At 35.1% G+C, this 63,381-nt stretch overlaps 3 protein-coding genes and 1 non-coding gene across 7 annotated transcripts; 2 read left to right on the forward strand and 2 right to left on the reverse strand.

Moving 5' to 3' along the window:
* Positions 1-1,589: 1,589 nt before the first annotated feature.
* Positions 1,590-2,936, forward strand: LOC133315892 (uncharacterized). Its single transcript, XM_061517577.1, has 2 exons — positions 1,590-2,430; positions 2,578-2,936. The coding sequence occupies exons 1-2, from the start codon at positions 1,590-1,592 to the stop codon at positions 2,934-2,936; spliced, it is 1,200 nt and encodes a 399-aa protein (XP_061373561.1).
* On the reverse strand, positions 2,121-2,227 carry LOC133315921 (small nucleolar RNA R71). The gene has a single exon (XR_009752156.1). It is a non-coding gene; the product is annotated as a small nucleolar RNA R71 (small nucleolar RNA).
* A 21,799-nt stretch (positions 2,937-24,735) lies between the features above and the next one.
* On the reverse strand, positions 24,736-38,841 carry LOC133315878 (transcription factor GTE8-like). Of its 4 annotated transcripts, none has more exons than XM_061517556.1 (11): positions 38,638-38,841; positions 36,880-38,242; positions 36,690-36,738; positions 36,479-36,610; positions 27,900-27,970; positions 27,677-27,749; positions 26,137-26,217; positions 25,939-26,054; positions 25,760-25,826; positions 25,503-25,633; positions 24,736-25,426 (listed from the first exon to the last, which is right to left on the reverse strand). In XM_061517556.1, exons 2-11 carry the CDS (start codon positions 38,113-38,115, stop codon positions 25,157-25,159), a joined length of 2,226 nt encoding a protein of 741 aa, XP_061373540.1. In that variant the 5' UTR covers positions 38,116-38,242; positions 38,638-38,841; the 3' UTR covers positions 24,736-25,156. The 4 variants fall into 4 exon arrangements, with proteins under 4 accessions (XP_061373540.1, XP_061373537.1, XP_061373538.1 ...); XM_061517553.1 differs by having other exon boundaries at positions 38,577-38,841; XM_061517554.1 differs by having other exon boundaries at positions 36,880-38,382; positions 38,577-38,841.
* An 8,621-nt stretch (positions 38,842-47,462) lies between these two features.
* Positions 47,463-56,075, forward strand: LOC133315920 (putative recombination initiation defects 3). Its single transcript, XM_061517603.1, has 12 exons — positions 47,463-47,536; positions 48,008-48,161; positions 49,011-49,155; positions 49,344-49,478; positions 49,966-50,018; positions 50,107-50,298; positions 52,212-52,277; positions 52,447-52,496; positions 53,382-53,562; positions 54,231-54,321; positions 55,449-55,557; positions 55,952-56,075. The coding sequence occupies exons 1-11, from the start codon at positions 47,463-47,465 to the stop codon at positions 55,553-55,555; spliced, it is 1,248 nt and encodes a 415-aa protein (XP_061373587.1). The 3' UTR covers positions 55,556-55,557; positions 55,952-56,075.
* The last annotated feature ends 7,306 nt before the right edge of the window (positions 56,076-63,381 follow it).

Below are 63,381 nucleotides of genomic sequence, written 5' to 3' on the forward strand. Positions count from 1 at the left end.
CACATCAAAACGCTCAAGCGCACACATGCACGCTCAAGCGCCCAAGAATACACAAATTCAGACTCGAGGAGCACGCTCGAGCGCCCAGTAGCACGCTCGAGCGCTCCAAGGCAGACAGCAACAGCAATTTCAGCAATTTGGCACGCTCAAGCGCACAACATCACGCTTGAGCGCCCAAACACGTCCCAGACAGCAAAGATTCACCAAGATTTGTTGAGATTTAAGAAGATTTGTCCAATTATGATATGGAACTAAAACAGGAACATATCAAAGCTGATTCCTGATAAGATTGCAGGAAGATTATAACAAGATTCAAAGCTCAAATCTCTCAACCAATCCACAAGATATTAATTGCAAAAAGGAAACAATTGGAGAATCAATTACAAATCTAATATGGATACGACAAGAGATGCAATGAAGGATACAACCTCCAATGGCTATAAATAAAGAGCTTGGGGTCAGAACCAAGACACCAATTCAGAAATTCATTCATCCTCATTCATACTCCAAGGAGGAATCCTGTTGCGGAGTGCTGGAACACTGAGGAACCAAGTCAACATCACACCAATGGAGGCTTGGGGTTCTCTTTTCTTTATTATTTTTTTTCAATTCAGTATGCTAGAGTAGTCTTTTTTTATGTAGTTAAGGGTAGATGGAACCCAATTGAATCTTTATGTTTATGAATTAAATTGTCTCTGAATCCTGTTCTTTTTATAATTGAATAAATTATCTGTCTTTAATGCTTTCTATGAGTTTGTTCCTTATAGAATGATTTTGGGGAATTGTATGACAATAGGGATGTTGGTGCATGAACCCTGACTTGATAATTTATCGTAATCCTTTTGATCTAGGGATAGACATAGGGTAATTATTCAAACTTGAAATTCTTGATCTTAATGCATGTTTTCTTGGGGAATAATCGGGGAACTAGAGTTCTTTCAAGATTACATAGATTTATGGTAACAAGGAATTGAGTCGTAACTAACTTAGATAGAATTGATTGGCAATATATTAAGAAACGGATTATTGACTGTTTAATTCATAACATATTGAGGATATTGGGGGAAGTCGAAACCTTAACTACGCTTGTTTTAAATTCTTAATTAAACATCATCTTCATGGATTCTCTAAATTCTGAATTTTCTTCATTTCATGCTACTACTTGTTTTTAATTTTAAATTCTTTAAATCACCATTCTCTCAAACCCAACTTTTGATTGTCCGACTAAAACGCAATTAGCGAACTAGTGCTTGAAAATTCTGATCCTCGTGGGAACGATCTCGTACTCCAGTACACTTTATTACTTTACGACCGGTGCACTTGCCGAGTCGCAACAAGTTTTTGGCGCAGTTACTGGGGATCAAATTCTTCAACATTAGAAGTAACTAATTAACTTTTAGATTGGACGTTTTAATTTTATGCACTTTATACATTCTTCAAAAATATTTTTTTGCATTAAAAATCTGCATCAATTTTCTGCATATTTATTTTTCTGCATTCTTTGTTTTTTTATTTTTTATTTTTTATTTTTTCTGTTTTTCTGTTTTGTCTTTTTTTTATTTTTCTACACATCTTTTCAATCTTAGTTTATGCGAGGTACCCTAAACCCGCGAATCTTGCAGTTTGATCCTGAGATAGAAAAGACAGAAAGGAAACTTAGGAAAAACGCAAAAGCAAAGAAAGCGAAGGAAACAAAGGCATCAACTTTGACGGAACCAAAGGAGGAACCTATGGCAGAAAATAATCAACTCGCTCCAAGGACGTTGGGGGATTACATGACCCCAGCTCGAGTCCCACAGACAACAAGCATTGTTAGACCAAACATAGAGGCTAACAACTTTGAACTGAAGCCGGCACTGCTACAACTGATTCAAAAAGAACAATTCGCTGAAGGAAGCACAGAGAACCCCTATAGTCATCTCGATAACTTCTTACTTTACTGTGATACATTAAAAGTAAATGGAGTTCCTCGTGATGCTATCTTACTCAGGCTATTTCCATGCTCACTGAAGGATAAAGCAAGAGATTGGCTGCAGTCTCTACCTGAAGGAAGCGTAACCAATTGGGATGACTTAGCAAGAAAATTCTTGGCTAGATTTTTCTCAGCTTCAAAAATGGCAAGACTCAAGGAGGAGATCACAGCTTTTGAACAAAAAGAAAGCGAATCTTTGTACGAGGCCTGGGAACGATTCAAAGGATCACTTAGGAAGTGTCCTCAACATGGAATTGAAGCATGGGAGAAGGCAAGAATCTTTTTCCAAGGGATGACATCCAGCACAAGAACACTGGTGAATGCTGCTGCAGGAGGATCACTGAAAATAAAAACTCCAGAGGAAGCGCTAGAGTTGTTGGAATCTTTAGCGTCTCAAGAAATTGACAATGCTCCTGCCCCAGTTGCACCAAGAAGAGCAGGAATTATGAAGCTCAAAGGCTATGATGCGCTCTTAGCCCAAAATGAACAAATGCTGCAAAAGCACAAGAAACAACAAGAACAATTAGATGCTCTTACAAAAAAAATTCATTCTTCTCAAGTTTCTTCTGATAATAATTCTAATATTAAATGTGGTATTTGTGTAGAGGCTCATGCAACTGAAGATTGTGACTACATGAGAACAACTGAAAAGCCACCAGCAGAAGTCAATGGACTCTGGTATGATCAGAAGAATCAGAATCAACATCCAGGGTTGAGTCACAAATCCAATCATCAGTTCAATCCTCCCCTTCCAGTGCAACCAGATACCCTACAACAAAGTAACACTTCTGAGTGGGAGAAAGCTTTTGCACAGTTACGCAAGACCACTTCTGATTATGTTCAAGGTGCAAATGCTTTCAGAGAGGACACATCTGCTTTCATGCAAGAGACTAGAGCAGCACACCGGAATCAAGAAGCTTCCATAAGAAATCTGGAAATTCAGATTGGCCAGTTGTCGAAGTAATTTTCTGAGAGAGCTCCGGGTACTTTTCTAAGCAACACAGTTGTCAATCCAAGGGAGTATTGCAATGCTATCACCACTAGGAGTGGGACAATGATTCAGCATTTAGAAGAACATCCCGAAGAAAAGAAGAAGGATGGAGAAGCATCAGTTGAAGAAGAAAAGGAAAATGATACAATTGAAGTTGACGAAAGCAATCCTGAAAATGCTGAAAAGAAACTATTCGAGTGGGAGAAGAAGAAAGCTCTTGAAAGACAGAACAATCCATTGGATCTCTCCCCATATGCTCGAATCCCATATCCTCAGAGATTAAAGAAAGATACTCAGAAGCAGCAGTATTCAAAGTTTCTAGACATATTCCAGAGGTTGTAGATCAATATTCCTTTTGCTGAAGCTTTAGAGAACATGCCCAACTGTGCAAGGTTCATGAAGGATCTATTATCAAGGAAGCGTAAGTTGCAGGAATGTGAGATGGTGAATCTGACGGAGGAATGTAATGCTATCATCCAAAAGAAGTTACCTACTAAAGTCAAGGATCCAGGGAGCTTCAGCATTCCATGCACTATAGGCAAAGTGGAAGTGGACAATGTTTTATGTGATCTTGGAGCTAGCATCAATGTCATTCCACTCTCCATGATGAAGAAGCTGGGGATTACTGAAGTGAAGCCCACAAAGACGATAGTGCAATTGGTTGACCGCTCTTCAAAGCAAGCTTATGGCATCATTGAATATATATTGGTTCAGATTGACAAGTTCATCATTCATGTTGATTTTGTCATCCTAGACATTGAGGAAGATGCCACAATTCCAATGATCTTCGGAAGACCCTTCTTGGCAACTTCAGGAGCACTAATTGATGTACTTAAGGGCGAGCTGATATTACGGGTAGACGGAGAGTAGGAAACTTTCAAGTTCTTTGACAAAGAAGTCCCCTCATCCGTTGCTCAACCGAAAGATCAAGTCTACTTTATTAGTGAAAAGAAAGGTGAAGAAGAACACAATGAGGAGTCTTCTCAAGAAAGTAAGCCAAAAGTTAAGATGGAAAAGCCGAGGAGCAAGGGAAAGCATATGAATACCAAATTCAAAAGTCCCGAGACTACTTTACCTCATCCATATGCAGAAGAGCACTATGGTAGGATACAATTTCTGAATGATGGAGCTTGGTCATCACCAAGATCTACTTTGAGCCACTATGAAGTAGATCAGGTACGTCAGGCTCGTGACGTAAAACAAGCGCTAGGGGGAGGCAACCCACCATTTTACTATTTTTAAGTTTTAATTAATTTTTTTTCAATTAAGAAAAATACAAAAAGATAGGAGAAGGTGTTGAGACTAATGGCTATCATTGAGTGAATTTTACAGGTGAAGAAAATGGAACAAACAACAAGAGAGCGACTGGTTGTTTTATTTCTTGACGCGTTTTCTTTTGTAGATTTAAATCTATTGCTGAGGACAGCAACATTTAAATCTGGGAATGGGGAACGCGCAATTCATCTAAGCACAATTGAGTAAGATGGAGGAATTTCATGAGCACACACAGAATATCCGACTAAAACAGGGAACTATCTCAAATCCTTTCTCCTTTTCTTTAGCTTAATTCCTTTTGAATTTAATTTTTAATTTTTAATTTTTAGTTTGTTTTGAAAACCCCAAGCCACTGTTTTGCGAAAATTTTGAAATTTTTAAAGTTTTCTCAGTGTTTTTAATGGAAAAATGGCGGAAATTTTTTATCAATAATTGATTCAGAGCATGATGATGCACTTGAATATTTTCATAATGAGCATCAATGTAATGATTTTCATAATTCATTGAATATTCTCTCTATAGTGATGAATTTTTTTAAGATAAAGAATAGGGGAATTATTGTGCATTCATAGCCGTGAGGTTTTGAGCCTATATAGAAAACTTTTATTGAGTGTGCATCCCACTGTATGAAAGACTCTAGAACTTTCTTTGTTTCTTGTTTGAATTAGTATGTGATATATTTTATAGATATGATTGGGGCATGTTCTTCCTTTAAACTAGATGGCCAAATAGCCAACCCTTGCTGATATTCCTTAGTTTAACCCCTTTGAGCCTAGGCCTGTTTATTCTTTGAAAACCCATAAAGATGATTAAGCCACTTTCCACATACTCTCCTCACCTTAATTGAGATTGAAATTTTAGATTAAATTGAGAAAAAGGTGTTAGTTGTTAATGATATAAATTGTGGAAGAACAGGGAAAAAGGCAAAAGCCAAGGAAGTAAGGTTGAGTGGAATGAGAAAGAAAGAAATAAAGAAAAGGAAAAATCCTCAGGAAGCAAAGTGAAAAGAAAGAAAGAAAGATTGTTCTGAGGAAGAGAATGACAAACAAGAGAAAGTTGTAAAGAAAAAGAAAAAGAATGGACCGAAAAGAAGAAAGAAAGTGTTTACAAAAAGTAAACAAGTGCATAAGTTCCTCTTCGAAATCTGAATTTTAATCTTGCAGCTCCTTCTCAAAATTTTCCTTCCTTCAGCCAGCCCAAGTTATAACCCTAAGAAAGACCTCTTGATCTATGAGATATGTCACAATACTATGGAGAGCGAGAATATAATCAAGCATATGGTAGTGTTGATTCAGTGGGAAACGAGTGAAACACCAACCCTCTAAACAGTTGAGTGTGAATGAAATGAATTCCTAGTGAGGGAGTGTTTCAGTAAATTCTCTTTATTCTTGATCTTAAGAAATTTTGTTGCAGCTTTTAATTGATGAATTATGAATCTTGTTGATTGATGCATTAATTTTTAGAGTCTGAATGCTCTGTAATCATGTCTCTGATAAATCCTTCTTGTCAAATTCCATGCTTCTGAGATTCCTACTCCCTAATCCCTTAGTTTTATTCTGATTGATTGTTAAGGACATCAATATTCAAATCTGGGAATGTTTCATAAACCTTTGGTTTACCATGTTTTTAGGCTAAATTATACAATAGTTATGTAGTAGAATGCATGGAATTCAAGGTTTTACGACATATAAAGCATAAGATAGGAAATTGAGCTGACGTTTTGATATTTGCATTTTGAAGGTAAAACCACAAGAAATGGTGCTAAAAGTGCTAAAGAAATCATGACGAAGAAGTAGCAGCTCAATATGGACCAAAGAAAACCAAAATATTACAATTCAAGGTCCAAGAAAGCACGCTCAAACGCACAAAAGGACGCTTGAGCGTTTGGAAACAGGAAAAACAGCCAAACTGGGCACATCAGGACGCTCAAGCGCACACATGCACGCTCAAGCGCCCAAGAATACACAAATTCAGACTCGAGGAGCACGCTCGAGCGCCCATTAGCACGCTCGATGTAACAGCCCATTACGTACCGGTATTGTTAACATTGATTATGATATTAAGTGCAGTTCAATCACAGCAGTTTATTTAAAAATACGAGTATACTTTTTTTTTCCTTTTCATTACGTAAGCATTTGAAAATAATATAAAACGTAATGATATAAAATGTGATCATAACTGAAATCTATACGCGGAATTAACATTACACATGCTTAACTATCATACAATATTCCTTTTAAGTTGCTAAGAGGTTCCCATAAACCAACTTAGCAAAATCTTGCTTTTCCATTTTTCCTGACACTGAACATGCTTTTGTCCTTTCACTATTGGTGTGATACACACATTATTAGTTTCCCATCTTTTAGTTTGTTAAAATAGATTCAATTACCTTTCCAAAAAGGTATCACACGCCTCATTTGGAGTTCTATACCTCCGGATACGCTCACTATAAGTTGATCCCTCAAAAATGTAAACAGACTCTAAATAAAATAGGGCAGAAACTTATTAATTAAACAGGGAATAATCCATATACTCAATGGTCCTAAACCTTTACCAAGTTATAGCCCTATGTGTTAGCTTCATATAAGTCCAAACCTCACTCGATTTGGAGCCCTATAGCTCCAATTATGTCCATTTTACTAAATCATGTATGAGCTGGGAACGTGTGACGTTTCCCCATGCACAGGACGTTCCCTACACATATAAGTCGTTCCCTAGGGTCATTCTCACGAGTCATTCCCGTCCCTGCTATCGGAACATCACTTCCATTTTAACATTTCAAGGTTTAGCAGCATTAGTTCGAATCCAAACTGGGAGTGATCCAATGCCCAGAAAATTCTAAATTTTGGATACAAGAAACTAGATTCCCGGGGCTTTAATTTGACATATCATAATCCTGATTTGAGTAAGAAACAAGGGAGATATGAAATTTTGAAAACCATTTACAAAGGCTGCGTTCTACAGCGCGGAATAGAGTAGTCTATATTCATTTGAAAACTGGGCAAGTTCTAATACTCATAATGATACCAAATTTTGATAAAACATAGCTAACATCTCAAGCTTCAAAATGATATATAACACATCTCTATTGGAGCTCTGTGGAGGAAGATATGCTCTCCCAAAGTTAGCCTAAAAACTTTCGTTTTAGTATAAATTTCGGCGGAACCTCCTTTGTTTATTCAACCTATCACACTTTATCAAAAGTGTGTTATTATGCCTTAAGGGTACCTAATAGACAAGGGTGGCACTTAAGGACCAATAATGCCTTGGTTCTCTTACAACCCACAACAATTTAACATATTCTCATCCATTTATGATTCATTACATACTTTATCAAAACTTGGAATTATTACAATAATATTGTCCCATTTGCTTGCATTCTTACAATAGATACATAATCATAACTTAAAATAGGCATATTTCCCTTTCATCACATACATGCTTTACATATTACACAAAGTCCATGAGTTCACAATTACAACTTTCCAAATGATAAATAATACAATTAAATCCTCCAAAGTACAACATGATAAATCAACAACTAGACTTAGGCAAAATATGGCATAAACAAATATGACAATATGCATAATCCTAAATCCATATACAGTGTTCATGCCCTAAGTCTAGCCTATGCCAAAGTGGCCCCAAAAATGCGACAGTGCTCAAATCTTCAAGTGCTCATCCTATGGGCCTCTTGCCCACAGCTCCAGCCCCACTGCTACTACCTGAAATAATGCCCCAAACACAGGGTGAGATATACGAATATATTTCAGTAACTCAAAGGTTCTGGAGATCACTCCACCCAATGGCTCACTCAGATGTAATATCAATAATGCATCATAACAACCAAAAAGGGATAAAGCAAGGGATTTAGTTAAGTAGGAAAGCATAGGGAGTAAACATACGATGAAGCTGGAATGGTCATAGCCAAACCACGCAACATCCGGCCTATTGACCTCGGCATATAGCCTACAGGTTCTCATCCAATGAAGTGTTCCCAGAACATCATCCAAGGCACCCTCCATCCAATACATCCGAGACATTCCTAGAGTGCTCCTCAAAGGATCACAGCTCTATGGCCCTAGGCCAACTGGAACTCCCTCATGGAGATCTATTCAGTGGAAGTCTGTAACGCCCGAAGGCAACTATCTACTGGCCAGAGATACGGTACACTCTATGTACCCAATATATATATATATATATATATATATATATATATATATATATATATATATACATATGCATATGCATGAGCATGTTATAATCACATCATTGAATATACAACTTTCTAACAACTACCCCAATGGGCATGGTGGAGCACACACGGGGGATTAACCCCAGTACCAAGGGATTACCTGTTAGAACTCCCAAACTAGGTAGCTTCAAGAGTTAGTCCTCTACAATCATGTCCGAGGGAGGCCACCTACAATGATCGCACACACATGATCGTCAATTAACTTGTCCAACAAGCACAACAAATAACATATTGCAATCCCTCCATCACACTATAGGTTCGGCCACAAGGCCAGAAATGTTACCCAATGTGTTTCAATCACACCCAATCAACTCCATGGTTACATAATCTTTTGCAACACCAATACAATTCTCATTTACCTTAGATTATCACTTAGCATCATGTTCCCCTAATCGTTCCCTCTAGGCCGAAAATACATATCAAGGGGAACAAGGTTTTCCACTCAATTCATATGCATTACACACTCATTTTACCTTATTATTAATGATTCAAGGCATTCATAACTCATTTACATTGTTCCTCAACACCTTGTTTTACAAGAACTCCTAGTTCATCCATCAAAATTTGTCTAAGTTACCAAACTTTATCACAATAATTTTTATTGGTTCATTCATCATCATTCATCACTGTGAGCATTAAATTTCAAAAGGACACTACCATTACATGCCTCCAACTACCTCAATCCACTCACATCTATTCAAAATCTATACCCATTTTCAATCTATCATCAAATCAAGTCAAGGGTTGGAACACTTACCACAATTGATCTCCAAGAACTCCTAGGATGTGTTTTCAAGTACCAAAGCAAGCCAAGCCACCTCCAATGGCCCACCAAAGCTTCAAAACCGTTACTTTATTTGGGGAGGATCTCTTCACACAGTTCTCCCTACTTGAAAATAAGGGTAGAAATGTGTTCCTCTCAAAATTTTACACAAGTTTGGCTTTGGAATCGTTCGATTTCGTTGAATGTAGCTTGATTTATGAATTTCTCAAGTTTTAACTCTTTTCTTCAATGGAGGAAGGGGGCTGCGAGTTTTGAAGAAGAAAGTGAGGAAGATGATGCACTCTCACTATTTATCATGTGCCCTAATATTCCACTTAAGTGAGGTAGGCCCCACAAGTGCCACCTCATTTAAAATCACTCAAACACACCACTAATCTTCAATTAACTCTCAAATCATCCAATTAATTTTTTTGTTCTAATCATCGAAGCATCATTTTAACATTCACCAAAGTGATTTAATAATTCCCTTCAACGTTATTTTTGGATTTCCGATAACTTTTTCTAAACTACATTTTCTCCCCAAAATAACTATATGACGTTCCAACCTAGGAACGTCGTTCCCACTATGAGAACTATGTTCCCCCTTTTGGAATAACCTACTGAATATTGTTCCTACCTTGGGAACGTCGTTCTCCCTTTGGGAACAACTTATTGAATACTGTTCCCACCATGGGAACGTCCTGCTGAATGTCGTTCCCACTCCGGGAACGACCATTATTCAACAATTTTTTTTAAAAGTGTCTATCCACTCCAAATTTCGTTCTGAATCCATTTCCATCATTAGTTTCATCAAATAAAATGTAATTTTATCATCTCTCAGGCTAAGGTTAGGTATTTTCCAAATTATCATTTTACCCTTCGTGTGTATTTTTACCTGGATTTCAAGATTTTTACTAAATACACCTTCTAACCAACATTTTAACTATAATTAAGTGTTTTAAAACTACGAGGTGTTGTACTCGAGCGCTCCAAGGAAGACAGCAATAGCAATTTCAGCAATTTGGCACGCTCAAGCGCACAACATCACGCTTGAGCGCCCAAACACGTCCCAGACAGCAAAGATTCACCAAGATTTGCTGAGATTTAAGAAGATTTGTCCAATTATGATATGGAACTAAAACGGGAACATATCAAAGTTGATTCCTGAGAAGATTGAAGGAAGATTATAACAAGATTCAAAGCTTAAATCTCTCAACCAATCCACAAGATATTAATTGCAAAAAGGAGACAATTGGATAATCAATTACAAATCTAATATGGATACGACAAGAGATGCAATGAAGGATACAACCTCCAATGGCTATAAATAAAGAGCTTGGGGTCAGAACCAAGTCACCAATTCAGAAATTCATTCATCCCCATTCATACTCCAAAGAGGAATCCTGTTGCGGAGCGCTGGAACACTGAGGAACCAAGTCAACATCACACCAATGGAGGCTTGGGGTTCTCTTTTCTTTCTTATTTCTTTTCAATTCAGTATGCTAGAGTAGTCTTTTATGTAGTTAAGGGTAGATGGAACCCAATTGAATCTTTATGTTTATGAATTAAATTGTCTCTGAATCCTGTTCTTTTTATAATTGAATAAATTATCTGTCTTTAATGCTTTCTATGAGTTTGTTCCTTATAGAATGATTTTGGGGAATTGTATGACAATAGGGATGTTGGTGCATGAACCCTGACTTGATAATTTATCATAATCCTTGTGATCTAGGGACATAGGGTAATTATGCAATCTTGAAATTCTTGATCTTAATGCATGTTTTCTTGGCGAATAATCGGGGAACTAGAGTTCTTTCAAGATTACATAGATTTATGGTAACAAGGAATTGAGCTGTAACTAACTTAGATAGAATTGATTGGCAATATATTAAGAAACAGATTCTTAACTGTTTAATTCATAACATATTGAGGATATTGGGGAAAGTCGAAACCTTAACTACGCTTATTTTAAATTCTTAATCAAACATCATCTTCATTCATTCTTTAAATTCTGAATTTTCTTCATTGCATGCTACTACTTGTTTTTAATTTTAAGTTCTTTCAATCACCATTCTCTCAAACCCAACTTTTGATTGTCCAACTAAAACGCAATTAGCAAACTAGTGCTTGAAAATTCTGATCCTCGTGGGAACGATCTCGTACTCCGGTACACTTTATTACTTTACGATCGGTGCACTTGCCAAGTCGCAATAGTTACTCACTTCTGTCTTTTTATTTCTAACAAAATATTGCTTGATTTCTGTGAGGAACTTCTTGGCATCAGTGCTCTCAGCAATAGAGCCTCGAAACGCTTCTGGAATAGTGCATTTCATGATCATTGGACATATGCAGTTAGAGCATTCCCACATCTTAATTTTCTTCGTATTCAAATTTTCCTCAATGTAAATGGGTTTTTCCATCCTTAAGGTCCAGATCCATACAGCGGAGAACGATTTCTACATTATTTTTCCACACCTTGAAGTTTTCCCCGTGCAGCATAGAGATCACATTCACTTAAGTAGTAAAAATTAGCAGCAGTAGAAGCAACTTGAATAGAGAACAATATGCTCAACATTAATGTTATATCATATATATAATCAAACAACACAATATACATACGTGATATTGACCAAAAGTATGAAGAAAAATGGGTTCATCAACAAGATACCTAGCATAACATTAACATCTAGTCCTTAAACAAGAAATATCAACTTGCAAATTGTACTCTTCGTGTAGTAATCAAACATTGACAATTAATCCTGTCAAGCCATAGCCTTCCTTTGGGCTGACTATTGTTCACATTGAAATGCCTTTATGATTGTCACACATTTATTACCACAAGTGCATCCATTGTTTGGCCAAATAATACCCTTCCTTTGGGCTGACTATTATTTGCATAAACAATAGATACACATATAACCACACTATATTTATTATTTTCGGCCAAATAATAACCTTCCTTTGGATTGATCATTTTTTGCATAAACAATAAATATAAAAGTGACAAATCATTTGGAATTAAATCAACTTTGTAGAATTTGAACATCTTTGTAGCTGATAAATCCACCATACTTAATTCCAAAAGCAAGTAATAAGAAATAACAAACTAATTTTAGAGTTATACAATCAACCTTTCCCTTGAATGATATAAGATTGATTGTATTGATCCTTTAAATTTTTTATCCTGGCCGCCTGGGTGCCCTATAGATGAGTGCGCAGGGACCAGGTACCTAATAGAAAATTACATTTCCCTTAGTTCTAAATATGAAAACATCATCATAATTAATTCCTAAAAATTTCATATTTGGCTTTTAACAAAGAATATCAAATCTAAGAACACCCCAAAACCAAATACCAAAAAAAATTTATTTCTTTCAAACCACAAGTCCAAAATTTCCTAAAAGAATTCATTGTTCATTCAAATTTCCAATTCCAACAATGAACCTTCATCAATTATAAAGCCAAATTCTTCCAAAGATTCCACCTCTATGCAGATTCAAAAGTTTAAATAACAAACTCTTATTAATCTATCCAAAAGATTCATTCTTTATGTAAATTTCAAAAGTTTAAACAATAAACCCTAATGATTCAATATGATTAAGGCTCTAATACCAATAATTGAGATTCTCCTAATATCCTATGGTGAAAACCATCACTGCAAACCCCCAGATACATCATATTGGATCATCAAGGAATCAAAAAGGAATTAAAGCATACTTGATTCCATCGCAACGATGGTAGTTTCTTAATGCCTTTGAATTTTGGGATTGATGGTCTTCCTCGATCAAATCATCAGAGTGTCGTATGCAAAAATTCTTTCTTTATGGGGAGGAGAAAATCATCTAACTGATTTGACATATTGGGAACCATAACCTTTTTCCTGATTCATTATCATTGGGCTCACAAGGCTCCCATTATACCTTGTTGGGCGAATATGGCTATCCACTCATTTAATCCATACTTATTTTGAAATCTAGTTGGGTTCCTTAATAGATCACTTAATCAACCCAATAATTAAATAGCATGGTATAATTGATAATTAAATATGTAGCACACAAAAATGTAAAAAACAAAATTTTCTAACATGATCCGAGGATCCGCCTACATATCCTAAGATAAATGAATGGAGTCGTGTAATAGCCCGTTGTAAACCGACATTGTTAATATTGATTATGATATTAAGCGTAGTTACAATCACAGCAATTCATTTATAAAAATGCGAGTAAATTTTTCCTTTTTATTACGCGAGCATTTAAAACAATAATAAAACATAATAAATAAAAGTTGTGACCATAACTGTAAACTCTTTGAGGAATAATTATTTAAACTACTTAAATATCATATAATACCTCTCTCAAGTCACTAAGGGGTTCCTATAAATCCACTTAGCTAAAATCTCACTTTTACGTTTTCTACCTACCCAAACATGGTTCGGTCCTTAATTTAATGTGGACGAACCGCATGCCGCAAACCTCTCTTCTTTCAGTATGTTATTCTAAACTTAATTAACTTTGTAACAAGCTATCACACGAGTCATAAAGTTCTCGTTTACTCTGGATATCATCGTTTGAAGTTGGACAAGCAAATCTGACAGCCAACCTCAAACAGGTTCCAAACATCCCTCACAACATCAACGATTCTGGAAAATTCACTCAACCAATTTCTCTTAAATTTTTATACTGTAAACTAGACACCCCAAGCTTCAATTTGACATATCATACACCTAATTTGACTGAGAAACGAAGCGGGAATAAAATTCCCAAAAACTGCCAGAAACAGCCCCTGCACAGGCGCGTTCTAGACATTCCGTGTTCACAGGCTTCTACAGGGCAGTGTGGTTCACCTTTGATTCTCAAATTTAGACACAAGGTATTTGACATCTCAAGCTTTAAAATTTCGTATGGCACATCCCTATTTGACATTTGTGGAGGGAGATATGCTCTGCCAAAGTTCATTCAAATTCTGCCAATTTCTAGAAATTTCGCCAGAGTTTCCTTTGTTTTTCCAATAAATCTCACCTTTGAAGGTGTGTTATCTAACCTCAATTTTGTACCTAATAATCATGGGTGGCACTCAAGGACCAGCAATGCCTTGGTGCTCATACAACCCTTCACAATTTATATCATTTGGTTCACTTTATAACTTAACAATTTAAATATCAATTCTTAAATCATTTCAATCACATTTGTTCCTTTGCATGCATTTCTTTGGCATAAAACATAAATCCAATCCTAGAATAGGCCTATTGCCCTTTCATCATATAGCATGCTTCAATATTACATCAAGTTTATATAATGCAAATTACATCATCTCCAATGGACATATTACAATTTTCAACTTGAATTACAACCTCATAAATCTCAAATGAAACATAATAAATAACAACTAGACTTAACCAAAAGGAGACATGAACAAAATGACAATATGAATGGTCCTAGCTCAACATAATGTTCATGTCCTAAGTCTAGCCTAGGCCAAAAGGCCACCAAAATGCAAAAGGGTACAAGCTCTCATGCTCAACCTACAAGCTTCTTGCCCGCTGCTCCAACACCACTGCTACCACCTGAAATAAAGTCCCCAAAGCGGGGTGAGATATTCGGATATATCTCAGTAACCCAGAGGTTCTGGAGAATACTCCGCCAATGGCTCACTTCGATGCATATCAATAATATAATATAACATTTAAAACGGGATAAAGCAATGGATTTAGTGAAGTAGGGAAGCATAGGGAAACAAAATACGACGAAGCTGGAATGGTCAATGCCAATACCACACAACGTCCGGCCTATTGGCCTCGGCACATAGCCTACGGGTTTCAAACCAAGGATTGTTCCCAGAACATCAACCAAGGCACCCTCCATCCATATACACCTGAGACTTCCTAGTGTGCTCCTCTATGGACCACACACCACGACCCCAGGTCAACTAGAACTCCCTCATGGAGACCTATCTAGTGGAAGTCCGTAACGCCCGAAGGCAACTGTCTACTGGCCAGAGACTCGGTACATCCTATGTACCACAAACATACACTAATGCATGAACATGTTATACTACATTATCCACATACACCTCCTACCACTACCCTCAACGGGCATGGTGGAGCACACACGGGGATCAAACCTCAGTACTAAGGGATTACCTGAATAATCTCCTTCTTCCAGCCCCAATTCAATATGTTCCCGAGCTTGGTACAAACAGAAAAGCCTACACAGAGGACATTTTCCAATTCAATTTCCATTCAACCAAATACATGCAAGTTTATCAACTATACATGTATGGTTCCAGAGCACTTACCAAAATCCCTTTAGTCCGGGACCAAAGGCAACCCACCAAGCTCACGGTTCTGAGTTCAATTCCGCGGGAGGCAACCTACAATGATCACACAAAGATCATCAATACAAGGTGAATCCACCAAGATCACAAAACGTCAAATTTTCTTCCCAACACATGGTAGGTTCGGCCAAACTAGTGTTAATTTACAAAATATTTTTCTGATTTTTATTTTTATTTTTCTTTAGCATTCTAAGGCTACCACAACACCATTTTAGGTGCCACTTTCCATCCTACATCATCACAACACCATTTTTCCATTTATTCCACGCTAGGTCCAATTGCAAACTCCACATAAACCAAGTATTTTTCCTTTGATTTTCCATGCATCCATTCATCACACAACACCTCTAAATACCATTTAACAACACAATACATCCATGGCATGATTTTACAACCTCACCCTTCAATTTCTCCAAGATGGTTGAATTCCATCAAGCTCACCAACCAAGGTTATCCAATCCAATTCAACAATTCAATACACCATACAATCCTACTATTAACTCATACTATTATTCAACAACTCAATTACACAATCACATAACATCTCAATTCCACAAAGTCATGGCATTTCAACTCAAATTTTCCTAAGTTATAACTCAATTTTCACCAATAATTTTTATGACATCAATCACTCTAAGGCATCATTCTAAGCTACTTTTATCTAATACACAATTTTCATTTGAGCTCTCTTACTACATCAATCACACAAACATGCTCTAGGTTTCATAAAATTTGGTCTATCAATTCAACCAATATAAGGTGTGAAAACTTACCTACAATCAAGTCCCAAGACTCCTCCAAGTGATCCACAAGCATTGGCTTGAACAAACAACTCCCAAAAATCCCAAAATTTCACCAATTTTCGTGGCTGACTTTTCCCTTTTTCTCACAAATGAGAGGGTTTCAAGAGAAACTAATCAGTGGGATGTGTTCGGATGCTGATTTCCAACAACTTTACTCACAAACTTTACTTGATTCGGAGTAGTATTGAAGGAGTTATGAGGAAGAGAAGATTTGAAAGCAAATTTCCATAGAGGAGGGGGTAGGGCTCGGCCTTGAGAGAGAGAGAGGGGGGAAGATGATGATGAATAGTGGACTTGGTCCATGTGAACTAAGTCACTTAAGTGAGGTGGGCCCCACCGCCACCTCACGCGATTTCAATCTAATTCAAATCTCCCGCCTATTCCACTAAACGTCCATCATTTCATAAATTATTTAGAAACTCTAATTTAAAACATTAACCATTGTCCTTTAATTACCCTTGATCAGATGAATCCGGAGTTTTCCAGTCGTTCGGAGAAATTGCAGTTTTAAGCTGTTACGCGCGTCGTGGGCACGCTTCCCCAAACACACTAATTTCCATCAATTTTTGCCAGAAATCATATTTCCTAATCCTATGTACAATTTATAACTTATATCCAATCCTAGAGCTCAAAATTCAATCGGCACGCTTTACGGTGCAACTGTACCGCGGTATTTTTACCCGGTAAAAACACTATTCACCGAATTTTTAGAAACTTGTCTAACCACTCAATTTTTTGTTTTGAATCCATTTCCAGGGTTATTTTTATCATTTGAGATCTCCTATTCAATTTTACCTTCCTAGGGTTATGTGTTTGGCTAATTACCGTTTTACCCTTCCTTTGTATTTTGACCTAATTTTCAGGATTTTCACTAATCCTTCCCTTTAATCCATATTTAATTTATTAATATATGTTTTAGAAATGTGAGGTGTTATAAGTCGCACTAAACTCACTACGACGGGAGTACTAAAGTTTTTTCACATAATGAGACTGCAAATTTAAATTATTTAGAATTTCATATTAGAATTGGGTGTCACACTTGTGTCCACGAGACAATCGAAAAATTTATGAAAGAGTATTATGAACGAATTGTTGTCTCTCTTAACATGATTAAGGGACTAGAGAAGAGAGAGAAAGTATAAAAATGAAGAATGAGAAAACAATAACAGCAATGAAATACTACCAACTTGGTATAATAATCCTCACAGTCAAATAATTGACAGTAAATTAATCAAGTGTTTAAGTGAGATTTAAACACGTATTCAAGTAATCAGTAAACGGTAAATCATGTAATTGACATGATAATCAATTTAAGAATACAGTTCATGTCAGACAAGTCTAATAAGACCCTAAGATAAGTATAAGGTACATGTGGGAACATAGATGTCGTTATGTGAAAAGTCAGTATTAATTTGGTAATTGACCAAGGTGAAGTCAAAGGTTGATTTTGATGGTGTAATTAAATTCTATGATTAATTTTATAGCCTCAAAGTGATCTTATCTTGATCGAACCATGTCTAGATTAATTTCTAAAAATTGATCAAAGTAAGGAAATTATTAACCAATGAAAGTTGGTTTAGGTCAAAGTTGAATGCAAAGTTGCTAAGTTAGTAACATAACTTAACTTTGTGAATTCTTTGCATGATTTTTGATGTATGATTGATTCTTTGAGACCTTGTATGTTTTATATTCTTAAAGGTAAAAGTTAAGTGTTGACTAACCAATAAGAATTAAGGTTGAATAGTCTTGAACAAATGGACCAATGGTTGTTAAGTGTGAAAGTCTTAAAGTGGTCAAAATTTCAAGTAAGCTATCCTAGTCACCTTAGCTTTGGTTGGACGGTTTCTACATGTGTGAAGGATCTAGAATGTTGTAAAAAAAGATGACAAGGCTAGTGTTAAGTTAAAGGACCGATAGAAAGTAAGCAAGTCTGTAAAGTTATAAAGTGAAAGTTTAAGTAACTTTGGTGAATTTTTACACAACATAACAGGTCACCATATTGCTTGTAAGTGTCAAACAAAAGTCTCTTCTTCATCTTGCTATACTATGGTTGAACCTAGCTTCTAGAGAAAGAGCTTGTGTTCTTGGGATTTCAAGTACTTTTTGGAGAAAACTCATTACACAAAAGTTATAGTGCTTGATCTTGTGAGCTTGAATCTATGTTTCTTTCTTCTTGAAGGGCTTTGTAGAGAGAGAAACTCCCATCCGAAGAGTGTTGGCACTATTCATCTAGAGAGAAAGTTAAGGTTTTTGGAAATTGATTGGTGAAAAAGAAAGCTTTGTGTTCAAGGATTCCATTCAAGGTATTAATTTCTAATTTTGATGATTGGAAGATGATTTTTCATGAGGTTAAAGTTTGATTAGGGTTTATGATGATCATGATTTTTTGATGTTATTTGATGTGGTTTGAAGTTGTTTTGAGGTTATATGTTAATTTTATGTAAAACTATACTTGAAATTGTTTAAAACAAGTTAAAGAACCTTGTAATTTTACAAGATACCATTCGACCATTAAGAGTTTAATTATGTAAATCATGTGTTTGATGAAATGTAATAATGGAATTAAGAGTAGAAAATAATTTGACGATGTGTGGTTAAGGAAAAATCAATTGGAAAATGTGAAATTAAATTATGAAAAATTAATTAAGGCCATTCGGCCATATTGGATTAAATTAGTTAGGATTGTTAATTAATTGTGTAAAATTAACTAAAATGTACCTAGTGTATGTTTAAATAAGATTTGAAGTGGTTTTCATTGATAAGAAATCAAATTGATTACATAGAAATTAAATAAGTGTCATTGGAAAACATAAGGTGTTTATGTCAAGTAATGATTATTTAAGTGAACTAGAGTGTTTAATGAATTGTGTAGTGTAAATGAATGTGGATTATAAGGTGTTTAAGTTGGCTAATCCTAGAGAATCATGACATGTTTACATTCGGCCAACATAGGTTAAATTACCTAAATTTATGTAACTTGACAATTAAATATTTTGTGATATTCAATTGGTAAAAAGAATGAAGATTGAACATAGTTTAATTGGATTTGATGTGAAGAAAGTAAATGAATTTACATAGGTGTCAATATGACTATGTAAAGAAAAATAAAAGTGAATGGACATTGAATTTCAAATCATGTAAAGTTGCAAACATGATAATTTGTAAAGAAAGTTACACTAATAAAGTGTACATAAATTGTGTGTGAAAGAGTATAAGTTAAAGTATTGTGTAAAGTTTATGTGTGACATGAAATTAACCTAATATCAAGTGGTTATAAATTAAATTGAATGGTATGTCAATTTGATTAAGGAATTGAAAGAAAAGAATGCATAAAGATGCATAATTTTGATGATATGCAATTCGGCCATGATGATTTAAATATCATGGCATGTTGATTAAAATTAATTAAAGGTTGTGTGATGTTTGTGTTGTGAAATCAAGTAAGTTTTAAGTGGTGTTAAGGTATGTTAAGCCTTAATTAAGTGATAAGTACTTACTTGAGTTAGTGATTAACTAACTAAAAATGTGGGTCCAAAGTCATGGTAAGAAATTTGGTTAAGACTTGTGTGGTATGGCATGAACTGTTAATTAAAAGTTAATTGGAAGTCAAGGAAAAAGAAAATTCGAAAGGATTACCAAGTGGGTAATTAAGTTGATGTGTATATGGTATTTGGTTGTGTGTATGGTGTTATGTATTTTTGATTGATGATTAATTATACTGATTCTATATGAATTGATTTAATTTACTATAAATAACTATGTTATGTTTGATGGATGAAACGATGTGATATTGTATGATTTGCTATGATTAACATGCTAAATGATTGATGCATTGATAACATGTGCATTATGTATGATTGTTGTGAATAACAGGTCAATAGATGTAATATGCATGTTTTTCCGCTTTCACTAATGAATGATGTTGAACCTGAATTTGTAAATTACATGTTGTAGTGGTTTGTGAAAATTGATTGATGTGTTATTTGAAATGATTTGTGTGATTTAATATATTTTGCTGATATGTTCTTTGATTATAGTTGTGTTTGAAATTCTGTGTTAGAGGTGCTTTAAGTACTGTGATGATTCTGTTACCAGCAGGTAAACTGTTGTATTGTGAGGAATCTGATAACAAATTAGAATGATGTATAGCTATAATACACTTATATGAAGGATTGTGATTTGAAATAAGAGTATTGTGATAAATATATACAATATGTATATGAGAATTCCAGTACGAGGCCATTTAATAATTTGGTCGTACAAGTGGAGAATTTCCATAAAAAGGATAGATCTTGTGGAATTTCTGAGAATAAATATGATTATGAAAGTATATGATTTTCAATTGATTCTGATTTTTCTACAAAACATAAATATTTGATATTCTGATGTGTTCTGATATGTTCTAATAAGCTCTTATGTGTTTTGATGATTGTGAAATGATGTATTCTAAATAATTTTGATATGGATAATTCTGATGTAAGTTCTGATTTCTGATGTGAAGTCTGATTATGTGAAAAAGGTAAATTCTAGTTGAATATAATTGCTAGAATGAAATTATGAAATATGTTTTGTGAAAGTTTTGTTTGTTAAGAAAAACAATAGAATTATATTTTGTAAATTAATATGTATTAATTTAATGAAAGGTAAGAAAGATTAAAAGACTTAAATGTATTATCTGAGAATATATGATGTATGTCTGCATTTGGAAATTAACATGTAATGCAGGAAGTGAACTCGTGGGTGGAGACTTCTCCATAAACCCCGAGCTTATTGAGTTTATCTCTCCCCACGTTATAGGGATATATTTCAGGTATTTCCAAAGTGAAAGATAAGATAAGGGTAAAAGACCAGTTGTTGAAGACTAAAGTTATGTTTGGACTGCTAGTTGCTTGGATGTATGTTTTGTGAGATCTCTGTATATATGTTTTGATGTGATAACTAGTAGAAACAGCATTTTTGAGAGGCCTATGTTGCCTATGTAAATTTTTTGTAAAGATTAACGGACACAAGTAAATATGGTTTGGTAGTTTAAAGTAAATGGGACGAAGCCATCTTTTGATGAGATTAAAATGGAATAAGTATTGTGTCAATCAGGTGTTCAGAACTAAGAGGAATTGAGAAATTTCTAGATGTTGTCAAAATTTATAATAAAACGTAAGTGTTGTGTGTATGACTTTGATAATTCATATCTCATTCAATTCTTTGTTAAATGAGATGTGTGAGATTTCATTTTGAAGCTTAGGATGTAAGCTTTAATATCCTAAAATATGGGACAGCAATGAGTGTAAAAACATGGTGCAGTTTTGCTATTTTGCTGGCTGCCTAGTTGCAGTGAATTTGACGGCAAGAGTTGTTAACTTAGAAAATTCATAACTCCTTTGTTTCTTATCGAAACAATGCTTATAATATATCAAATTGAAGGTCTAGATGTCAACTATAACATATTCAAAATTGAGAGAAAAAAGTTAAGTGGTTTTACTGCAGTATGCAACGCTTTAAAGCAGTGCAGTTCTCGCTGTTGACGTATGTTGACTGTTTTGAGCAGTAAACTTACGATAAAGATATCTGGAGTTGTAGAAATCCAAATTAAGCTTATGATACCTCGTTGGAAAACTTGTAATGTCTAGTTTAACATACTAGAATATGGAAAATTAATAACATGTTAAGTGCAGTTTTAACAAAACCGAACCTATATAAGGTTGGTACGTCGTGTAATAACGTATCATTGCTTCGTTGATTTATGGGAACCACTTAGCATTCTTTGTATGTTCTTTGTGTGATATTTAAGCAGTAGAATATATATTCCGTATTTGGATTTTGATTATGATCATTTTAAGGGAATTATTTTGAATACAGTTGTTTTAAAACGAAAACGTGATTTATAAAAGAAAAAGTGTACCGTATTTTAATTTAATTACCATGATTATAACTGAGCTTAATATCATAAGTATGGTTAATACGCCGGTCCGGAAAAGGCGTTACACCTGGACACGTTTAAGATATGAGATTCAAGAACCAAATTACGAAATTAATTGCTAGGTTACTAGTTCAACCGATTAAATTGAATTTATATAAAAATATATAATAATACAATAATATAATAATATTTGTCTTTTAACATCAAAATCCTTGTAACATAGTGGTAAGTGTTGCTTACAAGTCTCAATATTCCATCACTCTACAATGCACGTGAGTTGCAGGATAATTTATTGCCAAATTTTCACCACAATCAAATCATCACATCTTTAAATCCTAAAATGTAATTACAAGTTTAATCCGCATCCAAACTGAAAACAGAGTTTAAAAAAAAATGATAGGTTACCCACCAATTCTCAACTAAAAAAAAAAGAATAGAGATTGATGGTGGAGTTCATTCTTGTTATTGCACGTTGTTGCTCTAATTTCTGTTTCTTTTATGCAAGAACTTATTTTCTTTATTTTTAAGAATTCATCATTCTTTTTATAGAAGTAGCACGAACCTTCTTGATCCGGATAACGTATAGGCCCAATAATTAGAGGCCCATGAGGCCAAGGCGATGGGCGCAATGTCCACATCGTGCAGACTACTCTTATTGCGCAGGATAGACACATTGCGCAAACTATCATACTAAGCCGCCATGCAAAACTTAAGGACTAAGAAAGGACATAGAGATCCCATAAAGTCCACCGCGCATGAGAACTAGTGTAGATGAGACAGCTCCAGCTTGCCACCACTCTACGAAAATTGGCTAACATCTAGACTTGTTCATCAAGGAATAGCCTACAACATAACAACTGTGATAAAGGCAGCCACTCTAAATTACCAATAAGAAAATATGCCACCTACAAAGGACGGCACAAAGCATACTATAAATACAGAGGGATCAATCCCAGGTACATATCTCCTAGTTAAAACTATATACATCTCGCATTGATGTTGACTTGAGCGCCGGAGTATCTTTACAGGTACCCCCACTCACTTCCATTGCGCCAGAATCACAACACAACCAATCCAAGGAGAAGTCCATTCCATCATAGTTCCAGACTAACTCACTATAGTTCTAAGGCCCATAATCTTCAACCTTCAATCATGTGTAATTTGGCTCATCCTGTCTTAGACTGGTGAGATCAATTCTCTTTACCTATGTTTAATTTATTTGATGTGAGATAACCATTAGCTTTTCATGAGACTTGGAACGAAGAATAATCTTATTACGTGATAGTTTAAAAAAGCGATTCTTTTTACCCGGAAAAAAAAAAACGATTCTCAAACCTTAGATTTAGATTAGGAACTACTTTCCTAATTAGCTAACTTACTATTTCATTTATTATCTTCTTTTGAATATATAATATACAATTCATTTATATTTTGAGCTTATTTTTTCTGTTTATATATTTTCTTGACTATAATTTACTAATACAATTGACCTTTTTTTATTTATTAGGAGTATTTTCATGGAGATTGGTAATAATAAAGTTAATCTAGCTACACCATCAATTGGCTTAAATGATCCAATGAGCACACTGGAGGAGCCTCCTATATGTGATTTTGAATTGAAACCAACAATTGGCAACGTATTTAATACCCTAGACGAAAGAGAGAAAATTTTTATAGGTATGCACATGCTGCTGGTTTTAGTATACACAAAATCATCTAAAACAAAATATAAAAATGGTGCAAAGTGGACTTTATTCAAAAGAAGGTTTCACAGCAAAAAAAAAAAATATAGCACAAGCTGAATTGCTCCTTGATGAAAAAAGTTTAATAAGCGAAGTATGTAATGCGTGGATCTTTTTGAAGAGTACAGCAGAATGAAAATATGAAGTCGAACGATTTTGTGAATGTCATACACATGGATTAGCCGCAACTAGAAAGTTAATTCATAAAGTCAGCAACCATAAGCAATGTTCATAAGAATGTATTGTATTCCTATAATCCTATGAAGAGAAAATGTGAGCCCTTCAAAAGTTTATCAATTATTGAAAGTGCAGTTGGAAGTTTGTGACAACAAAGGATGTACACAAATGATCTCCAAAATCATTCAAGGGATTTGAAAGCCTTGATCAAATTGTCAACATATGAGCATCAAGTCTAACTTTTTTTTATAGGCGAAAGCATGCGATGAACCATTCATTATGCTATAACTATGAGGATGATGCGAAGTGAAATGTGTTTTGGTCAGATGGCCTTTGTAGGAAAAATCACTTCAAGGTGAGGTTTCAACGCATATGATGATAGTTCCTTAAACTATGTATTTGTGGTGTCCAAATAAGATAACATGTCAAGAAAATTTCATTACATTTTAGAGATGTTAGCAATACAGTTGTGAGACGGAAGTGAAGATTACTTTAAAATTTCATTTCATTACGGTTATAGCGTTCTGAAGATGGAACAGACTTTAAAATTTAAACAAAATTCTAATAGTAAGAGAAAATAGCCAAACGCAAATACAAGCACGAGTATTTAGAAAATGGACCTACTTCAACGTTCACAGATTCAAAGACTACTTCACCTATCTTCTGTACAACTTAATCTAGACGAAGGGACGCGATGCTATAACCACTAGCGTATTGGAAAAACAAGGTTGATGTACCTTGGTTTCTGTTCAAACCGATCCTATGTTGCCAACTTGTCATGCAGCCACAAGAAAATATGCTCCGTCCTATTCAGTATTCATGATGTATCAACGCATTATGGGAACTAAAATGCTTGGGAAATTTTCTCGTGATCAAGATAATTAATTGTATTTTGCTCCTCTGATTGATCATCCAAAATGTGCATTGCTTAATCAATCTCTCCCTCTTCTACATCATTTACAGGATTTGGAACACAGGGTGGCTCTCCTTCGTCCTCTTCATCGTCAACTTTCATGTATAATCCCAGTTGTTCCAAGGGATTGCTACTCCCAAATTTGAAACTACCCAGGCCATCCTGAGAATGATCAGGACTAGTCTCATCTACAGAGCTTGGCAATTGCTCAGCAGGTACAGCTCTAAGCATTTCCAAATCTTCGAGAAATCGAGAATTCTCATTGATTTCAACAGTCTTTTCCATCTGCACAGATGCCAGTATATGCTCCAATAAAATCCAGAGCAAACATATTTCAGCAAACTAGAGACTGCTTATTTACCTGTAGCAATGCTTGTCGTGCAGCTTCTCTCTCAAGCTCCCTCTTTCGTCTGGCCTCTGCAGCAGCTTCTGCTTCTGCCCGCTTTCGAGCATCTTCAGCAGCCTTTGCTTCTGCTTGTAGCCTTGCCTTTTCTGCTCGACAAAAGAATTGAATCAACAGATAGGTTGGTTAGCACTTCAGTTGAACAATCAGTAATGGGTACATAACACTTATAATAGAAGATAAATAATAGAAGATAAATATGATGCCCGAATCACCTTTCCTTTGCTCCATCTCCAGTTTCTCCCTTTCCCGGCGCAATTTCTCAGGATCTCCCTTCTCAACCTGATATCAGCCAAATTAAATTGAACCAAATCATGTACAGATTCAACAATGATCAGAAGGATAATACAAGCAGAGTAAGTTCCATGCATCTTAAATATATGATTTGACTTACTTGTGTGAGTGTCTTTTCTCGAGCTTTCAAGATAGTATCAGCAAATCGATTCTTCAATAATGCAGCTCGATAAAGTTTACCAGGGGAGACCTGTCTCTCAGTTGGACCACTGTCCCCTACAACGTTAATAAGATAATCTGTTTGTAGTTATCCAACATAACAGTAAAACAATATCTTCCGTAAACCACACACACTTACCATCTTGATGGCAATCAGAGTCAAAAGAACCTGGCTTATGCTTACAGTTATCCTCGAGTTGATCTAAGCCACTAACAGATTCTGGAAGAAATAAAGGGTAGGAGTCAAAGACAGTTAGCAATGACCAAGAAATTTAATTGTGATAATATTAAAGGAACAGCTAGAAGAATTCAAGGCTAGCAAGTACAGATAAGTTTATCACAAGATTAATAATATTAGTACTGTAATAACCCCCTAATCCAAGTTTGGAACGTCTCAATGAGAACATAGATGGTTTCACGTTATATCATTCTTATATGAAAAGGGGCAAATCCCGCGATGCACAAGGCTCTCCAACTTATGAGGGAAGGGGTGAGGGTCAATTGTACGCAGCCTTACTTTTGCAAAAATGCAAAAAGGTTGTTACCCGTACTCAAACCCATGATTTTCTAATCACCAAGAGCAACATTATCGCTGCTCCAAGGCACTTTAATACTCATAATTACAACATCACAGAGAAGAAGAAGAAGCAACCAAAACAGTTCTGTTTCCTTTGCTACTTCAATTGGATATTCTTTCAAACTACTAAGAATACTGCTCCGTTTCAATAAAGTTTGACAAATGCATAGAGAAAAAAAACAATGTTGCTGGATTATGGAGAGTTTGGTCTTGACAAATGCAAATCACGCCCTTGAATCCAGAAATTCAAATACCATTTAGGTTTAAAATTCCGAAATTCAGCATTATTTTCCCCCAACAACAATATGAAGAGCACATCAACAATCAAGCATTTATTCCTATTAAGTAATAGTCAATCCCGGTATTTTATGTTGGGATTATTATAATATTTCATAATTAATCTGACCTTTTATTTGGTCCTTCTCTAATGAAGCTATTTCCTCCAGGGTTCAGCCAATTAAACAATCTCAGTTAAAGCTATCAAATTACAAATGCCACCTCCCCATAATCCAATAGCATGATTACTCAGAAAGTCACCAGAGTAATAGCACAGGGGCAAATATAGGTGCTGGCCTAATTACTGACTTATGCTGCTAGCTCACAACATTTACATTAAGTTCAGTCTTCATATGTCATAACAAATTCCACTATTATTTACCTTAAGATAAACTTATAATTCAAATAAACTCCCTTGGAATTGTCAATAAGAATTAACAGCAACAACAGAGCAGATTTATACAATCTGCTATATTTATAACGTCAATAATCAATATGGATCTTCAAAAAAAAAATTAAAAAAAAAAAGGTTCAACAAGGGTAATTTCCGCACTGTGATCTATGCTAAATATAAATTATCTTGCAGTAGCAGGATTCCAGAAAGCACAGTTTGTATAACATTCGCTGAAGAGTATCCAACTCATAATTATATTACAGAGAAGATAAGAAGCCATGAAGAATATGAAACCATACAACACAAACAGGAGACAAAAAATACGAGGGAGTATTCAAGTTTTTGCACAGATGGCACTCTTTTCCAAACTGCAGATCATACTCTATCACCTTTTAAGTGGCACAAAATGACAAACAAAGAACAATTACTCACGATTTCTTTCAAGAGTATCAGCTGCCCTGGTCTTTTCATCTAACTGAGCTTCAGAACTCAGATTTTCAGGTACCTGAAGAAGAGCCCAGTTGACTAATTATATTATGTAGCAAAGATCCATAGGCAGGGTTCAAAACAGCATCAGCAATTAAACAATCATAGTCTTAACATTCAAAATTAAGCAATTATGAAATCAAATTTTCACTTATTATTCAAACCAGACCTTTGCTACATTTGCTGGACTTGCTTTAACATCATCAGATTCACTATCAGAAGAACTACTAGAGTCCTTATCTGCAATACAGACATTAGATATAGCCACTAATTAACATAAAAAGCTTTCCAATTGAACATCAAAATGAAACACAGGAAAATCGTTCCTAGAAAATACCATGGACCTCAAACATCAAAGTAACAGCACATGCAACCCAGAGAAGACTATTGATGAAGGTAAGAGCCATACTCTTATAAAAAACATAAATGTTACGTATATGCAAAAAGAAAATGTAATTTAAAATGCTATGAACAGTTAGTGGCAAACCTATGATCTATTAAATATTTTGTTAACTATTGTCATATATCATGAACCTGATCATGAAATTCATCATTATTTTTCTGAAAATTGACATAATCCATATGCATATAATTGAATCTGAAATATATTGTATATTCAAGTGTGTAAGTCTGTACAAGGAGGCTCTCTATTTATAGAGACTAAAAGACCTAACGGAATGACCTAATGGGCCAAGCCCACAATCTAGACTATTCTAGACTATTCTAATAATAATAAATAAATTAATATTATTTCTAACACTCCCCCTCAAGCTGGTGCGTATATATCAAAAGCTCCCAGCTTGTTACAAATATGATCTATTCGAGGACCTCTAAGAGCTTTAGTGAATACATCCGCAAGTTGATCATTAGAATTGACAAATGCTGTCTCGATCTCCCTTGACTGGATCTTTTCTCTAACAAAATGACAGTCAATTTCTATATGCTTGGTCCTCTCATGAAAGACTGGGTTAGAGGATATATGCAAAGCGGCTTGGTTGTCATAAATGAGCTTCATAGGCCTTTGTTCACAGAGATGGAGTTCCTTCAGCAATTGACTCAGCCAGATGAGCTCACAGGTTGCATTTGCCATTGCCCGATATTCTGCCTCCGCACTGGATCTGGCGACCACAGTTTGCTTCTTACTCTTCCAAGAGATCAAATTTCCTCCGAAGAGAACACAATACCCTGAGGTGGATCGTCTATCTGAAGGAGAACCTGCCCAGTCAGCATCTGAATAACTAGAGATCTCTGAACTCCCTTTATTTGTATATAATAAACCTCTTCCTGGCGCCTTTTTAATATATCGGAGAATTCTAATAACTGCATCACAATGGGAGTCACAGGGAGAATCAAGAAATTGACTTGCAACACTCACTGCGAAGGAGATATCTGGCCTTGTCATAGTAAGATAATTCAATTTTCCAACTAATCGGCGGTAGCGACTAGGATCTGGCAGTGGCTCCCCCTGTCCTGGTAATAACTTAACATTGGGGTCCATAGGTGTATCAATGGGTTTACAGCCTAACATGCCAGTCTCATCTAGGATATCCAGTGCATACTTCCTCTGACAGATGGAAATGCCCCGCCTAGACTGTGCAACTTCGATCCCCAAGAAATATCGAAGTCTGCCAAGATCTTTGGTCTGAAATTGATTGAATAAATGCTCTTTCAACTGATCAATCCCAGTCTGATCACTGCCTGTAATGATAATGTCATCAACATAGACCAGGAGATAAACACACTGGCCAGAAGAGCTATGCCGATAAAAGACAGAATGATCGGCTTTGCTTCTGATTAAGCCAAAGGATTCAACAACTGAACTAAAGCGGCTAAACCAGGCCCGAGGAGATTGCTTCAGGCCATATAAAGATTTCCGAAGTTTACATATCATTCCAGAACTCTCCCCCTGAGCAACAAAACCTGGTGGTTGCTCCATATAAACTTCCTCCTGCAAGTCACCATGTAGAAAAGCATTCTTAATATCAAGTTGGAGAAGGGGCCAGTGATGAATGGCGGCAAGGGCAAGAAACAGGCGAACAGAAGCCATCTTAGCAACAGGAGAAAAGGTATCCCCATAATCAAGACCAAAGATCTGTGTGTATCCCTTGGCCACTAAGCGAGCTTTAAGGCGATCAACAGTGCCATCAGGACCAACTTTAACTGTGAACACCCATCGACAACCAACAACAGACTTCCCGGGAGGAGCACGAACAAGATCCCAAGTGCCATTGGAGTGAAGTGCCTGCATTTCATCAAGCATCGCCTGGCGCCACCCTGGATGAGATAGTGCTTCACCTGTGGTTTTAGGGATGGAAACAGAAGAGAGACTAGAAACAAAAGTAAAATGTTGTGAAGAAAGTCTGTCATAACTCAAGAAAGAATAAAGGGGATGAGGATTTCGAGTGGATCGAATACCTTTCCGAAGGGCAATGGGAGGAGTCTCTGATGGAGGATCCGGAGGAGAAGAGCCGACGGGAAAGGGCGATGAGTCATCAAGAGGCAAAGTCGGAGGAGGTGCAGGCTGACGACGCTGGTATGTGAGGAGAGGACGATCTGCAGATATGGAGGTAATTGGTTGCTCCTCTGGAATAGGGTCACCTGCAGCTGGTAAAGACAAGTCAAGAAAAGGAACAGGGAGGACCTGATCAACTTGGGACACTGAAGACGGAGTAGAGTGAAAAGGCTGCTGATCAAGGAAAGTGACATCAGCAGAAACGATATAACGCTTGAGATCAGGAGAATAGCAACGATACCCTTTTTGAAAACGTGTATACCCAAGGAAAACACACTTGAAGGCCTTGGATGTCAACTTGTCTTTACCTGGAGTAAGATCATGAACAAAACAAGTACAGCCAAAAATATGTAAAGGCAGAGGATAAGGTGCTCCGGAAAACAAAATACTGTGGGGAACATCATTGTTTAGCACAGAAGAGGGCATGCGGTTGATAAGGAAACATGAGGTGATAATAGCATATGCCCAAAAACGGAGTGGGACGTTCATATGAATGAGAAGGGTACGTGCAGTTTCAACTAGATGTCTATTTTTACGTTCAGCGACTCCATTTTGTTGTGGAGTGTGAGGACAGGTAGTCTGGTGTATCGTCCCTTGTGTATCCAGAAATTTAGAAAATTCAAGAGACACATACTCTTTTGCATTATCACTGCGCAAGATTTGAATAGAAGCACCAAATTGAGTTTTTATTTCTGCACAAAACTTTTGATAAATTGAAAATAACTCAGAACGATTTTTCATTAAATAAACCCAAGTGCAACGGGAGAAATCATCAATAAAGGTGACAAAATACTGAAAACCCAAAACAGACGTTGTTCGACTCGGACCCCAAATATCAAAATGAACAATAGAAAAAGGAGCATCAGCTCTTTTATTGACTCTATTAGCAAAGGAGGAGCGAGTGTGTTTTCCTTGCTGACAAGAATGACAGTTTAAAGACTTAAGATTGGATAAAAAGGGAACCATATGCTGAAGCTTGGAGAGGTTTGGATGACCCAGACGGCTGTGAATTAGCTCAGGAGACTCTGTGAGAGAACAAGCTACTGGAGAAGGTGGTGCAATCAGATAGTAGAGACCTCGTGACTCAACCCCTGCTCCAATCGTCTTCCCCGTACCCGAATCCTGCATAGAAAAGGATTGTTTAGAGAAGGTAATAGTACATGAAAGAGAATGAATCAACTGGCTAACAGAGATTAAATTAAAAGGAATGCCAGGTATATAATAAACTGAACTCAAAGTTAAAAGAGGAGTTGGTTTGGCTTCCCCAATTCCACGAGCAGGAGCCTTAGTGCCATCAGCAAGAGTGACAGGGGGTAGGTTATTAGAATAAGAAAGTGAAGTGAAGAGATCTTTATTACCACAAATATGATGAGTAGCACCTGAGTCTATTATCCAGGGTCCAAGAGATGATTGATAAAAACAAACAACATGATTACCAGTGTCTTGAGTAGGATGCTGAGAAGAAACCTTCTTGAGAAGTGCCTCATAGTCGGCACTTGAAAGAGTTACTAATCGAGTTGAAGGTGGCGTAACATCAGTTTGAGCAAAGTAGGCAGTCGGTGGCTTCAAATGAGGGTACTTCCTATAGCAGCGTTCTTCAAAATGCCCAAGATTCTGGCAATAATTGCAACGAGGCCTTTGTCTGCGGCCACGTCTACGACCGCGTCCACTGTTCCAATTGGAATCACGGGCCCGAGAAAAGAATGGAGATGGGGTAGTACCGGAGATGATGCCAGTCGTGTTTTTGGAGGCATTATTTGAGCCCTCCATCACAAAATAAAAGGAGATGACCAGAAAATAGAAAAGAACTACAAGAAAGCAAGAAATCGCACAAAAACGTTGCACAAAAGTGTCCAAACAGCGGGTTTTTCACTGATATCTTTCAAACGGATGGGACCCACAACGAACGGAGACCAGATCTGGAAAGAGGGTGAGGTGGCGAGCAAGATGGTGGTGGTCCGGCCTGGAACGGTGGCCGGACGGTGGCTCACGCGCCGGAACAGTGGTTCGGCCGCCGGAGACTTCCACCGGCGCGTGGCGGCGCGTGGATGCTCCGATCAACACGCGGCTTGGACAGACAGGGTCGCCTCCCTGAGCCGCTCCTGATCGCGTGGTGGTTGGTCAGAAAAGTCGCCGGAAAAGCAGTCTGACGGCAGTGAACAGTGGCGGACGGTGGTTTTCTGGCGGTTTCCGGCGATGAACGGAGGCTGACGATCTTTTTCCTGATGATACGAGGTTGAGGACAAAAAATTTGTGACTAAATAAGGGTTAGGTGTGAAAGGATGGTTGCCGGTATGATGCACGGCAGTAAAAAGAAAGGAAAAGATATATATGCGGAGGCAGAGCCCTCAGATCGAGAGCTCTGATACCAAATTGAATCTGAAATATATTGTATATTCAAGTGTGTAAGTCTGTACAAGGAGGCTCTCTATTTATAGAGACTAAAAGACCTAACGGAATGACCTAATGGGCCAAGCCCACAATCTAGACTATTCTAATAATAATAAATAAATTAATATTATTTCTAACACATATAATGAAAGAGGATATACGTCTACTATGCTCAGGCACGCATCTTGCAATACTATCAACTGGTACATTTTATAGAAAAACTACAGACTAGCACGACTTCCTCTTCCTAAATAAGATTACTAAAGTTCAATTCAACCATATAGAAGAAATGTGACGACTTAAGATAACAATCCTGGTAAGACCTAACTTGTGAAGCCCAAATACTCCGAAATTGGCAAAGTGTTGGTGTCATACACATATCTATCACTGATACACGTACAATACACCTAGATATGTATCCACGGAATATCCTCTGTTTTCTTTTTCTTTTTTTTAATTTTTACTGGCTGATACATTTGGTATACGGAGCTAATATGTCTTACCTTGGCTAGATACAGCTTAACTATATAAATACAATACCTTGTTTCAATATCCCCCAATGCTTCGGACAATATTTTCTAAAGATATGATAATAACTAAAGAGACAACTGAATATGAAATTGAAGGATAGCTTGATCCTCTTGTATATATTGTACAATTCAGGACAAGAATGAAAATAGAAAGATAGATTTGTAAACAGGCAAAGCAGAACTTCAAGCAGAAATAGATATTCAACATAATAACATAATGATAACTAATAACTATATGAATTTTTTTTTTATTGCAACTATTTTTTTTTAAACAAAAGGAAAAGTACAAAAATGGAATTCTTACTATAAAAACATTTCCAGTTTAAGAACAAGAAACCACACAAGTGGTTAATTTAGTCAATAAGTGGTTACTCATCAACCACTCTTTGAATATAGTTAATGATTTCAGTGGTTATTTGTTCATAAATTGGAAACATTTTACCATGAAATCCATTTTTTTGTTTTTTCCGAAACAAATTTAAGAAAGCATTTCTTATCATTAAACAGACACAGCTCATTAAAATACTCGTGTGAAAGAATTTCAGCCTCAGAAACCATATAACTAGGCACGGGCACAAAAAGAGTATAATTTGACATGTTTTCAGAAAGTAGATCCACAACTTCAGGGTAATCAATAGCATGCTATAGCGGTACAATAGCGCGTTGCGGCTCCATACAATGCGTCTTTTCAGGGTACCAGCCGTAACAGCTGCTTTTGCAGAAAATCGCATTGCAATAAGCCGTTATAGTGAAAGGGGACAAGTTTCCATAATTGCCCTCACTTTAAATTTGTAGTAGTCATACTTCAAGGGCTTTTTAGTCTTTTAACCCTTAATGTATCTAAACCCACCCTCTCCCCTTAGTCGAGACCATTGTTGTCAAGATCACGTTTTAAGATCGTAGGATCATACGATCCTACAATTTTTTTCATCCTAGCGATCCAAATCGCAGGTGAGATCGCCCTCCACTAAGATTGTGTGAGATCGACGAGTAAAATTGTTCAATCGGTGGGATCCAACATCCCACCATTCTAACGATTGCGAAAAGAGCCCCACAGTTGAAATCTGGAGACTGGAGATCAGAGAGAAAAATAAACACAGATAAGGCCTTGGAAAGTGAAGAACTATCACGAGGAAAGAGGGAACTTTGCAAGATGGGGATGGAAAGGAGAGCTTCAGGGACTTGAACATAGCTCACACCAGTTCCATCACCATCTTCCCTCCGGCACCCACCGACCTCCATTGAGGTTTCTCTTTGCCTCTGCTTCTACTTCTAGACTATGACTACAATTTGTGGTTGAAACTTGGTCTGGTCATATCCTTTTTCTTTTTAATTTTGTTTTATTGGTTCTCTTAGTCATATGTCATAGTGGACCATATTCTAACTTAGTACGCTTCAACCTTTACTTTTAAGATAGACATAAAAAGCTGTATTTTATTCATTTAAATATTTAAAAATAAAAAATAAAGAAATGATATTATAAATGTACCTTAATATTCACTAGCATTGTGATGGTCACTAGACTCACTACCTACCCTTCAATTATTATTTTTTATAGAATCCACTATAACTACCGTATTTTATAATAATATTAACTTAAGTTCAACTATATAATAATGGCATATCAAAAATAATAAAATTATTACAATGGAAGAATATTATTTTTTTATTTTACTAACCAGAAAATTCAAAATTATCCATTAAGGATTAAGTGATATATCATGTTTTACTTTAAATAAAAAAGCTTAATATAATACTTAAAGTATGAGACTCTCTCACTTAAAATATTACTTTATAATTAAAATTAGGAATGTAAGATCTTATGATCCATGTCAATCCCACAATTTACGATATTTTCCCTTTCCGATCGTCGGTAAGATCTCGATCTTCACAACTTTGGTCAAGATTTCTTCTTGACTCCCTTTCTCCCTCATTTGCAACCAGTGACCAGTGATGACGACTAGCGAGCAGCGACGGCGAGCAGAGACGTTCGACGGCAACCAGTGACCTTCTCTCTCTGTTCTCACTTGTCCCTGTGTTCTCTCATTATCTGTTCCCTTCTATTTTAATTTTTTTTTTTTTTTTTTTGGTTACACTTACACCATTTAACTTATTAATCTTAACCAGAAACACGTTTAATTTATTAACTCTCTGTTCTGTTCTCTTGTTTTTGGTTACACTAATTTTTGTTTTTGGTTTTTAACTCACCTTTTCTCTTTTGGTTTTTGTAACCAAAAACACCCTTTTAACTTATTAACTCACTCTTACACTCACTTCATCGAGAAACATTTTTTTCTTCTGTGTTATTTTGTTATCATGCTATATGATTTTTTTCATGATGCTGTTAGCATAACCGAGTTACTATCTCTCTGGCTTCCTTGCATTGCTTGCTTAGATTATTTTTTTTCTTTTGGTGAGGTATAGTCAATCATTTAGATACAGTTCTCCTGCTAAAGGTGGTTAACTCTCGTTAGATGCATGATCCTTTTTGAGATGGTGAAAGTGAAGATTCCAATTAGTTCTTTTTGAGAATTTTAATATGAAATATTGTAATTGACAATATTTAGATCCTTTCAATTGACAATGTTTGGATCCTTTTAATTGACAACAGTATTTAGAATCCTTATTTGGAAAGATAATATATTTAATTACGGTTTAGAGTTTATTTTTTGGGTTTTATGTCTCTCCTTTAATAGGAGAGACCGTTGATTTTCCTGTTGATAGAAAAACGGTGGGGTCCATTCTTTATAAAAAAAGAAAAAAAACAAACACACTTCAAAGTGTCAGTAGGAGAGTTGAAAACATTTCTGACGCAAAAGAGAATTTAAGCCCTTCTTTTTTAGCACTTATATGTGTTGTATATCTATATAACAGGTTCATGTATAGGACTCCACTATTGCGCTACCGCTACCCTCAATGGTGCTATAGCATTTTCAAGGGTCTGCTGCTTCCTGCCGCTACCCGTATTTAATAACTATGCTCTATGATTGCTGGCATGTACCCTATAAGAACAGCTGCACGTTCTACCTAACTTTAATCCCAAAATACCTATAATGCTCTGATGCATTGATACCCGCTACAGCAGTTACTAAGAAACAAAGCTACATTGATTATCCCATGAATTCACAGCAAAATTATAAAATTACGAATGATTCTTATCACACTGACACCTTCTAATAAGCTAGATCTGGGGAAAAACTGAATTAAAAAATAAGATATTTTCCCGCATTTATATGACTCTTCACATAAAGACCCACAGTCACAGATTACTCAAAGTATTCAAAAGCATCATAGAGAAATCCAAATCTCATTTACCGTTGGAGCTGCCTGGACTGAGACATTTGTTTATTCTGGAAGTTGTATCCTTTTCAATCTGCACATGAGGATAGCTTGAGACAGGGGGCTCATTTCCACCAATGTCAACCTCTTCATCAGCTGGATCATTACCTACAAGTGGAACAAATTTAAATAAAAAAACAAATAGAGCATGCATTCAAACCTGCTCACAAACACAAACACACATCACCTTTAAATGGTTGCAATGAGGAATTGCTTGGTCCAGAATCATTCAACACCTGCAACAGAAAAATAGATAAAGGGAAGTAAAATCATATGTATTTTAAGACTGGCATCTCATTGTGGAAAGGGATGAGTATACTTTAGACAAAATGTGATACTAGCTTAATTTATGAAAGGTTTAAGTAGCTGGGAGGTACCTCTATTTCACACGCTTCAACTTTTGCTTTGTTCTTTTGCTTCTCTTGCAAAAAATCATCCAAAAGCTTTCGCAATGTGAACAGTGTATCATCACTGAGATCATCAATATCAATCTCAATCTCATCCTCTCCGCATTCCCTACCATTTGAACTATGTTCTTTTAAGAAATCAATGATATGGACAGGCATTTCTCCCATTAAAGACTCCAATTCTCTGCCTAGATTAAGCTTCTCTTGATCCGACATAACCTTCTTAGCAGGTAGCATAACTTCCGGTTGTGGTGGCAATAAGGCAAATTTCCTCTTTTTTGAAGGAGGCATTGGTCTAGTACTTTCCACATCTTCACAAGTATCTGGCTTCGCAGGCAAAGGTAGAACATCAGTTCTTGGCAGTTTCTTGTCAATTGTTTTCCATCTCACTTCAAAATATTTGCTAAGGGTATCAGCCATTAAATGGACATCATTCCCGCGTGGATTATAGGTCATTGCATTTGAAAATGTAAGCCTCACATCATGAACAAATTCCAATGGGCCTGTGTATGCTCCTGCAACTATCTTGTTTTTTATTGTACCCAAATCCATAGGATGCTTAATGATACTGAAATAGTCATGAAGATTCAACTTCACCACATCTACAGGGGTATTGAAAACCCAAGCATACTGGTGATTCATCAATCTTTTCAAGAGTGAGTCACAATCTTTCATCAACAAAGTATTCACAGTGCTTGGTGAAGAAGTCCTTGTTGCAGACTCAAATTTTCCAGAAGTGCCACGGTTCCATCCACGAGGTTTTTGACTCTTACCTAATGGTTTCAATTTATTCTCTGGGACAGAATTGGATATGGATGGTTTTCTCGAATTCTCCACTCGATGCCCATTATTGCCATTACTACAGCTAAGAATATCACTGGAGGACGACAATGTAACACCATTCGTTCTTTGTAGTTCAACTTTCTTTTGAACCAACCGAATCTGTTCAAGCTCGGATCTTAACCGACTTACCAGATCTTTTCTTTGAAAAGGTGACAAATTTGACAAGGGGAGAACTTGCATGGGAACACCAATTCGGTCACGGCGGCTTGAATTCAAACTAATACATTTCCTGGTGGGGATACTAGAGTCCTCCGAAACAGTAATTTCGGTGTCCATTCTTCCTGAGGTACCAGATCCCTCTGATTCACCAGCAGTATCTAGTGCATTGCCAAAATAACCACCAGAAAGCCTACTCTTGGCCATAACAATGCTCAATGATTTAATTAACCAAAAGCTTCAAGTTATGTCCACATCCAGTGCCAACCATGGAAGAAAATCACCAAATCAGCTTGTCCCACCAACCCTAACGGCGTGGTGCAGTTCAGGATAACTGTTCAGAGATGCCCATAACAGAAGAAAATAAAACAACTAAAATTCAATATGGTACTCTTCATTTCTTTGAACCCTACTACAAAATTAGCCTCCCAGATACGAGGTAAACGGGAATTACTGTCATGAAAATTAATTAAACTGAAAAAAAAAAAAAAAAAAACTTCAAAAGTAACACAAGAAATTTAAAGCTAAAGCCCCTTTTGCTCAAATACAATAATTAAGATAATAAAACTAATAACAACAACAACGACAACAATAATAAGTGGTGTAATTACACAGCTTCGACTACACAAGTTGATTTCAAATGGAACCCAAAGACCCAAAACAATTACCAGCCAGTAACTGAAAACAGCACCAGCAGCGCGCTCAACGAAACTCAAAAAAAGCCCTTACTTCTACTCCCTTCGAAACCGAGAATTCAGATGCAGCAATTCGATATAAGAATCCAAAGAAAGGAACGGCGAGATGGGGAGAGAGATCAAAGCTCAAGCGAAACCCTATCTGAATTTGCAGAAAACGGCAACAGCTGAAACGCGTTTTGCCCCCCCAAAAAGCACGAACCGAACTAAGCGAAGAAGAAGAGAACGACACCGTTGCAGAGAGTGAAGAGAAGCAAAGAGCACTTGGCTTTCCCCTTTTTTTCTTTTATTAGAGTAAATGCCGCGCCTCCTCTGCAATTTGCGTCGAGAGACAAAACAGTCTCAGCCGTACGATCTGCAGTCAATGGTTACGATGAAATAAGGGAAAAATGTCCTCAAAACCAATATTTCCTTTAAAAAGATCGAAATAATAATATAAATATAAGCAAATTTTAAATCAATATATTTAATTTTTGTTCCGCTAATGTTATTTAAATATAAATTTTATTAATTTCATGTTGTAAGAAAGTGATTATCTCCTGCCATAGATATAATAATAGACAAGTTTCACTCCCTCATAAAAAATAAAAATTAAGCTACACAATAATTGATAGTGTGTAGAAAAAAGAGTTATTCTCCGATAGAAAATAATTTTTTTCTTTAAATATTAGGTTTGGTGTTTGTCATTTTAAATGACATAAGTTATATTATTTTAAGAGTGAAATGACAAACATTTTTTTCTTAAATATTTGTGGGGAAAGAAATGAATTTTTTTTTTTAAATTCCTTTACCAGTCGATTGATCCAATGGAACTAGATAAGATTTTTTTTTTTTTTTTGAAAATTAAATACATATGCAACTTAGCTAAATCTCTCTGAATCTAATGGCTTAGAATCAGATAAGATTTTAAGAGTGACAAAACTCTTTTATTAAATTTTTAACATAATTACATATTCGGAATTTAAAGTTGAAATTATTGATTAAACTAAATTAACATTTTACCAATTGATCCACGTCATGGGTGATTAAAATAAATGGTTAAGTATAAATATTGTGAAATTATTAGCTGTCGATGATAGGGTTGAATCTGATTGGTAAAATATGTTTATGGGAAATCTGATGATTAGGATCTGAATGAATCTTATCTATGAAAAGTGTGAATTTTGATTCTGTGGGCGGCTACTTGAACTCTTGGACACCGCAAATTCCCGAAGACAAGTCAACCATTACAACCCATAATTTGTGGGATTGTGATGTTTTAATCTTCTAGACTTTTTGTACTTTGTTTGAACGAGAGAAGTGAAAATTTATGGAGAATATATATATATATATATATATATATATATATATATATATAGGGAGGATTCTTTTGATTTTAGAGTAAGAGTTTTAAGTCTTACTCTCTATCACAGTTGTTGATGGATAGAAATCAACGGTTGTTATTCATAGTGTAATTAATAATTAATTAATTAATATAACTTTCTAAATTATAACGTTAGATGGAGGAAATCAATGGTTAGAATGGAGAGTAAGACTTTTACTCTAGAGTCAAATGATCTCTCTCCCATATATATATATATATATATATATATATATATATATATATGAGGTAGGATCTTTTGACACCAGTGTCAAATTTGAAATTTGACACCTCATCTGAGAGCCGTTAGATCAAAAAAGATCAATGTTGTCATATGCTCACAAATCAGAGTCGTTGATCTTTTTAGATCCAAGGACTCTCAGATGAGGTGTCAAACTTCAAATTTGACACCGGTGTCAAAGGATCCTACCTCTATATATATAGGGCTTATCGTTTCATCGTTTCTCAAGCTGCTTGAGATAATCTTATCTCCGACTACTAAATCACAACCATACAAAGATGGATCAACGATGACAAAAGAAGAGAGAGAAAAAGGAAATCATAATCATTCAAAGGTGAATCAATTAATATAAGTAAATAAATAAATAAAACGACGTAGTTGATCCAATGGCTCACATTAATAAAAAAAAAATTAAAGCCCTTAGATATAAGTGGAATCAACGGACAATATTAAGAGTGTAACTTACACTGGTGTAAAATGATTCTACCCCATACATATATATATATATATATATATATATATATATATATATAATGTAAGATCCTTTAACACCGGTGTCAAATTTGAAATTTGACACCTCATCTGAGAGCCGTTAGATCAAAAAAGATTAACGGTGTCACATGCTTACAAATCAGAGCCATTGATCTTTTTTGATCTAACGGCTCTCAGATGAGGTGTCAAATTTGAAATTTGACACCGGTGTCAAAGGATCCTGCCTCTATATATATATATATATATATATATATATATAAATATTTTCTCGTGTTGCATGAGAATTCAATTCTCATGTTGTGACCCTGCGATTTGCGTGCAAAGCTTTTCTTTTCTTTTTCTCCTTTTAATAAATGTGGGGCCCACCACTAGTTGAGTCACACCATGAGAATTCAATTTTCATGCAATATGAGAAACTCAAACCCCTATATATATATATGGGAAAAATATTTCTCTGGCAACTTGAGATAAGTTTATCTTCGGCCACCCCAAAACTACGTCATTTTGTTTATTTATTTCCTTATATTAATTGATTCACCTTTGAATGGTTATGATTCTCTTTTTCTCTCTCTTCCTTTATCACCATTGATCCATCTTTATACGATTATGATTTAGTAGCCATAGAGAAAATTATCTCAAGCAGCTTGAGAAATGATAAGCCTTATATATATGGATCAAGATCATTTTACACCGGTGTAAGATTAATAAGTCTTACACCGCATCTCAACAATTGATTTCCGAGCATCCAACGTTTATAATTTAGAAATTCATATAAATTAATTGATATTAATTAATCATTAATTACACTACAAATACCAACCGATGATTTATGTCCATCAACGGTTGAGATGTGGTGTAAGACTTGTTAGTCTTACACTGGTGTATGTTATCAAAAAAAAAAAAAAAAAAAGAACATATATATATATATATATATATATATATATATATATATATATATATATATATATATATATATTTATATATATATGGGTAACAATTTTCTTACGTAACGGGAGAAATTCTATTTTTTTATTTTTTTTTTATTTTTTTTATGTTTATTTTTCAACTTTTTTGTATCTTTTATTTGAGTTCATCTACCACCGACCCCAATTAATTTGGGATAAATGTGTTGTTGATGTTGATGTTGATGTTGTTGAATTTGGGATAAATGCATGGAGCTCAAATCTATTCAAAAAACAAAAAAGAAAAAGAAAATGTTAGACGAAAATTGAAGGGTCGCTATTAGAAAAAATTAATTCTCCTATAATATGAAAAATATTTTTCATTTATATATATATATGGGTTCGCTTTTTCTACAGTCAATGTAGATAACTTATCTACAGTGAGCTCAAAACGACATCGTTTTGAGACGAAAATCAAGGTATTTTTGCAATTATAATTTATTTTAGGGTTATAATAGTCTTTTTTATTATAAATTTTTAATTTTTCAATCCAAAACGACGTCGTTTTAGGAACGAATGTAGATAACGCGAATGTAGATAACTTATCTGTATATATATATATATATATATATATATATATATATATATATATATATATATATACAGATAAGTTATCTACATTCGCTCCCAAAACGACGTCGTTTTAGGTTGAAAAATTAAAAAAATATGATGAAAAAGACTGTTATAACCTTGAAATAAATTATAATTACAAAAATACCTTGATTTCCGCCTCAAAACGACGTCGTTTTGGACTCAATGTAGATAAGTTATCTACTTTGACTGTAGAAAAAGCGAACTCATATATATATATATGGGATATACATTTCTGCAGCGGCTGTACGTACAGCAATTAAATACTTGCCATATATATATATATATATATATATATATATATATATATATGGGAATGGATCCACTTACCACCAAAAATGTTTACAACCAACGTAATCACCGTTGATTTCCGTCAATCTAACGGCTATCATTTTTTGAAATTAATAAATGCGACCAAATAATTTCTAATAAATGATAACCGTTAGATTGACGGAAATCAACGGTGATTACGTTGGTTGTAAAGGTTGTAAATATTTTTGGTGGTAAGTGGATCTGTTCCCTATATATATATTTACATGATAATAAGACAGATGTATTTCCCAGATATCATCATCATCATTTGGATCCATAGTAATACAGAGATAGATGTAAATTAACTTTTATCAACTGAGCATTAGATTAAGACTTTAACGTAAATAAACAACAGATTGTCAGAGATCTTCTTGATCCCTTGTTCAACATCGGCAAATTTGACTTACTGCCCTTCATATGGTGATGGGGAAAGCAGGAAATGAAGTTGAAATCGTGATGGGGAAGTAGGAATATATGGATAGATCTAAATTATCTGTTATTTATCTGAGCCTTTTGTTAACATTTTATCATGTGTTAGAAGCATGTATGATTGTAGGATGAGAAATGAAAGTCTTGAGAACTTGTTCAGCTGTTGCAGTAAGTCCCATATGAAGGGCAGTAAGTCAAATTTGCCGATGTTGAACAAGGGATAAAGAAGATCTCTGACAATCTGTTGTTTATTTACGTTAAAGTCTTAATCTAATGCTCAGTTGATAAAAGTTAATTTACATCTATCTCTGTATTACTATGGATCCAAATGATGGTGATGATATCTGGGAAATACATCTGTCTTATTATCATGTTTAAATCTTTCTCCTCTAAGCTCTCTTTCAAATCATCTCAGCCATCTTCTTCTTCCATCCATAAAGATCAAGTTAAAAATCAAACAAAAAATATTTTTAAAAAAGAAATCTCTTTTGAAGATATCAATCAATATCTGGATAACTGGGAAATTCCCAGAATTCCAACTAATGAACTGTACAAACCCGAAGGAAACTTCTTTCGGAAATCTGACTATATCATCATAATAGTTGAAAGAAATATCCCTTTAAATAATGAATTTGAAGAATTTCAACTCCTGTCAAAATCATCTATACAAACTCATAAACAGAGTTATAACTATTTGCACATTGGATGTGTCCAAGTGGCTATTAAACCTCTTGGAATTGAAGGTCTAAATGCTTATGTTCTTCTATGCCTTCGTGATACAAGGCATAACAAATTTACAGATTCTATACTTGGAACTGTTGAAACAAGCCTAAGCAATGGACCAATCTTTTTCAATTGTTATCCTGATCGTATGGTTAGTCTTCAAGATAAAAATATCTTGGATGTCTTAACATTGAACGTTGAGACAAGTGGTCTGGACATGAAAACAGGATCTATTCCAGCAGCTTTTCTTTTTAGGATTCAATATAAAGTATTGAATTCTTCCATCTCTAGGGTTCTTAAACCCAAGAAAGCTGGGGAAACTACTTCGTTCCTTACTGACATGTCTAGAGCAAATGTCACTGTACCCAGAACTATCCGTTGGTCTGACGTAGTCCTACCAGAAAAATGGAGACTTGAGAAGGCAACACCTGCTCAACCTAGAGATACTCCAAATTTCAGAGAAATCAAGCAGTTCCCAAGTGGTGCTGTTGAAATCATCTTCGATAGAAGAAACTCTTTCAGTTCTGCAAGTTCTTCCAGGTCTGTTCAAACTCAAGATTTTCGTTCTGAAGATTTTCAATCAGCTCTTTCAAGGAGATCTTTCTCTACAATCTCTGAACCTAGTAGGTTCAATCTCCATCTCCAAGGTTTGGACACCTCTTCTTCTATTCCTAAACCTTCATATACCCAAAAAGAAGAAGAAAATGAACAAAATATTATCCAATCCCCAAAATCTATTCAATCTCCAACCTATTCCTCTATGCATAATTCTTATGATGTTATCTAAGTTCATTATAGATAAGGAAACCCTTAGGAAAGACTTTAATTCTGAGGATCGGTCTCCTCAAAAAGAATGGTTCTTCCAAAATTATAAGGGAATTAAAAGACAACTAATCCAAGAAGAATTTTATAACTTTCTTAACAAAGTAAAGTTAAACATTCCTTTCTTTGATTGGTTTCAAGCTTATTCTGTCCAACATGATATTGATTATTCATTCAAAACTCCACAAACTGCTAATGTCATTACTGTTTGGCACCTGAAAGAAGGAGAAGTCATTAAGTCTGAATTTCCTCCCACAACTTCTTTCTATCTCCCAAAGGTTTGTGATAACAAAAGTAGATCTGTTCTTACTTTACCTTTTAAATTAAAAGATGAAAATGAACAAATCTCTCCAATGGATTTTAAAAATCTTATTGAACAATCTAATTACACCAATAAATATCTTCAAATTTTGAGTGAAAAACTTAACAAAACTATTGAACCTTCATCCTCTGCATTTTTTTCTAAAATCTTAGAAAAACCTTTGTTCAAACCTTTCAAAATGAATGATCAACTTAGAAAAGAGTTTGCAAAGTTAAAACCTGCTCAATCTCAGTCTCAGGATGAATTTCTTAAAAAAATTGATGAGAAGTTAAGTACATTAACCATTCCTGATACCCCACAACATTTTGATCAAGAGACTCAACAGTCTCATAAACATAACACTCGGTCAAAAACTATCAATACTCTGAATCATTATGATGAATCTCCTGAGTCAGATAACAAATCTGAAATTAAAATTAATCCTATAACTGGTATTAATAATTGGAGAAACCCTTCCAAACTTTATTACCAAAAAGCAACTGCTCCTGATCTTCTACTTGAAGAAAAGAATACAAGTTTCAAAAGTTTTAATGGTAACAACGTCTATGAATGGAACATAGATGGTCAATCAGAGTATAACATACTCAATATAATGCACCATATGACTATTGTTGCAACTGCCTATCAAACTTCTCATAATTGTTCTGAAGCAATTATAGTCAATATTATTGTCTCTGGCTTCTCTGGTCAACTCAAAGGTTGGTGGGATAATTATCTTTCTGAAGATGAAAAAAATTCTGTTCTTAATGCCATTAAAGTTGATCCTGATGGCATTCCTATAGTCTCTAATGGAAAAACTATTCCAGATGCTGTTAATCAATTAATCTTCACCATTATCCAACATTTCATTGGTGATCCATCCTTATGGAAAGATCGTTCTGCTGAACTCCTATCCAATCTTAAATGTAGAACCTTAGGTGACTTTCGTTGGTATAAAGATACCTTCCTAACTAGGGTTTACACTCGAGATGATAGTCAACAACCTTTCTGGAAAGAAAAATTCTTAGCTGGTCTTCCAAAATCTTTAGGAGACAAAGTTAGGGATAAAATCCGTCATCAATCTCTAACTGGAGATATCCCTATATATATATATATATATATATATATATATATATATATATATAGGAAAAGTGTTTGTTATTTTAAATAACATAAAGTTATGTTATTTTAAGAGAGAGGTAGACACAAAATAATATTTTTTATTTAAAATTTAAATTAAAAAAAATACCCACTTTCTCCCCATGATTTCCATTCCTTATGTCTATCTCTCTCTAAAAAAATGACATAACTTATGTCATTTAAAATGACAAACATCAAACCATACATATATATATATATATGGGAAAATATTTTCTCATGTTGCATGAGAATTCAATTATCATGTTGTGACCCTTCGATTTGCGTGCAAAACTTTTTTTTCTTTTTTCTTTTTTAATAAATGCGGGACCCACCACTAGTTAAGTCACAACATGAGAATTGAATTCCCATGCAACATGAGAAAATCAAATCGCTATATCTATATATATATATATATATATATATATATAATATATATATATATAATGTATGTATGTATTTTGAGAAAACTATTTATCATTTTAAAAGATATAAGTTTATGTCATTTCACCTATTATAACTATGTATTCCGGGAATATATAGTTATAGAGTTTATTTTTTCTGCAGTCAACGTAGATAAGTTATCTATATTGAGCCCAAAACAGCATCATTTTAGGATGAAAATTAAGGTATTTTTATAATTATAATTTATTTCATGATTATAATAGTCTTTTTTTTTATAATTTTTTAATTTTTTAACTCAATTATAGGGGAAAGTACTTCTTATGTGACTGCAGAAGGGAAAAAGTGCAGCAACACTTACTTTTACCAGGATACGCGTCCGAATCCTGGTTTTTTTTTTTTTGATAGAATCCGCACGTGTATCCTAGGATCCGCACGTGTATCCTAGTGTTAAAAATTTGCTGCAACTTTTCTCATCAGCAGTCACATGAGAAGAGACGGATCCATTATAATTATAAAATAAAAGTTTTTTCTGCATAGTTATAACTTATAAGGGATGAAAAGATATATAAACTTATATTTTTTGTAAGGACACGCTAAACCTATATATGTATAGGGTTTTATAATTCTCATTTAACATGAGAATTACAATTTTCCTACACACCCTTCGACCGTGCTGACATGGGTCCTACATATAATTTTTTCTAACACATGAGTCCCACATACTTTTTATCTCTACAACATGAAAATTCAATTCTGCTTCGACACGAGAATTATAAAACGCAAATGGATGGAGGCATGGAGCTCTTGATTCGAAGCAAGTAATTGGCCCGTGATCCGTCCCGTTTCAGTTTAAACCCATTAAACAACCCAAACAAACGGTCTATTTAAATATTTAATCTTTAAAATTCGCATTCCATTCGCGCCTTCGTTTGCAGTTAGCGAGTTTTATCTTCCTTGTTCACAAAGCTACTGAGAAAGAGGGAGGGAGGGAGAGTGTGAGATTCCTCTGTCGCACTCGCAACGGTTACCGATTCTGCAGATTTCCACGACGATGACATAGACGGAGTTTCATCTCCGATTCGAAATGAAAATGAAGATCAACAAGGCCTGCGATCTCAACTCAATTTCCGTCTTTCCTCCTCTTCTCATATATTCAAGGTTATTTTAAACTTCCTTTATTCTCTGTATTCTTCGTAATGACATAACGCTTTTTCAATTACGATTCACTTCTTTTTTTCACCGAATCGTTAGAGAGAATGAAATTGTAGATCTGAAGTTTAGTTCCGATATGTGTTCGTTTGAGGATGATTTTAGCTGAATTTCTGCCTCAGTTGCAGATCCTATTGCCGATGAACCTCGTCTTTTCAATTATCATGAATTCTGCAGAACGCTCTGTTTGAATCCTGTGAAATTATAGGATCTAGAAACTAAGTTAAAGTGATTTATAACACATACTTCAGCCGGATCATGTCTCATTTCAAATTCCATGCTTCTTTTTGGTTCCGTTTTGAGTTTTCTGTGTTAGAATGAATATTAATAACTGTATGTAACAAGGTTTCGTTATAAAATAGCGCGGTGTTGATAAGTTTGGTCGCTTTTGCTGTTTGTTGTGGAATAAAAAATCTAAAGGAGACCAAACACTGTATCAAGTGGAATGCAAGCGTCACAGCATCGCTCGCAACAATCTCAGCAGTCATTTTCTCAGGGGCTTTCATCTCAGCATGGAATGTTGTCTCATTTCTCTCAAAACTCCCTTGATGAGGTTGTCACAACAAATGATCAGGTTAAATCTTGCTTCCTAAATTATGCAGGAATTTCCGATTTTCATATAGGATGTCATTTTCCAATTGCACTAGTTTACCACATTTGAACATCTTTTAATAAGCTTCACAGTTGCATGAACTTGATTGTACTTCTTTTATAAATCATTTCTGACTTCGGAAAAACCTACTGATAAACAAGAAGAAATAGAGCATGATTTGCGTGAGAAATTAAAAATGTTGCTGTAAGCCTGTGTACTGCTTAAGCCACCCTGAGTGAGTGAATACCACTATGATCTGGTCATGTAAAACTTTTGTGTCTATCTCTCTTTTTACTAGTATTGACAAATTTTAATTGGATTCCACTTATTTAATATGTAGGAAGAGAGAAATAGACACAATTTTGACACTAATGTTTGGTTATAAATGCTCACCTCCTATACAGTTATCCAGTGTACACCTATTGTCCTTTAACCATGCGAGTGAACTCAAACGTCTAGCCTATTTACTTTTAATACCCTATTGGAAACGGGTGAGAAATCCATGGTGCACTACGCACTACCTTTTTTTTTTTTTTCTGTAATGCCACTACGCACTACCTTGTGTGGGACTTAAATCTACAAATTTAAGAGGAAAAGCTCCTCTACCCTGCTTCTGATATCTGAACTTTTGAAATGCATAATAGGTTTCTACTAGGTAAGTTTTCCTGGTAAATAGAGAACCTCTTATAGATCCTTCACTCAATTAGGAAAAGTTAGTAAAACTGACATTTCTTGTTTGAGTTATTTATCCCTTTTCGTTAGTATATAAACATAAATACATGCAGTTCATGATTCTATTCTATGTATATTATGCTCTTTTAATCCTTCTAGAGAGTTGGTTCTCAAGAACATGAGAACTCTTGGAGGAGGATTTCTAGCTTGCCCCGACTTACATATTCACGGGAAGAGAGTCAACCACCTAACTCAAGATCGTCATCCAATCTCATGCTCAAATGGAATTCTGCAGATCATAAAAGTAAGGTATTTCATGAAAGTATGAATTTTGTTTCAATAGCTTATATTTTTAGGATCCACATTAGACATATCTTAGATTGATTGGCTTCGTTGGATTGAATCTATGCAAACGTAGGAAGTCAATTTAGTGTCTTTTTACGTGGCATGTTACTTTACTAAAGATAATGAATCTATTATTTGCTATAGCAGGTCAGTTAAGTGAAGGACTTGAACAAAAAATTGGCATAATGGAAACTTCATTGAGCAGGTTTGCAATGATCTTGGATTCTGTTCAAAATGACGTAATGCAAGTAAACAAAGGAACAAAGGAAGTTATTTTAGAGTGTAAGTGACTCATATTCTAAGTATTGACAATATTCTGAAAATGATTTGTGGAAGTTGTATTTATACCGATCAATATGAGTACTTTATATGGAAGATAGTGAGTCTTTGGAAAAATAAAATCTAGTTCTTGCATTGATCCTTTATTGACTTTAAATTTAAATTTGTGTGATCACTTTTTTCAAGACATTCTACTAAAATTTTGTTCTCTGTTTATGTTGTATTTTCCAACAATTGTTTATTCTTTGAAACATAGTTCAACATAAGGATGCCTCATTTTTGTACTTATTACTCTGATATCTAGCTTGATTTACTATTCATTAACTTTTTTATGCCATCTTGCTTTATCTGACTTTCTTTGGTTGGGTGCGTTGCATCCATTTTCAAATTTATAATAATCTGAACTGCTGAACGTATTATGTGGTTGGGTCTGTTGCGTGAATTACTTAATAACCTAGTATACAGTTTTGACTACTCACTTTCAATTCAGTGGAATGCATAAGGCAGAAGTTAATTGCTCAGGATAACTCACTTCAGTTAATGGTAATAACCTGATCTTGACTTGCATGATTTCTCTAACATCAATGGATGTCAAAGTTCTGTAGACTGAAAGACAGTGGTTTTAAATCAGGCTAAAGGACAAGAAGAAATTAGAGCAAGCTTTGATGGGAGCTTGAAATATTTATCTGAACAAATGAATCAGGTTACAAACCAAGAGAAGTTGCAGGAAGTGTTTTTGGTGGTTTCAGCCTTGCCTCAGCTAATGGAAGCCTCTCTGCAGAGTGTGCGAAATGATCTCCACAGTACTACTAAGGAAATGCAGGCACGTAAGATATGGCAACGAATAATGATTAAAATATGCACGCATATTTAACTTGAAATTTTTGTTAAGGTAGTTATAGATATTTATACAATGTAAAGATTGCTTAAAACCCCTCTTCACATTTTTTTTAGTACTATATTACGGTGTCTTTTTTGCCTCTCGTTATGTTAGAGAATAATATAAAGCCTTAAAAAGACCCTCACCCAACACCTTAAAGTTTTGGGTTGAAGTGGTTCTTAACATGGTATCAGAGCTTTAATACTCTGATATCTGCTTCAGATTTCTTTGGTTCGTTTTCTGATCGTTGAACATGGCGAATCAAGTTGTTCTTCCTAAATTCTTGACTAATCCGGTACATCCTTTCTTTCTCCATCCAAATGAGAGTCCATCGCAAGTGTTGGTGACTCCTCTGTTAGATGGAAACAATTATCATTCTTGGTCTCGAGCTATGACTATGGCTTTGAGATCCAAGAACAAACTTGGTTTTATCAATGGTGTTATTGTAGCTCCAGCTGAAGATGATCCATCCTTTGAAGCCTGAGATCAATGTAACACTATAGTTTTGAGTTGGATTCATAGATCGATCACCCAAACTATAGTACAGTCTATTTTGTGGATTGAAAACGCTTATAATGCATGGTGTGATTTGAGAGATAGATTCTCAAAGTCAGATATCTTCCGTGTATCTGATCTGCAAGAAGAAGTGCATAAACTATGCCAAGGTGAAAGATCAGTGAGTGAGTATTTTACTCAGCTGAAAATAATGTGGGATGAATTGGAAAACTTGAAGCCTCTTCCCAATCCAGTGGTTCCTTGTGCGTGTGGTGCTACTGAACGAATGCATTTGTATCGAGAAAATGATCAAACGATAAGGTTCCTAAGAGGTCTCAATGAGCAATATGCTCATGTACGTTCACAGTTGATGCTTCTTGATCCATTGCCAAATGTAACCAAAGCGTTTGCAATGGTATCACAAGAAGAACGCCAGTTTCTCTCATAAGGTAATGTGAATTTTGCTAATAATTGTAACGCCTGACAACTTGCAAGGATTAACGACTGTCCCCACACACTAACACGAGACTTTTCAGCGTGCTTTGTCCTCACTCGCACACTTCCCGGGAAAACTTCCCAGGAGGTCACCCATCCCAGAATTGCTCCAAGTCAAGCACGCTTAACTGTGGAGTTCTTCCGTTCCGGGCTACCGAAAAGTAGATGCATCTTGTTAGTATAGGTAGTACCAATTAATTCTTATAAGCCATTCCCAACTATACCGTCCCATACCAGCACAGTCTCTGGAATCCCTCTCTTTCGGGTGTGGATTCGATTCATTCATGTACCCCCGTCCCTAGAAGCCTGCCAGGAGCCGCTCCTTGTCCATGCCCTTTCGCACCGGCGATCACTCCCCGCCCTCGTCAGCGCCCGGGATGTTACAATAATCCTCAAGCCTTAGCTGTGATGGGAGATCCATCAAGAAGGTACAGTTCCTACAATGGTGGATGAGGATTTAGAGGACGTGGCCGTGGCAATGCCGGACGAAATGGCAACACAAAATTTTGCACTCATTGTAATAGGAGCAATCACACCATTGAAACATGCTACACACTTCATGATTTTCCACCTGGTTATAGGAGGAATACCAATACTGCTTCAGTTGCCAATGTCAATTGTGATATGCAAGATAGTTCATCCACAACTCAAGTCAAAATGAAGCAAGATCAACCTTGCATGACAGTTATTCAAGATCAATATAAGCAAATCTTGAATTTGCTGCAAAAGACCAATGTTACTGAAAATGTGTCATCACAACACTCTGCAAATGCAGTTCACATATCACATCTACACACTAACACGTTAATATCTTAGTCTCCTAGATGACTCTAACCAACGGGTGCTTTACCAATTAGTACTTGCAGGAAATCTCTTGCAGTTTAAAAAGCCTCAATCAAAAGGATCTCGGTCAGTCTATTCTATCTTCAAAGGTGCTCTATCTCGATTAAGGAATCATTAACCGATTTTCCTGATTTTTTTCCTATGGTCAAAGTATATATTCTCTTTTTTTCTATTGTGAAAAAGATTATATTGCTCCTGATTATTTTTAACGGTGAAAAAATAGTTTAATGAAAAACCTGATGCATTGTTAGCTTGCAGAGTATTAGCAAACAAGTTACCACACCAAAAATGCGTCAGCCTCTTGCCAAGTACGTGTACCTCGTAACTTTACCTAATACTAATAGTGTCTCTGATCAATTACGAAAGTTTCATCCATTTGCCTACATTATTACTTGGTGGATTTCATCAAGTTTCATTTATGAAAACATTTTGAAGCGTTGCTTACGGGACAATATCATATACTTTTCGCTCCCATGTGAGGATGAATATACTGTGGGTTGAATTTAATTTTGTATGACATCAATTTCCTAACTTTCATATGTAATTAATAACCTATTTGATGAGTAGCTCTCTGTTTGCGGGGTTAAACTGCTACCTTGCTTTATGGCTGAATGAATTTGATTTAAAAATCACATTATCGTTAAGAGAGAGAGGGAGGGAGAGAGAGAGATCGTGCATCCATATACACATGCATAATTAAAACGGTTATCGTGCACGTTTTTGTCAAAGTTCTTAGATGTTGTTTGGCTTTCATGTGTCTGCTGTAAGTTTTATTCTCAAGGAGGAAACTCTTAACATCATCCCACCCTTCCGATAATAGAATTAAATATATTAGTAAAAGAAATAAACAACTGAATTTTTCATGAACTGAGGCTCCTTTTTGGTTAATTAACGTTATTTCCCAAGTCCCATACACTTAAGGAGTGAAGTCACTTCTTTTGGAGGTTATTCATCCTTTTTTCTTTTGGACAATGCTGCTTTTATTTTTTCACGACCAACACGTGATAACAATTATTCAATTTTCTACACTATGATTTTATTATAATTTATCCACTTTTGCACATTGGCTGATAAAATCCATGTCTATTGGAGTGTAATGATTTGTTATTTTATCATTTTCCTTTGTTCGTCCCTACTGTATTGCATAATTAATGCTTTTATTTCCGACTGGTTACATTTGGCACTTCCAAAAGCATTTACTATGACCAAGGTCACAGGTATTTTCTTGACTTCAGGGAAACGAAGATGAGCGCACAAACGACTGTAGCTCCAAAGGTAGAAATGGGAGGCTGGAAGCCAGTAAAAAAAGAGAGAGTCACTTTTTCAGATAGAAAATCTGAGGTGCACAAGCAAAAAGAACCATACACTGACAAGGTATTTTCAAATTTTTGTCCTTATATATGCACAAGCAAAAAGAACCATACATCTGTCGCTTCATTTTCATGCAAAAAATTTCTGCTTATTAATTTGACAAATCTTATATATGCTTTATCAATTGCCAATTACTGTTTCTGTTGGGAAAAAATTTCAATTCCCTCTCTTCTCTAATACCACTAACACACATATACTTCTCTTACTCTCAATTAGTGCTTCGGCACTTCTAATTCCTTAATCACATTCACTCACATAAATAAAACTACAACATGCAGCTATATTTATAGACTTCGTCTAACCGACTTTTCCTAATATATTATAATATTTAAACTCTACAACTTTCATCAACTTTCTCCATCCGTCTTTTCTTCTTACTTTGCCAGCATATAATATTCTGAAGTTTTCTACAACTTTCTTTCGTTTCCAACTTTGTCTTTTCTTTTATTATTTTTAATCTTTTTGCTTCTTTAACCATTCAACTCCTATTCCTTTCAAGAACATTGATATGGCGGTAGTAGCTACTTCTTGAATGGCGGTGCAATTTTCTACTTGATTCTTTTATCTTCCATATGCCTCATTCTCCATACATCTCATGGCTTCCGAAATTTTCTGGTTTGGCGGTGGATAGTTGCAAACCAAATTTGTTTTCTAACAGTTTCAAATGACAGTATGCAAGAGGAGGAAGAGAGTGTACAATTTTTATTGAATCTGATGAGGAGACTGATGGAGGTTTTTCCTGCTTGGTCGATGGAAACGCAGGTAGTTGGCAAAACAATAATATAACCTTCTTTTGGTGTCTATTATTGATTATATTGTCTCCTCAGCTCAGATTTTACAGAAATGAACATCAATTGTCTACTTTGTTTTCATCCCTTTAATGCTTTAAGTTTCAAAATAGTTGGAAATTGGACTATTGTAGTAGCGAGCAATTCCGGTATAAGGAATGAATTCAAGTTCTAGAGGCTAGACGCAGTTTTGGGACATGAAAATCATTGCTTGACATTATCTGCTGTTTAAAAGAGGTGATGGCAACAATTCACTACCATATTATTATGCTTAAAAATCTTATTTCCCACTAAATACATATTTGGAGAGGGATGGAAAATTTTAATTTTGACGACTCAAAGTTAAAATTTGTTGAAATATCGGGGCTGACTCCCTCAAAAAAGTAATTAGAGTTGATATTTAAATCGTTAGTGAAGCTGAGAGCCCAAGATGTAACCCAAATAGGTGTTATGGTCACTATTGGGATATCATCTTAGCATAGGTATAGACCTAGGCTAAGCGGTGAAATCCCAGGTGTAGTGTTGTGCTGATGAAAAGGGGAAAGGTGTGTGACATGGGCTAAAATGGCTCTTCAATGCGGCGGAGTAACGGCTATGAGATGATCTCCTTTATGGGGAGAGGGAGGAGGTATTTATAGGAAGATTTGATGCCTTTCTTGCCTGGGAGAATGAGTCGGGTCAACTCTCATGGGGGAGAGTCGAATAAGCCACTTTGCAGCTACTGTTATGCCAGTAACAACTACTGGTGCAGTGGACACGGAAGGGGATATCTATATAGGGACTTGGGGAGATCAAAGAAAAGGGGAGAATATCCCAACGTGTCTTACGTTGGGAACCTATTGCATGCGCACGATGATGGCAGCGTTGGAGCCGACAGGGGTTAATAGGCTAATATGGCTTCATGCTCTGGGTCTGGGCTTGCCTTGTTGGGCCAACTAGTTGGGCCGGCCAGAGAATATCCCAACCAGTTGCATTTATTGATCTACTTTAAATTATTACCGGTAATATATAAATTTAATTTGTTACAAATGTCTTTGTGATAAGTTATCATTATTTGAATAGAAATAGTAACTGCTCTAAATATGTTTTGCCATGGAGAAGACCTATTCGGAAATTTGACCAAGGAGGAAGAGGAAGAAACCGCTCGGATTTTGCGGAAAGCAAGGAGGCGCAAGAGAAACTATTGTAATGCTATAACCATCAATTGAAGGTACCTCTTCTAAGTCTGACTTCCATGTGTCTTTTTTTTAAATCATAATGTTGCTTAAGATTGATTGGTTTCAAATTATTTTGGATGAAACAAGGCAAACCTAAAGTTTGAATCCTCTCATGTTTGAAACTAGTCACGTGATCATATTATTTTATCACAACCACTCATTGATAATGAGATAAAAGAGAAAAAAATATATAATTTTTAAATGAGTGATTGTGATCAAATAACATGATCACTTTTAAATACGAGAGGATCCAAAGTCAAAGTTTACTCTACTATTTATGTAATTTTGTGACACATCTGACGCCTCTTTACAAGCGCTGTGCATTCAATTCAATAACAGTAACGGTTAATGAGCAAAATCTGATGAGATATTAATGCCTCTTTCTAGGTTGTGCAGGTGCAATTTGATGCTTTCAGATGCAGCAGTACCCAAGAAAAAAACAAGGACCCATAAAAATTTGTCTCGAGTTTCTTTATTGGATTTGTTCAGTCGTTTCAGTTTTGTCTAGGGCGTCTCTTTTACAAACACGAGAGAGATTATCTTTCTTTTGTATTTTGATCGCAAGATATTCAAATGTACTGAGTGTTTAGGCAGGTTTATTTTATTTTATCTCTGGTTCTTTGTAGTTTTATACTTTTATTACGTAGTTTTACGCAGGTCAAAGAAATTATAGTAATTACCAGAAAAAAGGAAATTATTCAGTGCACATTTAACTCTTTTTTCTTAAGAGAAATGCGTCGTTCCCCTCGTAAAATTGCTTCTCGCACCGCAAATTGAAAGGCATGGATTGAAGCTTGTGTTAGTAGAAATTTGGAAGTGGCAGAGGGATTGGACACAAATGAGTCAAATGACTGAATGAGCAATGACGCTGGGCTTTTCTTAACCATCATCGAAACCAAGCCCATCCAAGTATATTTTCTCTGTCAGGCGGGCTATTCAAATTAAACCAAGAAGTTTAATAATTGTTATACTAATATCCCATATTCAAATCCATCACGTTCGGATTACATGGAACAATCTTACATTCAGCTTAAATTACGACATATGGACTAATCTCACTGCATTTACACCTAATTTTTCTTGGAAATTTTGTTTCTAATGCTATGTAAGTATTACAATTTAAATAGGTGCACAGCGTGGGCTCAGCAAGAGAGGGAACACGAAAACGCCACTCAATACAACTTCAGTGAAGATGAAAGTGTTATGTTGTCGCACATTCTGAGCTGAAAAATGATCTTTTGATTGTGGGCCACATATAATTTTGTCAGCTCAATTGTAGATGAGATGGTGTTGGACCTGATAGCCACCAAGACGTTCAATCGATTGGAAAATTGGATAAACATCTTCTTGAATTGCTTCAACAAAAATTGGATCGCGTCTTTCAATTTCTGAACATGTTTGTCCATGCTTGAACTTTGATATCAATTGTTACGAACAAAGTAAATAAAACTAGGAATTTGATTTTACTGAAGAAGCTGACCTCAAATGATTTTATTGAGGAAGTCTGACCTCTTGTATTAGTGTCTTTTGGAATAACTTTTCTAATATGATCTGCTAATTTTTATTTCAATATTTAAAGATTTAAATAGATAATAGGAACTAACCATAAGAGTAACTACTTACTAAAATCAAATAGACTCAACTAATAACAAAACAAGAAAAATAACTACTCATTATTGAAACAATTCGATAATTTAGAGAATAATAAAATAACGTAAATAAAATCATAACAGAAAGGAAGCAAATGAACTGCAGCACCCCACGGCAGTGGCAGACCTAGCAAAAAAATTTTATGTCCGCACATTTTAGTGATAGGGGCGAAATTTTTTTTTGTGAAGACAGTCTACATTAACGCTTTACAAAAAAAAATAAGTTGCTACGTTGCTAACTAATATAAGAGTAAATACTTGTTTTGGTCCCTAACAAAAAATTCGATTTCCACTTTAGTTTCTTACAAAAAAAAATTAGTGACCTAGTCCCTATGAAATTCAAAGCGGACACATTTTAGTCTTTCTGAGTGACTAATGTGGGTCTTTTTTGAATTTGTAAGGTATCATGATTTTAACTAAATTGATCCACTTTGAATTTCTTAAGAACCTCGAGATTAATTTTTTTATAAGGAACTAAAGTGGGGAACCATATTTTTTGTTAAGAACTTCAAAGAATATTTATTCCTAATATAAATATCGAATTAAGAGACAAATAAAACCTACAACAACAAAAAAAAAAAAAAAACTAAAATCACAATTTTTGATGTCCGCACTTGCGGACATCTGTCCCTTACTGGGTCCGCCGATGCCCCACGGTATATTGCTTTTACTATTTAGTGGCTTATAAAATATCGTGTGAAAATTCTCCAATATTTCTCTTTCATATATGAAATTATTTTCACATTTTTGTCAATCTTACAAAAATTGCCTGAAGCTTGTATTAAATCACAAAGAAGAAACTCAAAGACAGTTAAAAAAAAAAAGCGAGAGAAAAGTAAAACGCTTGACATTTAAATAAAGTATTTAAGATATAACGGAGACGATAAGATGCATCGCGGCATTGAAATACTAAAACCAGCATATGCCATCAAAAGTACTTTATTCTTTTCATGTCGGATTGATCATTGTTACTTTTTAAAACTATAGATAATGACTTAAAGATAGAGGGGGGAGGAAAAAAAATTGATCTTGAGGAGTCGAGTGTATGCCATTAGGAAAAAGATACGATGATTATTTTGTCATTGGAGATAATTTTATTTTTTATGCATACACAAAAATATATGAAATCCATATGAAAAAAAAAAAAAAAAAAAAGATAAGATAGATCCTATGATGTATAGAAAATAATTTTATCTCTTATAATATGAGAAATATTAAACTCTTAAGGAAATATATTATACTTTTTACAATTTTTTGGAGGTAAACATTATCATAGTGTTTTGATCAGAGTTTTCAACGGTGATAAAAACTTTAATGCACCGAGAGTATTGAATTTACTGCTCAATTTATTAAAAAAGAAAAAAATTAAGATTTAAACAAATATATAAAAAAATATTTTTTTCTTTTTTAGTAAGGGTTTATAACTTCTCCTTCCATGAAAGAAGTTTTCATTTTCCCGCCCACTAAAAAAATAATGAAATCACGAATTTCAAGCTAAGTGAACAGAAGAAGAATATTTATGCCGAACATGTAACCCTTTTCGTAAACGAGAACATCGAGTTCAGTTCTCCTGATAGACAAGTTTTTCTCTTCAACGGTCGCTGCGAGAGCAACTCCCAATTGAATAAACCAATAAAGATTCTTCGCATTATCTATTGATCTTCTGAAATGATTAGTTGCTAGAATGTTGTCTAGTGTACCATAGCTACTTTGTTTATGCCCTTTTGACGAAAGCTATTTTGTCCTACCGTGGAATTCTTTTTTTGTTTTTTTGGGTGAGGGGCTATGCCCCTAAACAAACAAAAAAAAACAAAAAATTAAATCAGAGAGTGTCTAGCTAGTTACGTGAACAGAGCTAAAATAAAAAATATACAATTATCTAATCTCAGGAGGGAAAAATTGAAATAAAGTAAAACCTTCTTGATCCGAATTTTTCAGCAAAAGATTAGCTAACCAGTCCGCATAAATATTGCCTTCCTTGTCAGAACATAAGCTGGATCACTTTCAATAATAATCTTTCTCCATCCACCTACCCAAGCTCTCTCCAGCCCTTTCAGAATGCCCCACAATTCAGCAATAATTGTATTGCAATAACCCACCTTTTAAGAGAAAGCTTCCAACCACTTACCATCTGAACCACGAATCATATTACCACAAGCAGCTCTAACCGGGTTACCTCTAGAAGCCCCATCAGTATTTATTTTGATCCACCCATGCTCAGGAGGCTCTCATCCGATCATGTTTGCTGGAATAGATCTATCACAAATTCTATTATTACCCGATTCACAAGCTAAAAACACCTTCTTAGCATATGAAATTATAATCTCAATCTTATACCTGCTATCAATTCCTCCTACAAACGTGGAGAATTTCATTTCTTCATGACCAAGCTTTCCAACACATTACACCAAATAACAACGTCCAGTATAGGTTGAAACAACCGGTTGAGTAGTTCTTTAAATTAGCCATTAGCCGATCTTGCAAGTTAAGACCAAAAAAGGAAGAACCAGCCAATTAAGGTGACAACATTAACCAGACATTTCTGATTAAAGAGCAGTCTCTTAACAAATATAAAGTGCTTTCAACTTCTTGATTGCAAACTGGGCAAATTGTATCACCCAAATTAATTTTATTTAATCTGCTATTTATCATGTCCCACCTTCCATAAAAATAATTTGATTCTCTGAGGTCTCATCCAATTCCATATTGCTTTTCACAACTCAGGAATTTTACATCGGAGGATGCAGTATACAAACCTTTAACCCTACCGTGGAATTCCATACAATCCTACCGTGGAATTCTAATATTGATGTCATTGTGTGCTTTTAGTGTAAAAAATGATAATATCGGAGGCATACAAGTTGATCTTCAGGGTTGTAGAATTTCTATATGAAAATTTACAATATACTTTCTAGATTTTAATTTTAACATATTTTTTATTTGGTTATTTATAGAGATTTTTTCATTAAACATTAATTAAAAGAAATTATTTAGTCGTAATTCCACTCCATTTCCCTCCTTTCACAAAGATGATTTCGCTACTTCTTCAGTTGTGATAATTCATCTTTCTCCATATATAGTGCAGTACAAACAACTTTGCTTTTTCTTTATTTTTCTATATAGCATATGGAATAAGAGCACTTTCTAAGACATAGAGGGTAGAAAAGATGGGGCATCCTATGCTTGAAAGTCAGTAGTTGGAGTTAGACTACCCACTATTATTAGTCAAAAAAAGTAAAACAGCACTGGTTGGACAAGGAGGAAATATGAAGTTAACTCCAACTCAAGTTTCACATAATATAAGAACATGTTTTAATAATAGATAAATCTAGCTTTGTACATGATCTAACTTCAATCCATAAATGATTTCCCGAACCTTAACTTCGATTAATAGTACAAATATGGATGTGGAAAATCAATAAAAAGTACAATTATGGACCACCAAGAAATCACCGAACTGGTTAACTTCCAGCTTAATATTCTTTGGACCAAGACAAACGAACCTTAGTACATAGATAGATTGGCAATTGTGCAAGTTATGACCTAACTCACCAAGTAAATATATAAAGAAAGAGGAAGAAAAAGCTAGAGATTAAGTGGCACCATAAACTTACAAATGTTGGAGAAACATCCTGAATTGGCAAAGTCAAATGTGAGATCAGAGTAAGATGGAACTATGATGTTTGGATTAATAGAGGTAAGTAGAAAGAGTTGCACCATAACTAACAGTTATAATTTTTGACCTAGTGGTAAGCGCTCGATCCAACACTTGATATCAGACAAGGGCAGACCTAGGGAGGGGAGAGTATGGACGGCCGCGCCTCCCTAAATTTTAATTTTTTATTTTATTTTTTATGTATAAAATAATATTTTTTAATACTAATATGTTATTATTACTAATAGTTAACCCCTCCCTTAAAAATATTTATAATAGTTAGTATCTCCTATTACTCTTAATAATACTTATACTTTTAAAATTTTATTTCGCCCCCTATTTTAAAAATTCTAGGTCTGTCATGGTATTAGAGCCGAGGTTTTGGATTCAATTTCTCAAGAAGACACTTTGTGAGAGGCAGGTGTGGGGGGATTGTTGGAGAGACCACATCTTGTCCTGGCAAAGCCCAAAGTGGGGTCAGAATCAGATCAAAGGCGCTTGAGCTGATAGGGGTAAGTAAAAAAGTTGTGCCTGACTAACAGCTATATCTTTTGGTCTAGTGGTAAGTACTCGATCCAACACTGCACTTGACGCAATCTTGGGGCAATGTACTCTTTAAACAAATGTCTAGGGTCTATTTGATTGTGTTTTGTTTTTTTTTTTTTCTTTCTTAAAACTATTTTGTAGAATAGTTAATAAAATATGTGTTTTATGTATTTTTTTTGTTTTGAAAGTTAAAAGTCAAAACACAAAACAAAAACAACTGAGATATGCATGAGTTTGTTTGATTGTGTTCTGTTTTTTTTTTTTGTTCTTAAAACTGTTTTGAAAAATAGTTAATGAAATAGGTGTTTTCTATTTTATTTTATTTTTGAAAGTTAAAAATCAAAATACAAGACAGAAACAACTCAAATATATTCTCTAAATTTGATTCTAAAAATAAAAGAGCAGTTGCTATTTTTTATTTTATTTTTACAAAACAGGGTTTATCAAACAATTTTTGTTTTGTTTTTTTATTCTGAAAATAAATAAATAAAATTCAAAACAATTTTAAATAAGTCTGTATTATTTAAATTTGATTCTAAAAACAAAAACAAAAATTATAATTTTTAGAACTATTTTTAAAAAATAGTACTTATCAAACTTTTTTATTTTATTTATTTGCCTTACTATTCTTGATATCCCTCATCCCATGGACAACCATGGCCTTTTTCCGAGGCATTTAAAAATTTTGTTTCATATTTAAGATGAGATGAAAGGCAAAATGGCTACATGTTTCAATTTGCATGTAATATTGGAAAGCTGGTATGAATGATTACCTCAGGACTAAGTGCTTCCACAGTTCTTCGTGGTCCTCAATATGTCATATGCATCCACCCGACCACCCCCACTTACCTTTAATTATTTTGAATGCCTTGAGGGCAAAGGCAAATCAAAGGACAGTTTCTCCATGCTCTCTCTCTCGCATGTGAGATGGAGAGAGAAAAAGCCTTTTACACTCACACATACCATACAGAGATATTTACACTCGCGATTAAGTGAATTATATCCTTAAAAATGCCATTTGTGAGGACAAACTTTTACACTCCAAAAGTGATTAATGTTACGTCCAAAGAGGATAGAGATATTTGAAAAAATAAAAAATGCACATACTATTTTTATGTTTCTTAATAGTAAGTTTTTTTTTTTTTTTTCTTTTGGCAGTACCTTCAATATTTTTACATCTTACACTATATGTGCAACAATAACATCTTTAAAGGAAGATTACATCATATCCCCATCTATCTCTTAGTCATTGTTTATACTTTATAATAGATAAGTTGAATCCAATATATATGTCTAGATAATTCAGAATTAGATTCCAGATATCTGTGATCCCAAAGGGGTGACTCTGAGACTTTCTGTTCTCTCAATATAAAATCAGTATCTCCAATATTATAGATTCCATAACTTTGATACAAGTGCTACGAGTAGGAACAAAATATATGACACATAATTGATTGCTTCTTGGCATTATATATTTCCATCCATTATTATCTACGACTAGTGAGTAGTGACCATGAATGTATGAATCACATAAAATATTATTACAAGGGAATGAAAATTTCACCTTTTTCATTTAACTTATTATAGGAGCCATGGCTCTTGTCTCATAGGATACATGTCACTGTAGACTTGAGGATTGTGGGGGAAACAAAAAAAAAAGGTGGGCCCAACTGCTTTCATTCGGTGGGGGCCCAACTTAACTATTTTTAGGCCCAAATGCTCCTCACATGCTTCATTGGAAAAGCATTGGAGTCCCAAAATTAATTTGTAGGCCTCAATGAAATAAGAAATTTATAAAAATATGCTTCTGCAATAGATGCTGGGAACAAATAACAATTATGTTGTGGGTGGAAATGGCGTAAAAAGTTATATTTATTATAATCATTTACTGTTGTAGATCTAACCAAAAGAATTGGGAACGATATTCATTTATGGGTTGCACCTGTCTCACCTAGGCACCTACATAA

This window comes from Gastrolobium bilobum, unplaced genomic scaffold (assembly GCF_033153095.1).
Source record: "Gastrolobium bilobum isolate Gb01-03AN ecotype WA unplaced genomic scaffold, APGP_CSIRO_Gbil_v1 utg17648, whole genome shotgun sequence".
Classification (NCBI taxonomy): Eukaryota; Viridiplantae; Streptophyta; class Magnoliopsida; order Fabales; family Fabaceae; genus Gastrolobium; species Gastrolobium bilobum.

Coding starts and splice junctions, on each gene's coding strand:
- LOC133315892 (XM_061517577.1), top strand. CDS start 1,590: ATGCGAGGTACCCTAAACCCGCGAATCTTGCAGTTTGATCCTGAGATA. Junction 2,431..2,577: donor AGGAATTATGAAGCTCAAAG/GCTATGATGCGC, acceptor GTATTTGTGTAG/AGGCTCATGCAACTGAAGAT.
- LOC133315878 (XM_061517556.1), bottom strand. CDS start 38,115: ATGGCCAAGAGTAGGCTTTCTGGTGGTTATTTTGGCAATGCACTAGAT. Junction 36,611..36,689: donor CTCATTGCAACCATTTAAAG/GTGATGTGTGTT, acceptor TTCCACTTGTAG/GTAATGATCCAGCTGATGAA. Junction 27,750..27,899: donor GTCCAGCAAATGTAGCAAAG/GTCTGGTTTGAA, acceptor GCTCTTCTTCAG/GTACCTGAAAATCTGAGTTC.
- LOC133315920 (XM_061517603.1), top strand. CDS start 47,463: ATGAAAATGAAGATCAACAAGGCCTGCGATCTCAACTCAATTTCCGTC. Junction 49,479..49,965: donor AAAGGAAGTTATTTTAGAGT/GTAAGTGACTCA, acceptor CTTTCAATTCAG/TGGAATGCATAAGGCAGAAG. Junction 52,497..53,381: donor ATGCGTCAGCCTCTTGCCAA/GTACGTGTACCT, acceptor CACTTCCAAAAG/CATTTACTATGACCAAGGTC.